Raw genomic sequence first — 72,089 nt, forward strand, 5'->3', positions numbered from 1 at the left:
CCGTTCTGTTGCGTGCAGTGTGTCGGCCGGACCGCGGGGAGGCTTCGTGGCCTGCACGCCGCGCTCCCGATGTTCACGGCCGTGGTTGCTTACGTGCGTAGGTACGCGCTCTCGCGGTTCTACTACGAACGGTACCAGTACCACCAATGCAGGACAACGTCGGCGCCTTTCCGCCCCTAGTTTGGAGGTCGCCTTGCCATGGTGAGCTTGGCCGCCCTTGGTCACCGGCATGTCCTTCTCGCAGCCGGCGCCGGCGGCGGAGGGGAAGCTCCGTGAGTCAATCCGTTGTCGGCGAGGGGGTTGAGGGGCTTGGCATAGGGTCCGAGGAGTCACACCGGTGAGTGTCATCGTCGTGTTCTCTGCTATGGAATGATTGATCTGGGTCGGTAATCAGATCCCACAACTGTTCTTTGGCCGCACCCGAAGGGTATGCATATGTAGCGTACGTACCTGGACCTTGAAATGGGCACGTCTGTCCCTTCGCTTCTGTAGTTCTACTACCAGTCTACCATGTTCTAGCTTGGACCACGTGGCCCAATTTGTCGGGCGAATCCATGTGATGACTGACGGGCGACGATCTCCTCAAGAATCACGTCGCAGTCAGCGCTCAGTGATGGGTACAAATCTCTCGCAGCATAGACACGAACAAACTTGCGAGTGTAGGTGTGCCGGCCATGCAGGCATCCGTCACCTTTTGGGACAGACCAGTCTCACCAAACCACCAACCCAGCTCCTCTAGAACTACTACACTTTTTTACGCTTAATGTACCTCCAAACCAGACACGATATCCTTCCGCGGACAGTGATACGGAAGCCGGCAATCCAATCCAGACATGATATCCTTCCGCGGACAGTGATATGAAAGCCGGCAATCCAATCTAGACATCAAACGTGGACACATTTCAAAAGAAATTCAAATACACTAGGCAAATATTTAAGCAAACTGGACGATTTTTATTTAAACTGAAACAAATTCATTACATTTTCAACATATTTTAACTAAACAAAAGTGACATCCTAGTTGGCTGTGTTTGTCACGCAATACGGGTCAGCCAGCCGGTCACGAGGTCGGCCAACTCTTAATTCTGCTTTATCGAGAGGTTCTTTCCCACATCGCTCTGGAGCTACAATCATGGCGGGCTTGTGTGGTGCGGGGCGTGCCGGATGAGGATGCATCATTTAAATAGTGGGTGTCGACCAGGCCAAGCGACATGTTGTGTCAATGGGCATTGGAGTGGGTTTCTCGGCGGTCGCGCGTGTTTAATGCTGGCTGAAGGACGGACGGGAGCCGGTTTGAATGTGGTACATAGTCGTCTAGTCCCGTCCGGTCAAGCGTCTCCGGCATTGAAACAAGCACATAAGTCGGGCAACGCTCTCCGCCGTCGCGCTGCTTCAATGCCAGCTTGAGTGAGAGGTTGCGTCTGCTCTGTGCCGGCATGAATGCGATGCTGGCGTTCTGGAGTGGCGTTGTCCGGCATGAGTGCGCGGGAACCGCTTCACGCGAGAGACGGCGTGAGTTAGATTATTGTGTGGGCCCGGGGTCTTGAACGCATCCGTGGAAGCGGTCCGGATGTCCACAATGCCCCTGTTTACATTCGATTTGCAAGACTTAAGACATCCGGACTGGTCCATGGACGGATATGGTACCGTGATAGATAAAAAACTGCATCCCGAAGCAAGCATTATGGGGTTTTGCCGGTCTGCTGAAGATGCCCTAACTAGTTACAACAATCATGAACATACCGCTGTTGGTGGAGTGGATATGGAAGCACGTTAATCTTCGCCGGCCCTTATGGCGGCAAGTAATTCAGAAGAAGAATTTTGAGGCTGGACAATCTATCTTTGAGGAGCTCTGTATGCGTTCTCAGTTCTAAAACGGGCTGTAACAATGGATTAAGCAGTGGTTTAGCTGAGGTGTCTCTTATCAGGTTGGAAATGGAAGAAAAAAAAGGTTTTGACAGGACTGTTATGTGGTAACACAGCTCTGAAATTTTAGTTACAGTATTAATCTAGATAGCTTGGTTGCAGACGATTGTTATTTTGAGGAGCAATGGAATGTCAGGTTCAGAAGATCATGTGGGGATACTGGAGAAGACGTTTATATCAGCGCAGGAGGAGGATGTGATATGATACCTTATACGATAATAGGAATTTTCATTCAAACATTAATATTGAATTGATACAACCACAAAACGAATATTAGGCCTCCTTATAACAAGTTGCATAGAGACAACAAGTTCAGAAAAAAACGTAGAAGACATGGTTTTACAGGAAGCTTCATGTGGCACATAAGGTCCGAGTCTTCTGGTGGGGAGTGTTGCGAGGCATTCTGCCGGATTCGGTCACCTTGCGGTATAGACATATAAAACCTCTCGGCATTTGTCATATTTGCAAAGCCATGAATGAGGACCTCATGCATGCGCTCATAGATTGCACGCATGCAAGAAAATTCTGGATTGCAATAAAGGATCGGTTCAAATTTACTCTACCGAGGCTCCATCCAGATACATGGGCTAGAGATATCTTACTTGACCATATGTTCATTGAGGACATAAGGTGCAAGATCATCACCATGATGCACTCCATCTGGTCATCGCGGAACGGTTATGACCCTATTGAGGCGATCAAATGGTGCATGAATCTTTGACACTACTAGACTTACTGGTTAGTCATTCAAAATTTCCCGTCGAGCAGTGCTGGAGGCCACTTGACCCGAGCTGGGTGACAATCAACACTGACAGAGCGATCAGTCTGGATGTTATGAAAGGGGGAGCAGGTGGTGTTGTTCGCTCTCACTTAGCTTTCCCAGCTGCATGGAGTAAACCTTTGCCAGGGTTGTAGGATCCTTTCATTACCGAGCCGACGGCATTCCGGGAGGGGTGATCTCCGTTTGCCTTTGTGGTTACTCACATGTGATTATGCAGGTTGACTGCCTCGAGCTAGTCAACTATGGAGTTCACGCGGCAATAATCGGTCAATTGCAGCGCCTATCTTAGAGAATTAGAGGAGCTAGTACTTAGTCCCATGTCGGGGGGACTTTGAATTATCCGGCACAGCTATGCACCCAGTGTGCGAGTGCTCAAGATGCTACAAAGAGTTGGCTTGATTAGGGCCATGGTTTTCTTATCGCTATCCTTCGGGCGGATTGTAACCGAATTTTAGTCCATTAATAAAGCTCGTAGTTCCATGAAAAAAAAGAACACTATACCAACATCCATGATGAGGGTACCTCCATGTCGGCTCTGAGTTCCCCGAAAACTTAGGACTCTCTTGTAAGGCGATTAGGATTTCGAGGGGAGACGGTGGCGCACGTCTGATCTTCATCAGAGGGGCGCATTTGTGCAGTGCCTGATGGCGGATCCCTTCGGTTTTGGCGAGGGGAAGGACATGGATCTCTCACCCCAGGCGGCGAGGTCTCGGTTGGAAGAGGTGATGGGCAAGCTAGATCTGACGTAAGAGGAAGCAACATCGCTGGTGATCGACGAAGTCTAGGAGGGTGAACTAACGAAGTGGTCACTGGCGGGAAAAATTCTACAATGCCGGAAAAAAATTCTACAATGCCATATATTTCACATCCAGACGATCACAAGTGCTCTTCATACAGCTTGAGGAAACCCTAAAGGCCTGATCTTTAGGTCGGTGGGTGAAAATAATTTTGTGGCGAAGTTGTAGCAACAAGCGTGATGGCGATCGCTTTTGGGAAGGATGTCCATGGCACACAAGCAAGCATGCTATCATCCTGTCACAATGTACTGACTACATGCAACCATCTGAACTAAAGTTCGATAAGCTTTAGTTCTGGGCTAGGGTTCTTAATCTACCCGTCAACTTGAGAAACGACACATGGGGAAAGAAGTGGCCAACCAGATTGATGAAAATGTAGATTAAGTGTAGATTTACCCCATTGGAGGATACTTTAGGGCGAGAGTCACAATAGATGTCTTCAAACTGTTTAGAAGGTGGATTCGTATAGATTCTGTGACGTGCAATTGTAGAGACTGGTATGGCATACAATATGAACACGTGCCCAATTTCTGTTTTTCGTGTGGCCTCCTTGGTCACTATGATATGTTTTATCCAACACCGGGGACTAGAGGTGAAAATGGCGATCTTCCCTTCGAGCAAAGTCTCTGTGTGCCTGATGACATGAAGAGGGCTTCCTCTGGCGAGAACTCAACAGCAAGCCGAACCAACGCAACATTATGTAGAAGTGAGGCCCATGAAACTAGTTTTTACCAGATATGCCAATCCAGAGGTCACCTATCCTAAGAAGAACAAAGCAACTAACAACAATAACAAGAGGAAGGTCCATTAGAAGCAAGTATATAGGAAGGTTGTGATGCCCGCACTTACAACAATAGAGCATGTAAACGAACAGTCCAACATAGTAGTCTCATATAACTCTGTGCATGTGAGCGAGGAGGATGGAACAGAGGGGTCTGATGGAGAATGTACACCAAAGAAGAAAAGAGACACTCCCACATATTCAGAAAATTTGGCAGGAGTTGTTGTTCATGTTGGGAAACGTAGTAGAAAACAAAAAAAATCGCACCTACGATCACCCAAGATCAATATGAAGATGCATAACGGGTTGGGATCACGATCGTTAGCGTCACCGAGATGCAGCGGAAGAAGAACGTGTTGGTGTATATCATATTTGGAGTCCCTCAAATAGTTGATGAACAAACCTTCATACCACCCACGAACAGTCCCTCGAACCGAAGACCGAAAGCACGGTGATAACCCACAAGTATAGGGGATCCCAGCAGTTTTTGAGGGTACAATATTCAACCCAAATTTACTGATTCAACACAAGGGGAGCCAAAGAATATTTGTAAGTATTAGCAGTTGAGTTGTCAATTAAACCACACCTAGAGATTAAATATCTGCAGCAAAGTGATCAGCGGCACAACAATATGATAGTTTGATAGTGATAGCAATAGTAGCAACAACAATAGTAACAGTAACAGCAGTAGCAATAATTTTGTAGCAGTTGTAACAGTAGCAACAACGGTAATAACTTAGCAAGAACAATATGTGAAAAGCTCATAGGCATTGGATTGGTGATTTCGTTGGATGAAATTCATCATGTAACAGTCATAACCTAGGGCGACACAGAACAAGCTCCAGTTCATAAATATAATGTAGGCATGTATTCCGTAAATAGTCATACGTGGTTATTGAAAAGAACTTGCATGACATCTTTTGTCCTGCCCTCCGGTGGCAGCGGGGTCCATAAGGAAACTAAGGGATATTAAGGCCTCCATTTAATAGAGAACCGGAACAAAGCATTAACGCCAAGTGAATAAATGAACTCCTTGATGTCTACTACACAACTTTATTCTTGTAGACTCGTGTTGGGCCTCCAAGTGCAGAGTTTTGTAGGACAGTAGCAATTTTCCCTCAAGTGGATGACCTACGGTTTATCAATCCATGGGAGGCGTAGGATGAAGATGGTCTCTCTCAAACAACCCTGCAACCAAATACAAGCAAACTCTTGTGTCCCCAACACACCTAATACAATGGCAAATTGTATAGGTGCACTAGTTCGGCGAAGAGATGGTGATAAAAGTGTAATATGGATGGTGGAATATATTTTTATAATCTAAATAAATAAAAACAGCAAGGCAACAAATAGTAAACGGGCACAAAAACGGTATTGCAATGCTTGAAAATGAGGCCTAGGGTCCGTACTTTCGCTAGTGCAATGTCTCAACAATGCTAATATAATTGGATCACATAACCATCCCTCAACGTGCAACGAAGAATCACTCCGAAGTTCTTATCTAGCGGAGAACATAAGAAGAAATTGTTTGTAGGGTACGGAACCACCTCAAAGCTATTCTTTCCATTCGATTTATTCAAGAGTTCGTACTAAAATAACACAAAGCTATTCTTTCCGTTCGATCTATCCTAGAGTTTGTACTAAAATAATACCAAAGCAAATTCAGATTCATAATACTCAATCCAACATAAAGAACTTAAAAGAGTGCCCCAAGATTTCTATTGGAGAAACAAAGACAAGAACGTGCATCAACCCCTATGCATAGACTACCCCAATGTCACCTCGGGAATCCGCGAGGTGAGTGCCAAAACATATATCAAGTGAATCAATACGATACCCCATTTTCACCACGGCTATTCAATTGCAAGACATATATCAAGTGTTCTCAAATCCATAAAAGTATTCAATCCGATAACAACAAAATCTCAAAGGGAAAAACTCAATTCGTCACAACAAGATAGAGAGGGGAAAAAACCATATGATCCGACTATATTAACAAAGCCCGTGATACATCAAGAACGTGACATCTCAAGAACACGAGAGAGAGAGAGATTAAACACATAGCTACTGGTACAAACCCTTAGCCCCGAGGGTAGACTACTCCCTCCTCATTGTGGTGTCCGCCGAGATGATGAAGATGGCCAACGGAGATGATTCCCCCCTCCGGCAGGGTGCCGGAACGGGGTCTAGATTGGTTTTCGGTGGCTACAGAGCCTTGCGGCGGCGGAACTTCTGATCTAAGGCTACCCTGAAGGGTTTTGGAGTATTTGTGAATTTATAGGGCGAAGAGGGGGTGCGGGAGGCCACCGAGGTGGGCACAACCCACCTGGGCGCGCCTTGGGGCCCAGGTGCGCCCTGGTGGGTTGTGCCCCACTCGGGGCAGCCCCCAACTGCTGCTCTGGCCCATCCTGGTTGTTCTGGTCCATCAAAATTCTCCAAAAAGTTCCACGGTGTTTGGACTCCGTTTGATATTGATTTCCTGTGATGTAAAAAACATGCAAAAAACAGCAACTGGCACTTGGCACTATGTCAATAGGTTAGTCCCAAAAAATGATATAAAATGATTGTAAAATGCTTGTAAAACATTCAAGAATGATAATATAACAACATGGAACAATAAAAAATTATAGATACGTTGGAGACGTATCTGCATCCCCAAGCTTAATTCATGCTCGTCTTCGAGTAGGTAAATGATAAAAACAGAATTTTGATGTGGAATGCTGCCTAACATGTCATCTCATATTCTTTATAGCATGGACATTTGGACTTTTATATGGTTCAAAGCAATAGTCTAGTTTTGACATGAGACTTAGATACTCAAGCATACCAACAAGCAACCATGTCTTTCAAAATATCAACGCTAAAATAAGTTATCCCTAGCCCATCATGCTCAATCATTGATCCATTCATGAAACACACTCGCATATTAGCTACACCCAATGCTCAAGTACGATCATAGTGCCTCCTAGCTGGTGCTTTATAAGAGAAGATGGAGACTCAAAATAAAAATAAAAATTGCATAAAGTAAAAGACAGGCCCTTCGCAGAGGGAAGTAGGGATTTGTAGAGGTGCCAGAGCTCAAAGCGAAAATTGAGAGATAAAAACATTTTGAGAGGCATACTTTTCCCACCAATGAAAATGACTTAGAGCTCCCAACACTTTCCATGCTAGATATATCATAGGCCGTTCCCAAACAAAAATAAAGTTTATTCCTTTTTCCACCATACTTTCACTTTCCATGGCTAACCGTATCCACGGGTGCCCTCCATACCAACACTTTCCAAGGAATTTATTATTTGACAACATAAAGTAAATTCATTTTTCATTTCGGGACTGGGCATCCCTAATACCTTTGCCTTACTCTCGTGCAATGACAAGTGAATAAACACTCATCGTGAGAATAACACATCTAGCATGGAAAATATTGGCCACCCCTCACCGCCTCGCGAGCGGTACGAGCACACAAAAGAGAAATTTATTTTGAAAATTAGAGATGGCACATACAAATTTGCTTAGAACGGCAAGAGAATACCGCATATAGGTAGGTATAGTGGACTCATGTGGCAAAACTGGTTTAAAGGATTTTGGATGCACAAGTAGTGATCATACTTAGTGCAAAATGAAGGCTAGCAAAAGATTGAGAAGCGACCTACCAAGAAACGAATAATCTCATAAGCGAGCATTAAGCATAATTAACACCGAATAATGCACCACAAGTAGGATGTAATTTCATTGCATAACTATTGACTTTCGTGCTTGCATAGGGAATCACAAACCTTAACACCAATATTCTTACTAAAGCATAATTACTCATCAACATGACTCACATATCACATCATCATATCTCAAAACTATTACAAGGAATCAAGTTTATTTTGTCCAATGATCTTCGATATCTATCACTTTGGAACTCATTTTCATGTGTTGCTTTTGATAAGCTCAAACAAATATAAGTGAAGATGATGAACATAATATTTCTTTCTCTCAAATTAATTTAAGTGAAGCAAGAGAGAATTTCTTCAAAAATACTAAAGCACACCATGCTCAAAAAGATATAAGTGAAGCACTAGAGCAATTCCATAGAAAAGAGCTTCGTTGACGGGATGTGCGTGCCGCTTACCTAGCCTCCCTGGCAACTATTTGAGGACTCTATTTTATTAAAAAACTTTCAGATCTAAGTACTTTATTAAAACAGCAAGCAAAACAAAATAAAATGACATTCCAAGGATAGCACACATCATGTGAAGAAGCAAAAACTTAGGCTCAACCAATACTAACCGGTAATTGTTGGTGAAGAAAGGCCGGATGCCTACCGGGGCATCCCCAAGCTTAGATGCTTGAGACTTCTTGAAAAATTATCTTGGGATGCCTTGGGCATCCCCGAGCTTGAGCTTTTGTGTCTCCTTAATTCCTTTTATATCACGGTTTCCCTAAATCTTAAAAACTTCATCCACACAAAACTCAACAAGAACTCGTGAGATAAGTTAGTATAAACCAATGCAAAAACCTTATCATTATGTACTGTAGCAAATCACTAAAATTATTATTCAACATTGTATACTAAATGCCTCTGCATATTTAATACTCATATCCTCAAATAGAATCATTAAACAAGCAAATATATGCCAACAATGCAAACATAACAACAATCCGCCAAAACAGTACAGTCTGTAAAGAATGCAAGAGTATCAATACTTATTCAGCTCAAAAACTTATGAAAATTTAGCACACTGTAGAAAATTTATCAGAGCTTATTTTGCAAAAAGTTTCAACCTTTTATCACATTCTGACTTTTCTGGGGAAATTTTTGCTACAGCTGTAAATTTCTGTTTGGAAACAGCAACATGTAGACTTGTAAAAATAAGCATAGTAAAGGCTATCAATGCCACTTTTATTCAAATAAAATATGCAAAACATCATTCTAAATAATAGAAAGCAAATCCTAACAAAATAAAATGACGCTCCAAGCAAAACACATATCATGTGATGAATGAAAACATAGCTCCAAGTGAGGTTACCCATAATGTTGGAGACGAATGAGGGGATGCCTTCCGGGGCATCCCCAAGCTTAGTTGCTTGGATCTTCCTTGAATATTACCTTGGGGTGCCTTGGGCATCCCCAAGCTTAGGGTCTTGTCACTCCTTATTCTCCTCATATCGACATCTCACCCAAAACTTGAAAACTTTAATCACACAAAACTTAACGGAACTTCGTGAGATAGGTTAGTATGATAAAGAGCAAACCACTTCACTTTGATACGGTCAAAGACAAGATTCATAATTGTTTCCACACAATGCCTACTGTAGCATATAATTTCCATAATTTATATTGAGCAATATAAGCCACAGAAACTAGGAAACAAGCAAACTATGCATTGAAAACAGAATCTGTCAAAAACAGAACAGTTTGTAGTAATCTGTACTCCAACCATACTTCTGCTACTCCAAAAATTCTAAAAAATTAGGACAACATAGAGAATTTTTATATATATCACCTATAAAAATTCCGATCAAAAGCACGTTCCAGTGAATATTGAAATTTTCTGGACTGAGCACAAAAGTTTTTGTTTTTGCACAGATTCAAGTCAACTATTATCCAAACTACCCAAAGGCTTTACTTGGCACTTTATTGAAACAAAAGCAATAAAACATGATTAATACAGTAGCCTAACCATGTGAACTCACAAAAACAGTAGGTAAAAGTGTTGGGTTGTCTCCCAACAAGTGCTTTTCTTTAATGCCTTTTTAGCCAGGCATGATGATTTCAATGATGCTCACATAAAAGATAAGAATTAAACAATGAAGAGAGCATCATGAAGCACATGAAAAGCACATTTAAGTCTAACCCACTTCCTATGCATAGGGATTTTGTGAGCAAACAATTTATGGGAAACAAGAATCAACTAGCACAGGAAGGCAAAACAAGCACAACTTTAAAACTTTCAACATAAAGAGAGGAAACTTGATATTATTGCAATTCCTACAAGCATATGTTCCTCTCTCATAATAATTTTCAGTAGCATCATGAATGAATTCAACAATATAACTATCACGTAAAGCATTATTTTCATGATGCATAAGCATAGAAATTTTGTTAATCTCCACATAAGCAAATTTATTCTCATCAATAGTAGTGGGAGCAAACTCAACAAAATAAATATCATGTGATTGAAAATTAAAATCATGATGACAAGTTTCATGGTTATCATTATTCAATATAGCATACATGTCATCACCATAATCATCATAGATAGCAACTTTGTTCTCATAGTCAATTGACACCTCTTCCAAAATAGTGGATTCATCACTAAATAAAGTCATGACCTCTGCAAATCCACTCTCGTAATTATAACCATCATAAATAGGAGGCATGCTATCATCATAACAAATTTGCACATCAAATCTTTGGGGAACTAAAAATACCATCTTCATCTAATATAGCATCCCCAAGCTTATGGCTTTGCATATCATTAGCATCATGGGTATTCAAAGAGTTCATACCAACAACATTCCAATCATGGTCATCATTCAAATATTTTGTGCCAAACATTTTATGACTTCTTCTTCTAACAATTGAGCACAATTCTCTGATCCATCATTTTCAAGAAAGATATTATAAAGATGATCAATAATATGATGCAACCTCAATTCTATTTTTATGTAGTTTTCTTTTATAAACCAAACTAGTGACAAAACAAGAAACTAAAAGATTCAATTGCAGGATCTAAAGATATACCTTCATGCACTCACCTCCCCGGCAACGGCGCCAGAAAAGAGCTTGATGTCTACTACGCAACTTTATTCTTGTAGACTCGTGTTGGGCCTCCAAGCGAAGAGTTTTGTAGGACAGTAGCAATTTTCCCTCAAGTGAATGACCTAAGGTTTATCAATCCGTGGGAGGCATAGGGTGAAGATGGTCTGTGTCAAACAACCCTGCAACCAAATACAAGCAATCTCTTGTGTCCCCAACACACCTAATACAATGGCAAATTGTATAGGTGCACTAGTTCGGCGAAGAGATGGTGATAAAAGTGTAATATGGATGGTATAAATATATTTTTATAATTTGAATAAATAAAAACAGCAAGGTAGCAAATAGTAAACGGGCACAAAAACGGTATTGCAATGCTTGAAAATGAGGCCTAGGGTCCGTACTTTCGCTAGTGCAATCTCTCAACAATGCTAATATAATTGGATCGCCTAACCATCCCTCAACGTGCAACGAAGAATCACTCCGATGTTCTTATCTAGCGGAGAACATAAGAAGAAATTGTTTGTAGGGTATGAAACCACCTCAAAGCTATTCTTTCTATTCGATGTATTCAAGAGTTCGCACTAAAATAACACAAAGCTATTCTTTCCGTTCGATCTATCCTAGAGTTCGTACTAAAACAACACCAAAGCAAATTCAGATTCATAATACTCAATCCAACATAAAGAACTTCAAAGAGTGCCCCAAGATTTCTACCGGAGAAACAAAGACAAGAACGCGCATCAACCCCTATGCATAGATTACCCCAATGTCACCTCGGGAATCCGCGAGTTGAGTGCCACAACATATATCAAGTGAATCAATACGATACCCCATTGTCACCACGAGTATTCAATTGCAAGACATATATCAAGTGTTCTCAAATCCATAAAAGTATTCAATGTGATAACAACGAAATCTCAAAGGGAAAAACTCAATTCGTCACAACAAGATAGAGAGGGGAAAACACCATATGATCCGACTATATTAACAAAGCCCGCGATACATCAAGATCGTGACATCTCAAGAACACGAGAGAGAGAGATTAAACACATAGCTATTGGTACAAACCCTCAGCCCCGAGGGTAGACTACTCCCTCCTCATTGTGGTGGCCGCCGGGATGATGAAGATGGCCACCGGAGATGATTCCCCCCTTCGGCAGGTTGCCGGAACGGGGTCTAGATTGGTTTTTGGTGGCTAGAGAGCCTTGCGGTGGCGGAACTTCTGATCTAGGGCTACCCTGAAGGGTTTTGGAATATTTGTGAATTTATAGGGCGAAGAGGGGGTGCGGGAGGCCACCGAGGTGGGCACAACCCACCTGGGCGTGCCTAGGGGCCCAGGCGTGCCCTGGTGGGTTGTGCCCCCCTCGGGGCAGCCCCCAGGTGCTGCTCTGGCTCATCCTGGTTGTTCTGGTCCATAAAAATTCTCCAAAATGTTTCGCGGTGTTTTGACTCCGTTTGATATTGATTTCCTGCGATGTAAAAAGCTTGCAAAAAACAACAACTGGCACTTGGTACTATGTCAATAGGTTAGTCCCAAAAAATAATATAAAATGATTGTAAAATGCTTGCAAAACATCCAAGAATGATAATATAACAGCATGGAACATCAAACATTATAGATACATTGGAGACGTATCACTCCTCAAACTACGGTCATCACCGAAAAGTATCTCAATTATTGTCACCTTGGGTATACGGATCATAACACGTAATAGGTGCATATAACTTGCAAGATCGGATCACGAACATAGATATAATGATGAAAACATAAACGGTTCATATCTAAAATCATGGCACTCAGACCCTAGTGAGAAGCATTAAGCATAACAAAGTCATAGCAACATCAATCTCAGAACATAGTGGATACTAGGGATCAAGCTCTAACAAAACTAACTCAATTACATGATGAATCTCATCCAACCCACTAATGACCCACAAGTATATGGGAACAATTGTAGTCTTTTCGATAAGTAAGAGTGTCGAACCCAACGAGGAGCAGAAGGAAATGACAAGTGGTTTTCAGCAAGGTAACGTCTGCAAGTGCTGGAATTGTAAGTAACAGAGTAGTTTGATAGCAAGATAATTTGTAAAGAGCAAGTAAAGATAATAGTAACAAAAGTACAGCAAGGTAGCCCAATCCTTTTGAGGCAAAGGACAGGCCAAAACGGTCTCTTATAATAAGCAAAGAGTTCTTGAGGGTACACGGGAATTTCATCTAGTCACTTTCATCATGTTGGTTCGATTCGTGTTCGCTACTTTGATAATATGTTATGTGGGTGGATCAGTGTCTAGGTGCTTTTCTTACTTGAACAAACCTCCTACTTATGATTAACCCCCTCTCAAGCATCCGCAACTACCAGAAAAGTATTAAGAATAAATTCTAACCATAGCAGTAAACTTTTGGATCCAATCCGTCCCTTACGGAATAGCGCATAAACTAGGGATAAGCTTCTATCACTCTCGCAACCCATCATCTAATAACTACTCCACAATGCATTCCTTTAGGCCCAAATACGGTGAAGTGTCATGTAGTTGACGTTCACATGACACCACTATGGGAATCACAACATACATACTATCAAAATATCGAACACATATCAAGTTCACATGATTACTTGCAACATGATTTCTCCCGTGAGCTCAAGAACAAAAGTAACTACTCACAAATGATAATCATGCTCAATATCAGAGGGGTATTAAATTTCATATTAGATCTGAACATATAATATTCCACCAAATAAACCATATATATAGTAATCAACTACAAGATGTAATCTACACTACTAGTCACCACAAGCACCAATCTATAGTTCCGGTACAAAGAACGAACACAAGAGATGAACTAGGGTTTGAGAGGAGATGGTGATTTTGAAGATGTTGATGGAGATTGCCCTCCCTAAGATGGGAGAGTTGTTGGTGATGATGATGACAATGATTTCCCCCTCCGGGAGGGAAGTTCCCCCGGCGGAATCGCTCTGCCGAAGGGCAAAAGTGCTCCTGCCCAAGTTCTGCCTCGAGACGGCGGCGCTCCATCCCGAAAGTCCTCTCCTTATTTTTTTCTAGGTCAAAATAACTTATATACGAGAATATGGGCATCGGAGGTGGGCCAAGGGGAGCACAACCCACCAAGGTGCGCCTGGGCTCCCTAGCGCGCCCAGGTGGGTTGTGCCCACCTGGTGGGCCCCCTCTGGTACTTATTGGCTCCAATATTCCTCATTTATTCCATAAAAATTCCCCGTGAAGTTTCGGATTATTTGGAGTTGTGCAAAATAGGTGACCTGACGTAGCTTTTCGAGTTCCAGATTTCTAGCTGCCGGAATTCTCCCTCTTTGTGTGTACCTTGCATATTATCAGATAAAAGGCATTAGAATTACTCCAAAAAAACATTATTATGCATAAAACAATATAAATAGCAGTAGGAAAATATGATGCAAAATGGACGTATCAACTCCCCCAAGCTTAGACCTCGCTTGTCCTCAAGCGAAAACCGAAATCGAAAAACATGTCCACATGCTTAGAGAGAGTGGTGTCGATAAAAACAAAATATGGACATAGAAGCATCATATGAATTATTATAACAGAAACAAACTTAAACATAAATTTTTTATCATAAACTCCTTGTAGCAATTCATCACACTATCGAAGTATAAAGCATAAACTCTATTAGAAACCAACAAACTATGTTCTCTGTCACCTTTGAAACTACAATTCATCATCTTTTCAGGAAGGGTCACGTATCGGAGCCTTTAGGCAAGTCCACATATTCAACCATCATATAGTTCTATGATTGCTAACACTCACCGCATACACATGAGCAAAACGTTTCAACCGGACACATAGAAAGATAGGGGCTTATAATTTTGCCTCCCAACGTATTCACCTCAAGGGTGATGTCAACAATAATAACTCATGCTACCCATATTCAACTGGACATATGTGCCTAGATCTTTCCTCACCACATGATGCTTGCCAAAGGAGAAAAATAAAAAAGGAATAGATAGAAAAACTTTGACTCTTGCATAAAAGTAAATACATAAAGTAAAAGATAGGCCCTTCGCAGAGGGAAGCAGAGGTTGCCATGCGCTTATTTGTTTGTATGCTCAACCCCTTAGTGCAAAAGAATGTCACGTTATATTGCCCCTTGTGATGGCAACCTTTATTATGCAGTCTGTCGCTTTTATTCTTTACCATCACAAGTTCGTACAACGCTCAATTTTCTCTTATACTAAATGCTCTCACACATTTAGAAGCAATTTTTATTGCCTGATTGCACTGATGACAACTTACTTGAAGAATCTTACTCAATCCTTAGGTAGGTATGGTGGACTCTTGGAAATAAGATTTGGGTTTAAGGGTTTTTGGATGCACAAGTAGTATCTCTACTTAGTGCGGAATTTTTGGCTAGCAAAGATGGGGGGCAAGCACCACATGTTGAAGGATCTATGACAATATAACTTCTATGTGAATATGAACAAACATAAATTATTAAGTTTTCTTCCTTGTCCAACGTCAACAATTTTGGCATATAATATTTTGATGGGGGCTCACAATCACAAAAGATTTCTAGATAGTGTATTTATGTGCGAATCTTCTCTTCCCTTATTAATTCTTTCATGAGTTGCATCATTGACCAATGATATGTTTGTCAATCTCTAATAAAATTTCCTACTTATACTTTTCCTTATGTGGTGTCATTACCTACCATAATATTAGCATATGATCTTTTTCATTTGTTTCCTTTCTTTTATAGGAACATGAAAAGTAAAAAAAGCAAAAAACTCAAACTAAACTTTATTATATATCTCGCACACGATTACAAGGCTAGATCACTAAGCAAACTCTCAAAGAGAAAGGATTGAACTAAACTTTTATTAATCTAAAGCAAAAGATCAAACTAAAATAAGTAAAGGCAAAAGATAGTGGGGGTGATACGATACCGGGGCACCTCCCCCAAGCTTGGCGGAAGCCAAGGGGAGTGTCCATACCCGATACTCAATTTTCTTTTGGTGATGAAGAAGGAGGTGGTGGTGATGAAGTAGATGCGATCTTGTCCTCGGGTTTCCATGGCAGAGGTCCACCATCATAAGAGGAAGAATGAGTCTCATGGGTCCTGCAACTGGCATCCAAACTCATACCTTTAAACCTTGCCTCATATTCAAAGACTTGGTTACGGAGATCATAGATCTGGCTTTGAGGAAGTTGATTTGCTCATTGAGGGTGAAGACGCTGTCCTTCATGGACTTGCCATCCACCTTGAGATCATGGGTAAGGTCCGTAATCATGAGGTGGTTGGCATTGAGTCCACGCTCCACCATCCCCTTGCACCGGAAGACTTCCTGCTCCATAGCTTCAAGCCTGGCCTCCATAGTCCCCGTCCCCTTGGGTCCTTGCACATCGCGGATGTGCAACACCCCCTCATGCATCTGGCTAACCAGAGGGTGCTGCACCACCTCCCGCAAATATGGGTTGATGACGTTCTTGAAGAACTTGTCCTTGAAGGAGCTTGAAGCGGCCCTGGTAGATGGGATCTGTCATCAAACAACAAGGAAAAGAAAACAAAAGATTTCTCCGTGATACGGTGGTCAATAGGTTCGGGGGGTATATATAGATTCTTTATCTTGGGAAACCAGCAAGCGGAAGAAAAATGGAGTCCGGAAGGTACCCGAGGTGGGCACAACCCACCTGGGCGCGCCTGGCAGGCGCGCCCTTGTGCCCACCAGGGTCACTTTCCCGATAGTTTCTTATTTTCCTAATTTTCTAAATATTCCAAAACTGACACAAAATATTTTTGTGGATTTTTCGGAGTCTGTTTACTTACCGTATCACGTACCTCCTATTTTTCACGATTCTGGAGTGTTCCGGAAGGACACTTTTATGTGTTCTTCCAGTGTCATAGTTTGGATAATATTACTTTCAACATTAATGGGCGTACCTGAGATATAATGTTTTATTCGCTGCCCATTAACAACCTTCGGGTTAGTGCCTTCGCCATTATTTATTTTGATAGCTCCAGACCGATAAACCTCCTCGATAACATAGGGCCCTTCCCATTTTGAGAGGAGTTTTCCTGCAAAGAACTTGACACGAGAGTTGTACAAAAGAACATATTCTCCAACCTTGAACTCACACTTTTGGATTCTTTTATCATGCCATCTTTTAACTTCTTTTAAACAACTGAGCATTTTCATAAGCTTGGGTTCTCCATTCATCTAATGAGCTAATATCAAATAACCTCTTTCACCGGCAAGTTTGAAATCATAGTCGAGTTCTTTGATTGCCCAAAAAGCTTTATGTTCTAACTCAAGCGGCAAATGACAAGATTTTACGTAAACCATTTTATAAGGAGACATACCCATAGGATTTTTATATGATGTTCTATAAGCCCAAAGTGCACCATCTAATTTCTTAGACCAATTCTTCCTGGACCTATTGACAGTCTTTTGCAAAATTAACTTTATTTCCCTATGGCTAAGTTCAACTTGACCACTAGACTGAGGATGATAGGGTGATGCAATTCTATGGTTAACATCATAGTCGGCAAGCATTTTACGGAAGCACCATGAATAAAGTGTGAACCACCATCAGTCATTAAGTATCTAGGGACTCCGAACCTTGGGAAAATAACTTCTTTAAGCATTTTAATAGAGGTGTTGTGATCAGCACTACTAGTTGGAATAGCTTCTACCCACTTAGTAACATAATCAACAACAACCAAAATATGTGTATACCCATTAGAGGAAGGAAAAGATCCCATGTAATCAAAACCCCAAACATCGAATGGTCCAATAGCAAGTGAATAATTCATAGGAATTTCTTGATGCTTACCGATATTACCTACTCTTTGACATTCATCACAAGATAAGACAAACTTACGAGCATCCTTGAAAAGAGTAGGCCAATAAAAACCAGATTGTAATACCTTGTGAGCAGTTCTGTCTCCCGCATGATGCCCTCCATAAGCTTCAGAGTGACATTTCCGTAGGATTTGTCCCTATTCATGCTCAGGTACACAACGTCTAATAATACCATCTACTCCTTCTTTATAAAGATGTGGGTCATCCCAAAAGTAATGTCTTAAATCATAGGAGAATTTTTTTCTTTTGTTGGTATGTAAAGCTAGGTGGTAAATATTTAGCAACAATGTAATTAGCATAGTCAGCATACCAAGGAGTGTTATTAGAAACATTTATTGCTGCTAACTGCTCATCAGGAAAACTATCATCAATAGGTAGTGGGTCATCAAGGACATTCTCAAGCCTAGACAAATTATCAGCTATGGGGTTCGCTGCTCCTTTTCTATCAGCAATATGTAAATCAAATTCTTGTAGCAAGAGCACCCACCTAATAAGTCTAGGTTTAGCATCTTTCTTTTCCATAAGATACTTTATTGCAGCATGATCGATGTGAATGATAACTCTAGAATCAACAATGTAAGATCTAAATTTATCACAAGCAAACACCACTGCTAGAAATTCTTTTTCAGTAGTAGCATAATTTCGTTGTGCATTGTCTAGAGTTTCACTAGCATAACGAATAACATTTAGTTTCTTATCAACTCTTTGTCCTAGAACAACACCAACAACATAATCACTAGCATCACACATAATTTCAAAAGGCAAGTTCCAATTAGGTGGTTGAACAATAGGTGCAGAAATTAAGGCTTTCTTGAGTGTTTCGAAGGCTTCTAAACAATCATCATCAAAAACAAAAGGAATATCCTTTTGCAAAAGATTTGTATGAGGCCTAGAAATTTTAGAAAAGTATTTGATAAATCTCCTATAGAAACCAGCATGACCAAGGAAACTACGAATACCTTTGATATCTTTAGGACATGGCATTTTCTCAATTGCATCAACCTTAGCTTTGTCCACCTCAATACCTCTTTCAGAAATTTTATGGCCCAAGACAATACCTTCATTAACCATAAAGTAGCACTTCTCTCAATTCAAGACAAGATTTGTTTGCTCGCATCTCTGCAAAACTTGATCAAGATTGCTTAAAAAATCATCAAAAGACTTCCCATAAACAGAAAAGTCATCCATGAAAGCCTCAACAATATTTTCACAAAAATCAGAGAATATAGCAGTCATACATATTTGAAAGGTAGCAGGTGCATTGCATAGACCAAAAGGCATACATCTATAAGCATAAGTTCCAAAGGGACAAGTGAAAGGCGTCTTTTCTTCATCAGGTTGAGAAACAAGGTATTTATGAAAAACCAGAATATCCATCAGGGAAGAAAAAATGTGTGTGCTTAGACAATCTTTCTAGCATTTGATCAATAAAAGGCAGAGGGTAATGATCTTTTCTAGTTGCTTTGTTTAATTTTCTAAAATCAATTACCATTCTATAGCCTGTAACAATTCTTTGTGGAATAAGTTCATTCTTATCATTAGGAACAACAGTGATATAGAAAAGCGCAAAGTTATGACGATATCTAAGGCAATGATCATGAATATAGGCATCACGTCCGTATCAAGTAGACCAAAACGATTGTGCATCTACTACTATTACTCCACACATCGACCGCTATCCAGCATGCATCTAGAGTATTAAGTTCATAAGAACAGATTGATGCATTAGGAAAGATGACATGATGTAGAGGAATTAACTCAAACAATATGATGAAAACCCCATCTTTTTATCCTCGATGGCAACAATACAATACGTGTCGGTTCCCCTTCTGTCACTAGAATCGAGCACCGCAAGATTGAACCCAAAGCTAGCACTTCTCCCATTGCAAGAAAAACCAATCTAGTTGGCCAAACCAAATCGATAGTTCGAAGAGATTTGCAAATATATCAAATCATTCATATAAGAATTCAGAGAAGATTCAAATAATATTCATAGATAAGCTGATCATAAATCCACAATTCATCGGATCTCGGCAAACACACCGCAAAAGAGTATTACATCGAATGAATCTCCAATAACATCGAGCACAACATTGTACTGAGAATCAAAGAGAGAGAAGAAGCCATCTAGCTACTAGCTATGGACCCGTAGGTCTGTGGTAAACTACTCACGCTTCATCGGAGAGGCAATGGTGTTGATGTAGAAGCCCTCCGTGATCGAATCCCCCTCCGGCAGGATGCCGGAAAAGGCCCCAAGATGGGATCTCACGGGTACAAAAGGTTGCGGAGGTGGAAAAGTGGTTTCGTGGCTACCCTAGAAGTATATATAGGAGGAAGATCTAGGTCAGGGGGCCATCGAGGGGCCAACAAGGTCGGGGGGCGCGCCCTCCACCCTTGTGACCACCTCGTGGCTCTTCTGACTTGCACTCCAAGTCTCCTGGGTGTCTTCTGGTCCAAGAAAAATCATCGCCAAATTTTTATTCCGTTTGGACTCCATTTGGTATTCCTTTTCTTCGAAACTCTAAAACAAGGAAAAAACAGAAACTGGCACTGGGCTCTAGGTTAATAGGTTAGTCCCAAAAATCATATAAAATAGCATATTAATGCATATAAAACATCCAAAACAGATAATATAATAGCATGGAACAATCAAAATTATAGATACGTTGGAGACGTATCAAGCATCCCCAAGCTTAATTCCTGCTCGTCCTCGAGTAGGTAAATGATAAAAACAATTTTTTTGATGTGGAATGCTAGCTAACATATTTATCCATGTAATTCTCTTTATTGTGGCATGAATGTTCAGATCCGTATGATTCAAAACAAAATGTTAATATTGACATAAAAACAATAGTACTTCAAGCATACTAACAAGGCAATTATGTCTTCTCAAAATAACATGGCTAAAGAAAGCTTATACCTACAAAATCATATAGTCTGGCTATGCTCCATCTTCATCACACAAAATATTCAAACCATGCACAACCCCGATGACAAGCCAAGCAACTGTTTCATACTTTTGATGTTCTCAAACCTTTTCAACTATCACGCAATACATGAGCGTGAGCCATGGACATAGCACTATAGGTGGAATAGACGGTGGTTGTGGAGAAGACAAAAAGAAGGAGATAGCCTCACATAAACTAGGCGTATCAACGGGCTATGGAGATGCCCATCAATAGATTGTGAGTGAGTAGGGATTGCCATGCAACGGCTGCACTAGAGCTATAAGTTTATGAAAGCTCAAAAAGAAACTAAGTGGGTGTGCATCCAACTTGCTTGCTCATGAAGACCTAGGGCAATTTGAGGAAGCCCATCGTTGGAATATACAAGCCAAGTTCTATAATGAAAAATTCCCACTAGTATATGAAAATGACAATATAGGAGACTCTCTATCATGAAGATCATGGTGCTACTTTGAAGCACAAGCGTGGAAAAAGGATAGTAACATTGTCCCTTCTCTCTTTTTCTCTCATTTTTTTTGGGCCTTCTCTTTTTTTTTGGCATTTCTCTTTTTTTTATTTCCTCACATGGGACAATGCTCTAATAATGAAGATCATCACACTTCTATTTACTTACAACTCAAAAATTACAACTCGATACAAAAATATGACTCTGTGAATGCCTCCGGCGGTGTACCAGGATGTGCAATGATTCAAGAGCGACATGTATAAAAATGATGAATTGTGGCTTTGCCATAAATACGATGTCAACTACATGATCATGCATAGCAATATGACAATGATGAAGCATGTGATAATAAACGGAATGGTGGAAAGTTGCATGGCAATATATCTCAGAATGGCTATGGAAATACCATAATAGGTAAGTATGGTGGCTGTTTTGAGGAAGGTATATGGTGGGTTTATGGTATCGGCGAAAGTTGCGCGGTACAAGAGAGGCTAGCAATGGCGGAAAGGTGAGAGTGCGTATAATCCATGCACTCAACATTAGTCATAAAGAACTGACATACTTATTGCAAAAATCTATTAGTCATCGAAACAAAGTACTGCGCGCATACTCCTAGGGGGATATATTGGTAGGAAAATACCATCGCTCGTCCCCGAGCGCCACTCATAAGGAAGACAATCAAAAAATATCTCATGCTCCAACTTCGTTACATAACGGTTCACCATACGTGCATGCTACTGGACTCACAAACTTCAACACAAGTATTTCTCAAATTCAAAACACTCACTAGCATGACTCTAATATTACCATCTTCATATCTCAAAAGAATCACAAGGAATCAAACTTCTCATAGTATTCAATGCACTTTATATGAAAGTTTTTATTATATCCCTCTTGGATGCCTATCATATTAGGACTAATTTTATAACCAAAGCAAATTACCATGCTGTTCTAAGGACTCTCAAAATAATATAAGTGAAGTACGAGAGTTCATCAATTTCTACAAAATAAAACCACCGCCGTGCTCTAAAAAAATAAGTGAAGCACATAGAGCAAGATTGCCTAGCTCAAAAGATATACGTGAAGCACATAGAGTATTCTAATAAATCATGATTCATGCGTGTCTCTCCTAAAAGGTGTGTATAGAAAGGATGATTGTGGCAAACTAAAAAGAAAAGACTCAAATCACACAAGACGCTCCAAGCAAAACACATATCATGTGGTGAATAAAAATATAGCCTTAAGTAAAGTTACCGATAGACGAAGACCAAAGAGGGGATGCCTTCCCGGGGCATCCCCAAGCTTAGGCTTTTTAACATCCTTGAATATTGCCTTGGGGTGCCTTGGGCATCCCCAAGCTTAGGCTCTTTCCACTCCTTATTCCATAATTCATCAAATCCTTACCCAAAACTTGAAAACTTCACAACACAAAACTCCAACAGAAAATCTCGTAAGCTCCGTTAGTATAAGAAAATAAATCACCACTTTTGGTACTGTTGTGAACTCATTCTTTATCTATATTGGTGTAATATCTACTGTATTCCAACTTTTCCATGGTTCATACCCCCCGATACTAGCCATAGATTCATCAAAATAAGCAAACAACACGCGAAAAACAGAATCTGTCAAAAACAGAAGAGTGTGTAGCAATCTGGATATTTCGAATACTTCTGTAACTCCAAAAATCCTGAGAAATTAGGAAGTACTAAGATTTTTTTATTAATCTTCTTCAAAAAGAAGAACCTAAAAATCACGTTTCTGTGATTTATGAAAATTATTTTTCTTGTGCACAAAAGTTTCTATTTTTCAGCAAGATCAAATCAACTATCACCGTAGGTTATCCAAAAGGTCTAACTTGGCACAAACACTAATTAAGACACAAAACCACATCTAACCAGAGGCTAGATGAATTATTTAAAGCGAAACATAACCTAAAAAGCAAAAACAAAAATAAAATTGGGTTGCCTCCCAACAAGCGCTATTGTTTAACGCCCTTAGCTAGGCGTAAAACACGAATAGATCTAAGTATTATCATCTTTGGCATGCAATCCATACATGGCTCTCATAATAGATTCATAAGGCATTTTAATTTTCTTTCTAGGGAAGTGTTCCATGCCTTTCCTTAACGGAAATTGAAATCTAATATTTCGTTCTTTCATATCAATAATTGCACCAACCGTTCTAAGGAAAGGTCTACCAAGAATAATAGGGCATGTAGGATTGTAATCTATATCAAGAACGATGAAATCTACGGGCACATAATTCCTATTTGCAACAATAAGAACATCATTAATCCTTCCCATAGGTTTCTTAATAGTGGAATCCCCAAGATGCAAATTTAAGGAACAATAATCAAATTCACGGAAACCTGACACATCAGACAAAATTTTTGGAATCGTGGAACCACTAGCACCCAAATCACACAAAGCATAACACTCATAATCTTTAATCTTAATCTTAATAGTAGGTTACCATTCATCATAAAGCTTTCTAGGGATAGAAACTTCCAATTCAAGCTTTTCTTCATAAAATTGCATCATAGCATCAACGATATGTTTCGTAAAAGCTTTGTTTTGATTATAAGCATGAGGAGAATTCAACATGGATTGCAACAAGGAAATAACATCTATTAAAGAGAAATTATCATAATTAAATTCCTTGAAATCCAAAAGACTGGGTTCATTGCTACCTAAAGTTTTGACCTCTCCAATCCCACTTTTATCAATTTTTGCATCAAGATCTAAAAACTCTGAATCATTGGGATGCCTTCTAACTAAAGTTGACTCATCTCCAGTCCCATCTTTATTAAGATTTATATTGGAAAACAAATATTCAATACGAGTCACATCAATAACTTTAAGATCTTCATCATTATTTTCACGGAAACTAGAAGAACACGCTTTTATAAACAAATCTTTTTTTGTGCGCATCTTAGCAGTTCTTTCTTTGCACTCATCAATGGAAATTATCATGGATTTGAGAGACTCGTTGATACCATGCTTAGGTGGAATAGATCTAAGTTTCAAAGAATCAACATCAAGAAAAATTCTATCCATGTTTCTAGCCAAATCATCAATCTTAAGCAATTTTTCTTCAATCAAAGCATTGAAATTCTTTTGCGAACTTATAAATTCTTTAACACTATTCTCAAAATCAGAGGGCATCTTATTATAATTTCCATAAGAATTTTTGTAGGAATTACCATAATTACTAGAGGAATTACTAGGGAATGGCCTAGGAAAATTACCTCTATACGCGTTATTACGAAAATTGTTCCTACCAACAAAATTCACATCCATAGATTCATTATTGTTTTCAATCAAAGTAGACAAAGGTATATCATTAGGATCAATAGGAGCACTCTTGCTAGCAAATACTTTCATAAGTTCATCCATCTTTCCACTCAAAACATTTATTTCTTCAATTGCGTGCACTTTTTTACTAGTGGAAGATCTTTCGGTATGCTATTGAGAATAATTAACCATAATATTATCTAGGAGTTTGGTAGCTTCTCCTAAGGTAATTCCCATAAAAGTACCTCCCGCAGCCGAATCTAAAAGATTTCTAGAAGCAAAATTCAATCCGGCATACAAAATTTGTATAATCATCCACAAATCCAAACCATGAGTAGGGCAATTTCTAATCATTAATTTCATCCTTTCCCAAGATTGTGCAACATGTTCATGATCAAGTTGCTTAAAATTCATAATATCGTTCCTAAGGGAGATGATCTTAGTGGGAGGAAAATACTTGGAAATAAAAGCATCTTTACACTTGTTCCATGAATCAATACTATTTTTAGGCAAACATGAAAACCATGTTTTAACGCGATCCCTAAGCGAGAACAGAAATAGCTTCAATTTAACAATATCATTATCCACATCTTTTTTCTTTTGCATATCACATAAATCAACAAAATTATTAAGATGGGATGCGGCGTCTTCATTGGGAAGGCCGGGAAATTGATCTTTTTAGAAAAAGATTCAACAAAGCAGTATTAATCTCACAAGATTCAGCATTAGCATCGGGAGCAATCGGAGTACTAATAAAATCATTGTTGTTGGTATTAGGAAAGTCACACAATTTGGTATTATCTTGAGCACACAAAAAGCAAACAAAGAAGACGAGCGGAAGAGGGGCGAAGAAAAGGCGAATCTTTTCGAAAATCGTTTTAGAAGTGGGGGAGAGGAAAACGAGAGGTGAATGGCGAATAATGTAATGTGAGCGATGAGAGTTTATGATGGGTACTTGGTATGTCTCGGCTTGGCGTAGATCTCCCCGGCGACGGCGCCAGAAATTCATCCTCCTACCTCTTGAGCTTGCGTTGGTTTTTCCCTTGAAGAGGAAAGGGTGATGCAGCAAAGTAGAGTAAGTATTTCCCTCAGCTTTTTGAGAACCAAGGTATCAATCCAGTAGGAGACAACGCGACAAGCCACCGAATACCTGCACAAACAAACACCAACTTGCACCCAACGCGATAAAGGGGTTGTCAATCCCTTCACAGTTATTTGCAAAGTTATATCTGATAGAGATGGATAAACGGTAAAGTAATATTTTTGGTAAGTTTATGGAACGGAAAGTAAAAGATTGCAAAGAACGTAAATAGGAAAGTAAGATTGTAGATCGGAAACTTGTATGATGTAAAATAGACCCGGGGGCCATAGGTTTCACTAGAGGCTTCTCTCAAGATAGGAATTATTATGGTGGGTGAAGAAATTACTGTCAAGCAATTTATAGAAAAGCGCAAAGTTATGACGATATCTAAGGCAATGATCATGGATATAGGCATCACATCCGTATCAAGTAGACCGAAACGATTCTGCATCTACTACTATTACTCCACACATCGACCGCTATCCAGCATGCATCTAGAGTATTAAGTTCATAAGAACAGAGTGGTGCATTAGGCAAGATGACATGATGTAGAGGAATTAACTCAAACCATATGATGAAAACCCCATCTTTTTATCCTCGATGGCAACAATACAATACGTGTCGGTTCCCCTTCTGTCACTAGGATCGAGCACCGCAAGATTGGACCCAAAGCTAAGCACTTCTCCCATTGCAAGAAAAACCAATCTAGTTGGCCAAACCAAATCGATAGTTTGAAGAGACTTGCAAATATATCAAATCATGCATATAAGAATTCAGAGAAGATTCAAATAATATTCATAGATAAGCTGATCATAAATCCACAATTCATCGGATCTCGGCAAACACACCGCAAAATAGTATTACATCGAATAGATCTCCAAGAACATCGAGGAGAACATTGTATTGAGAATCAAAGAGAGAGAAAAAGCCATCTAGCTACTAGCTATGGACCCGAAGGTCTGTGGTAAACTACTCACGCTTCATCGGAGAGGCAATGGTGTTGATGTAGAAGCCGTCCGTGATCGAATCCCCCTCCGGCAGGATGCCGGAAAAGGCCCCAAGATGGGATCTCACGGGTACAGAAGGTTGTAGAGGTGGAAAAGTTGTTTCGTGGCTACCCTAGAAGTTTTTGGGGTATTTGTGTATATATAGGAGGAAGATCTAGGTCAAGGAGCCACCGAGGGGTCCACAAGGTCGGGGGGCGCGCCCTCCACCCTTTTGGCCGCCTCGTGGCTCTTGTGACTTGCACTCCAAGTCTCATGGGTGTCTTCTGGTCCAAGAAAAATCATCGCGGAATTTTTATTCCGTTTGGACTCCGTTTGGTATTGCTTTTCTTCGAAGCTCTAAAACAAGGAAAAAACAAAAACTGGCACTGGGCTCTATATTAATAGGGTAGTCCCAAAAATCATATAAAATAGCATATTAATGCATATAAAGCATCCAAAACAGATAATATAATAGCATGGAACAATAAAAAATTATAGATACGTTGGACACGTATCAGAAAGGTGGTTTCTCAATATAAGCAGTAGGAACAACTGGGTCAACATTATAAATAATAGTTTCCTCTTTAACTGGTACCGGTTCTTTAGTTTCTTGTTTGATAGGTGGGTGGTATTTAAACCACTCTCCTTAGGTAGATCAACATCAATAGCAAATGATTAACAAAAGGAGGCTACTATCTCAAAGTCAAGTCCATATTTAGTGCTAAACTTTTGAAAAGTATCGGTATTCATAAAAGATTTAACACAATCATACTTAAGCTTAATACCCAACTCTTTACCTTTGTCGAGTTCCCAATCTTCATAGTTGCGTTTAATTCTTTCCAAAATATCCCACCGGAATTCAATAGTCCTCTTCATAAAAGAACCAGCACAAGAAGTATCAAGCATGGATCGATCATTATGAGAAAGCCGAGCATAAAAATTCTGGATAATAATTTCTCTTGAGAGCTCATGATTGGGGCATGAATATAACATTGACTTAAGCCTCCCCCAAGCTAGAGCGATTATTTCTCCTTCACAAGGCCAAAAATTATATATATAATTCCGATCACGATGAACTAGATGCATATGATATTTTTTTGGTGAAACTCCAATTTCAATCTATTTCAATTCCAAGAGCCAATATCATCGCATAGCCTATACCATGCCAATGCTTTTCCCTTCAAAGATAAAGGGAAAACCTTCTTCTTAACTTCATCTCTGGGTAAACCTGCAAGCTTAAACAATCCACAAATTTCTTCCAGATATATCAAGCGCATATCAGGATGTTCGGTTCCATCTCCTGCATAAGGATTAGCTAGCAGTTCTTCTATCATACCCGAAGGAATTTCATATTCAATATTTTCAGTAGGTGCAGTAGGTTGAGGGGTAACTAATTGTGGTTTCGGTCGAGGTGAAGATACCCCGAACAAACCCCTCAAAGGATTGTTTTCCATAGTAACAAGTGATAATAAATTTCAGCACATAGTAATAATTTTCCTTACCGATTTCCACTTACCAAGAGCGCTTGGCTCCCCGGAAACGGTGCCAGAAAATAGCCTTGATGACCCACAAGTATATGGGATCAATTGTAGCCTTTTCGATAAGTAAGAGTGTCCAACCCAACGAGGAGCAGAAGGAAATGACAAGTGGTTTTCAGCAAGGTAACGTCTGCAAGTGCTGGAATTGTAAAAACAGAGAAGTTTGATAGCAATATAATTTGGAACGAGCAAATAACGATAATAGTAACAAAAGTGCAGCAAGGTAGCCCAATCCTTTTGAGGCAAAGGACAGGCTGATACGTCTCCAACGTATCTATAATTTTTGATTGTTCCATGCTATTATATTATCTGTTTTGGATAGTTTATATGCATTAATATGATATTTTATATTATTTTTGGGACTAAACTATTAACCTAGAGCCCTGTGCCAGTTTCTGTTTTTTCCCCTTGTTTTAGAGTTTTACAGAAAGGAATACCAAACGGAGTCCAAACGGAATAGAACTTTCACGATGATTTTTCTTGGACCAGAAGACAACCAGAGGACTAAGAGTACAAGTCAGAGAAGCCACGAGGTGGCCACAAGGACGGAGGGCGCGCCCCCACCCTTGTGGGCCCCTCGTGACTCCGCCGACCTATTTCTTCTGCCAATATATATTCTCATATAGCCCAAAACCTATCAGGAGATCCACGAAAACACTTTACCACCGCCACAACCTTGTGTACCCGTGAGATCCCATCTAGGGGCCTTTTCCGGCGTCCTGCCGGAGGGGGATTCAATCACGGAGGGCTTCTACATCAACAACATTGCCCTTCCGATGAAGCGTGAGTAGTTTACCATAGACCTACGGGTCCATAGATAGTAGCTAGATGGCTTCTTCTCTCTCTTTGATTCTCAATACCATGTCATCCTCGATGTTCTTGGGGATCTATTCGATGCAATACCTTTTTGTGGTGTGTTTGCCGAGATCCAATGAATTGTGGACTTATGATCAGTTTATCTGTGAATATTATTTGAATCTCCTCTGAATTCTTATATGCATGATTTGATATCTTTGCAAGTCTCTTTGAACTATCGATTTGGTTTGGCCAACTAGATTGGTTTTTCTTGCAATGGGAGAAGTGCTTAGCTTTGGGTTCAATCTTGCGGTGCTCGATCCTAGTAACAGAAGGGAAATGACACGTATTGTATTGTTGCCATCGAGGATAACAAGATGGGGTTTTCATCATATTGCTTGAGTTTATCCCGCTACATCATGTCATCTTACTCAATGTGTTACTCTGTTCTTATGAACTTAATACTCTAGATGCAGGCAGGAGTCGAACGATGTGTGGAGTAATAGTAGTAGATGCAGGCAGGAGTCGGTCTACTTGATATGGACGTGATGCCTATATTCATGATCATTTCCTTAGATATCGTCATAATTTTGTGCTTTTCTATCAATTGCTCGGCAGTAATTTGTTCACCCACTGTAATAATTTCTATCTTGAGAGAAGCCTCTAGTGAAACCTATGGCGCGGGAGGACCGCGAGGCATGGGAGCGCCTCAAGGACGAGGCTGCCGACGAGGCCTACATGCAAGAGCTCCGCCGGCAGCACCCGGAGCTCGTGGAGGCGGAGCGGGCGATCTTTGCCGGCACGGAGGGCGGCGAGGTTATGCGCTCTCCTCCGATGACGAGGTCGAAGGCGGCGAGGACGGTGGCGCGGAGGGCGGCGAGGTTATTGCACTCTCTTCCGATGACGAGGTCGAAGGCGGCGAGGACGGCGGCGCGGAGGGCGGCGAGGTTATCGCGCCCTCCTCCGATGACGAGGTCGAAGGCGGCGACGACGGCGGTGCGGAGGGCATCGAGGTGGGCCCCGAGGATGAGGAGATCGACGTCAACGAGTGGAGGAGTGCCTTCCCCAACAACCCCGACGACGGCACCAGCCCGGACCCGGCTCGCGGCACACGGTACATGACGAGGAAGGATTGGCTTGACCTCTACTTCGACCGAAAGTAGTTTAGCTTAGTTTAATTTATGTTTTATGTTCGGTTATGCAAAACTATCTATGTTTATGTTTGAATGCATGCTACTTTCGGTTGAACCTGCTTTGAACTTGATCAAATTGAAGCTTACAACGTTTAGTTTCGGGGACCGACTAGAAAAGGCCAAAAATTGCTGGAGTATATATATATCCACTAAGGGTTTTAGTCCTTTAACTTTTAAAGGATCGGATAGAGATGGCCTTATGACTTGTTTATTTCAGTTCTTCACAATGTGATAATCTATATGTGCAACTATTTGTCGTGCTGTTCAATTTCATCAATAACAGTTTCAACAATACCACTATGAATTATGATATTTGGTTGCTGTTAAGGATACACTGGTGCGTCGGTGCTGTACAAATGGTTTTTAACCCCTTTCCGCGACGACATTTGGAACCGTCGCCAAGTGAGTGTGGGCGATAGGGGGGTCCTTCCCACATGACCCAAAAATCGTCGGGGATAGGCCCTCCTAGGACACAGGCTTGGGCCGTGTGCGATCGGGCGAGGCATCGAAACCCAATCATTTTTGTAGGTATGTGCATTCCACACGGTAATCCGAGAAAAACATTTCCGTAGGCATGTACATCCCACACGGTGAATCCCAGAAAAACATTTCCGTTCGTATGTATATCACACATAGTCAATCCAAGGAATACGTTTCCGTTCTTATGTACATCCCAAACAGTCAATCCAGGGAAAGCGTTTCAGTTCGTACGTACATCCCACATAGTTTTATGTGTAGGCTCGTGTGTGAAAGGTGTAACTATCACACATGATCTGCCTTGGTTAACTGTTTGCTTTTAAAAAACTATATCACACACGATTTGATGAACAAAACTGTGTGGCATTGGGCTATTCATCGCAAGCGCTTTTACTGCTAGAACCATTTGCAAAGGTCCATGACACATTTAGCAGGTTTATTAGTTTACAATTAATAATTCTAGTATTACGCAAATTCACATTTCATATCGAACAGCTGTTTGCCAATTTCATAAAAGGCACATAAATATATTATAACATCACAGTACGGTAGCTACATGAAAACATCACAGTACAACATATAGCTAGTTCAACTTCATAAGAACAATATATTCATTTCCCTAATCGAGATCATCCAGGATCATCTTATCCAGCTCTGCTTTCAGTTCAGTAAGAACCTGTTTTACACGGGCCAACTGGGAAAGTGCCTCCTCCTTCGTCAACACCATCTTAGCAAAGTCTGATTTAAAAAATCCGAGCTCATTCTCCACCTTCAACTTTTTATCCCACATCTTCAAATATTCTTTAGCGTTGACAACAGTTTCTCTAAGCCTACGTCTCTTCTCTTCCTCATACATGCTCCAGAGCTTCGCTAGGCACATCTTCAAAGACGATGGCCACTCTTGATCAACCCATTCCAAGTAAGAAAACTTTCGTTCATCCTATAATATTTAAAACTAGATCAGTAACAATTGTAGGGGAAATGGGTTTATAGCAACATATAAAATCACCAATGCTTATTTTGAAAAACTGAAGAAACATGTTAATTATGACATGTCTTCTCAAAAAGATCAATGTGCAAATGAATTAATTGCTACTGAGACAACAACCAAATTCTGGAACATCAGAAGCTATAATTAACTACAACGACGCTACAAGTTCTTACTCATGTACAATAAATAACAAATTGAACATTTTATGAGGAAGGTAAATATAACTGCAACAGCATAGCGACAGTGTTTGGATGACAGCAAATTGATACTAACAGGTGTGTACATGCACAAATTTAGTAACATAGAACTAATAGCACTAAGGCCGTCCACTATGTATGCCAAAACTGGGGTAAAGACAACTGTTGCTACATCTCGCACCGGTGCCCTGCACTGGCGAGCCGATGCAGCGGAAAAAAAATCAGGGACCCGGACTCCAGAGCACGTAGTTGCTCTGATGCCCAGTTCCTTCGTACCATAAAGATTTAGTATTTTACTGCTTGGCTGCTCGGATGTGTGGACCAAAGTTGGCTGCACAAACTGCTGAAGCGGTGCCAAATAATTTTCTAATGGCACCGCTGATGAGATGGCAACAATTTAAGATACTAGGTACAAACTGTGACACTGTCTTAGGATGCGTTTGGTTGAAGGTGTGGTATGAATGGGTTGGGACCGTGAAAGTGTCTAAATCACATCTAACAAATGGTTTGTAACAACGAAAGAGGGTCTAACCTTCTCTGCACATGCCAGAAACTTCCTCCCACTGTCCACAGATTCAAACGCAACTAGCTTCACGCATGGAGATTGATGGTGACAATGAGCAGATAGATCTTCAGCCACCCCGCTCCATTCGTTGCCACTGATGGTCCTAGGGAGCTACAAGAGGAAGAAATGACTCAAATCGAATGCTGGGTAAAAATCCTTCATTCCAAGTCATAGCCCGAGAGAGAGAAGAGAGGCATACCCGGGTGGTGAAGGAGTCGTCGCCGGAGGAGGAACCACTGGAGAGGTCTTTGAAGAAGACCATGGGGACCCCGGCAGTAGGATGCGAGACGGCGAGAGCGAGGAAGCGGCTATAGCTTAGGAAGGAAGGAAGGAGGAAACATGGGAAATGTGACTTGTGGTCGGGGAGAAAAGGGGGTGGGGAAGGGGGGAAGGGGGGCAGGGGTAGATATTTTAGCGGTAGGCCAAAATTTTGGAAATGTGGAGGGAAACTTTGCGTGCGGTGCTGCAGGACCATTCACTTTGAACGATTGTGTGCATCGCAAACGATTCTTCTGCTCTAACAAAATTTAACATCGCTTGCTAATTTGGTGGAAATTTTGGTGGAAATTTCCCCGGGTACGTCATTGCATAATTTAACATCGCTTGCTAATTTGGGCACACAAAAGAGCGTACAACAGATAGACCACACTTACTGAATCGAGCAATTTTAGTAATTAAACAAGGCCAGTTGACCTAAACATTGCTCTAACAAAAGACCAGCATTAAAAACAAAGCCTAAGTACGCATAATTTTAACAAATCCGCCGCCGCGCCGGCCTATGCATCACCGGTGTGAGATGAGACGTCGATGACTTGTCCTGGCGACATGCCGCCGTTGGTGGACTCCGCGTCCCCCTGCTGAAGTCGACCGCGTCCTCGTCCTCGCCGCCGCCCTCAAGGTTGTAGTACTCGTAGTTGTGGGTGTGCCAGAGCTCGCGTTGGTACTCCACCGCCGATTCCTTGACGGACAGACTCTTCTCTACCTCGACCTCGACCACGTGCAACTCCTCCTCCCGGCGCTCCTCGATCTCCACCGCCTTCTACATCTCCAGCTCCCGCTCAGCGACCTCATGAGGAAGCAGGTGCTCCGTGGCCACCGCCGCCTTTTCAGACGTGAGTTGCATGCTGGGTCCGAGGTGGCCTGGAATATCTTGGCGTGTGCATCCCCGATCTTGGCGTGGATGGCCTCGACCCGTGCCAGGGCGACATCGGCGGCACGGATGGCGCCTCGAGCACTCTCGGCGTTTGCAGCCGCCGTCGCAGCAGTAGCTGCAGCCGTCTCGGCTGCTGCAGCTGCCCTATCGGTTGCCGCAGACGCCCTCTCGGCGGAACCGGCGTGCTCAATGCGGATGCGGCGGAAATCTTGGCGTAGGCGGCCGCGCTCTCGGCGCAGGCGGCGACGCTGGGGGGGGGACGCCGCCATCGTACGGGCCTTCACGAAGCGTTTGCACGGCGTCATCTTTGCAAGAAGGGGGTGCGGGAATGGGGATCGGGATTCGTGGATTCGGGGGTTGCCAACACTGGAGCAGACGAGCCGGCGAAGCTTAAGGAGGGAGACTTAAATAGACCGAGATATTTTCATCGCAAACGGTTCCTAGAAAACAATTGTGTGTGATGTTGTAGATATTTTTTATAGCTATGAAAGATGAATTTGTAGTAAAGTGGCAACGAATGGTGTTTTAAATGAATGAAAAATTGTGTAGTGCTAATACAATTATCATGTCAAATTTCGGAAAATTTCAGGGATCATTTGACCTTTTAAGACATTTAAGTGATTTTCTAGCCATTTAATGACCGTAATTGAAATTTGAACTACATGTACATGCAATAGCTAACCATAACGGTTTAAAAACTCATATTTTGTGTAGTTGTGTGTGATTTAATTCCATGTGCAGTAAATTGGAAGGAATTTTCAAACATATTGGTCTAACGGCTATGACACAATTAAGCATGGAGTGACATGGCATATTAATTCCAAAAAAAAAAATCAGAAACACATGAAACCTTGGTTGATGTAATGTCATGCCACCAAGATGATGTGGTAAAATTTTTGGCATGTTTGACGAAAGTTTGGACACACACCCCTCACAAACGGAGCAACTCACTAGAAGGCTCGTGGTTCCGAGAGGGAACAATGCATGTTTGATGACGAACGGGAGATAGCTTCCTCTTACGGCCTTCAATTTTTTTCTACGTCTAACATGCACTACTACAACTATAATGTGAAATTTTGGAAAAATCTAGGGGTCATTTGACCTTTCAAAGACATTTAAGTGATTTTCTAGCCATTTAATGACCGTAATTCAAATTTGAACTACATCTACATGCAACGCCTAACCAAAACGGTTTGAAAAATCATGTTTGCGTACTTGTGTGCGAGTTAATTCCATGTGCAGTAAATTAGAAGGAATTTTCAAACATATTTGTCTCACGACATGGAGACATGCATACGTATGCATGGAGTGACATGGCATTTTAATTCCAAAAAATAAAAAAAATTATCAGAAACACATGTAACCTCGGTTGATGTAATGTCATGCCACGAAGATGATGTGGTAAAGAAATTGGCATGTTTGATGAAAGTTTGGACACACACCCCTCACAAACCGGAGCAACTCACTAGAAGGCTCATGGTTCCGAGAGGGAACAATGCATGTTTGATGACGAACGGGAGATAGCTTCCTCTTACGGCCTTCAATTTTTTTTCTACGTCTAACGTGCACTACTACAGGTGTAATGTTAAATTTTGGAAAATTCTACGGGTCATTTGACCTTTTAAAGACATTTAAGTGATTTTCTAGCCATTTAATGACTGTAATTCAAATTTGAACTACATCTACATGCAACGCCTAACCAAAACGGGTTGAAAAATCATATCTGTGTACTTGTGTGCGAGTTAATTCCATGTGCAGTAAATTAGAAAGAATTTTCAAACATATTTGTCTCACGACATGGGCACATGCATACATATGCATGGAGTGCCATGCCATTTTAATTCCAAAAAATTAAAAAATTATCAGAAAAATATGAAACCTTGGTTTATGTAATGTCATGCCACCAATATGATGTGGTAAAGAAATTGGCATGTTTAACGAAAGTTTGGACACACACCCCTCACAAACCGGAGCAACTCACTAGAAGGTTCTTGGTTCCGAGAGGGAACAATGCATGTTTGATGACGAACGGGAGATAGCTTCCTCTTACGGCCTTTAATTTTTTTCTACGTTTAACGTGCACAAATACAACTGTCATGTGAAAATTTACAAAATTTCAGGGGTCATTTGACCTTTTAAAGACATTTAAGTGATTTTCTAACCATTTAATGACTGTAATTCAAATTTGAACTACATCTACATGCAACGCCTAACCATAACAATTTGAAAAATCTATTTTTGTGTACTTGTGTGCGATTTAATTCCATGTGCAGTAAATTAGAAGGAATTTTCAAACATATTGGTCTCAAGGCATGGCACATGCATACGTATGCATGGAGTGCGATGGCATTTTAATTCCAAAAAGTTAAAAAATAATCAGAAAAACATGAAATCTTGGTTGATGTAATGTCATGCCACCAAGATGATGTGGTAAAGAAATTGGCATGTTTGACGAAAGTTTGGACACACACCCCTCACAAACCGGAGCAACTCACTAAAAGGTTCGTGGTTCCGAGAGGGAACAATGCATGTTTGATGACGAACGGGAGATAGTTTCCTCTTACGGCCTTTAATTTTTTTTCACTAATACAACTGTAATGTGAAATTTTGGAAAATTCTACGGGTCATTTGACCTTTTAAAAACATTTAAGTGATTTTCTAGCCATTTAATGACCGTAATTCAAATTTGAACTACATCTAAATGCAACGCCTAACCAAAATGGTTTGAAAAATCATATCTATGTACTTGTGTGCGAGTTAATTCCATGTGTAGTAAATTAGAAAGAATTTTCAAACATATTTGTCTCACGACATGGGCACATGCATACATATGCATGGAGTGCCACGGCATTTTAATTCCAAAAAATTAAAAAATTATCAGAAAAATATGAAACCTTGGTTTATGTAATGTCATGCCACCAATATGATGTGGTAAAGAAATTGGCATGTTTGACGAAAGTTTGGACCCACACCCCTCACAAACCGGAGCAACTCACTAGAAGGTTCGTGGTTCCGAGAGGGAATAATGCATGTTTGATGACGAATGGGAGATAGCTTCCTGTTACGGCCTTTAAATTTTTTTTCTACGTTTAACGTGCACTAATACAACTATCATGTGAAAATTTGGAAAATTTTAGGGGTCATTTGACCTTTTAAAGACATTTAAGTGATTTTCTAACCATTTAGTGACCGTAATTCAAATTTGAAGTACATCTACATGAAACGCCTAACCATAACGGTTTTAAAAATCATATTTTCGTGTACTTGTGTGCGAGTTAATTCCATGTGCAGTAAATTAGAAAGAATTTTCAAACATATTGGTCTCAAGGCATGGGCACATGCATACGTATGCATGGAGTGCCATGGCATTTTAATTCCAAAAAGTTAAAAAATAATTAGAAAAACATGAAATCTTGGTTGATGTAATGTCATGCCACCAAGATGATGTGATAAAGAAATTGGCATGTTTGACGAAAGTTTGGACACACACCCCTCACAAACCGGAGCAACTCACTAAAAGGTTCGTGGTTCCGAGAGGGAACAATGCATGTTTGATGACGAACGGGAGATAGCTTCCTCTTACGGCCTTTAAATTTTTTTCTACGTTTAACGTGCACTAATACAACTGTCATGTGAAAATTTGGAAAATTTCAGGGGTCATTTGACCTTTTAAAGACATTTAAATGATTTTCTAACCATTTAATGACTGTAATTCAAATTTGAACTACATCTACATGCAACGCCTAACCATAACGGTTTGAAAAATCATATTTTTGTGTACTTGTGTGCGATTTAATCCCATGTGCAGTAAATTAGAAGGAATTTTCAAACATATTGGTCTCAAGGCATGGGCACATGCATACGTATGCATGGAGTGCCATGGCATTTTAAATCCAAAAAGTTAAAAAAATGATCAGAAAAACATGAAACCTTGGTTGATGTAATGTCATGCCACCAAGATGATGTGGTAAATAAATTGGCATGTTTGACGAAAGTTTGGACACACACCCCTCACAAACCGGAGCAACTCAGTAGAAGGTTCGTGGTTCCGAGAGGGAACAATGCATGTTTGATGACGAACGGGAGATAGTTTCCTCTTACGGCCTTCAATTTTTTTCTATGTTGAACGTACACTAATACAACTGTCATGTGAAAATTTGGAAAATTTCAGGGGTCATTTAACCTTTTAAAGACATTTAAGTGATTTTCTAATCTTTTAATGACCGCAATTCAAATTTGAACTACATCTACATGCAACGCCTAACCAAAACGGTTTGAAAAATCATATTTTTGTGTACTTGTGTGCGAGTTAATTCCATGTGCAGTAAATTAGAAGCAATTTTCAAACATATTGGTCTGAAGGCATGGGCACATGCATACGTATGCATGGAGTGCCATGGCATTTTAGTTCCAAAAAATTAAAAAATGATCAGAAAAACCTGAAACCACGGTTGATGTAATGTCATGCCACCAAGATGATGTGGTAAAGAAATTGGCATGTTTGACGAAAGTTTGGACCCACACCCCTCACAAACCGGAGCAACTCACTAGAAGGTTCGTGGTTCCGAGAGGGAACAATGCATGTTTGATGACGAACGGGAGATAGTTTCCTCTTACGGCCTTCAATTTTTTTCTATGTTGAACGTACACTAATACAACTGTCATGTGAAAATTTGGAAAATTTCAGGGGTCATTTAACCTTTTAAAGACATTTAAGTGATTTTCTAATCTTTTAATGACCGCAATTCAAATTTGAACTACATCTACATGCAACGCCTAACCAAAACGGTTTGAAAAATCATATTTTTGTGTACTTGTGTGCGAGTTAATTCCATGTGCAGTAAATTAGAAGCAATTTTCAAACATATTGGTCTGAAGGCATGGGCACATGCATACGTATGCATGGAGTGCCATGGCATTTTAGTTCCAAAAAATTAAAAAATGATCAGAAAAACCTGAAACCATGGTTGATGTAATGTCATGCCACCAAGATGATGTGGTAAAGAAATTGGCATGTTTGACGAAAGTTTGGACCCACACCCCTCACAAACCGGAGCAACTCACTAGAAGGTTCGTGGTTCCGAGAGGGAATAATGCATGTTTGATGACGAATGGGAGATAGCTTCCTGTTACGGCCTTTAAATTTTTTTCTACGTTTAACATGCACTAATACAACTATCATGTGAAAATTTGGAAAATTTTAGGGGTCATTTGACCTTTTAAAGACATTTAAGTGATTTTCTAACCATTTAATGACCGTAATTCAAATTTGAAGTACATCTACATGCAATGCCTAACCATAACGGTTTGAAAAGTCATATTTTCGTGTACTTGTGTGCGAGTTAATTCCATGTGCAGTAAATTAGAAGCAATTTTCAAACATATTGGTCTCAAGGCATGGGCACATGCATACGTATGCATGGAGTGCCATGGCATTTTAATTCCAAAAAATTGAAGAATGATCAGAAAAACATGAAACCTTGGTTGATGTAATGTCATGCCACCAAGATGATGTGGTAAAGAAATTGGCATGTTTGACGAAAGTTTGGACACACATCCTCACAAACCGGAGCAACTCACTAGAAGGTTCGTGGTTCCAAGAGGGAACAATGCATGTTTGATGACGAACGGGAGATAGCTTCCTCTTACGGCCTTCAAATTTTTTTCTACATTTAACATGCACTAATACAACTGTCAGGTGAAAATTTGGAAAATTTCAGGGGTCATTTGACCTTTGGAAGACATTTAAGTTATTTTATAACCATTTAATGACTACAATTCAAATTTGAACTACATCTACATGCAACGCCTAACCATAATGGTTTGAAAAATCATATTTTTGTGTAATTGTGTGCGAGTTAAAAAATCATCAGACGATGTAAATATCTCGTGTTCAAAAAAGAAAATGTAAAGATCTGGCAAGACAACTGACCCCCACATGATTGGCACTCTACCTCGCGGCTCAAGGTTTGGTAGGTGAGTGGCGGGGATCATTAATCAGACACGGTTCTGTATTCGAAACTATCAGCTATTATGTTCACACACGGATTTTGCTGCGGGAATCATGTGTAATTCAAACTACAGTACTCGTCAATTCCGGTGACCGGCGTGTGTACTGTCCCCGTCGATCTAGACTCCGGCCGCCAATAAATACTCCCTAGCTCATGTCGTCCCGCCTGCATTCTCATCTACATCCTCCCCTCGCTCGCCCTCTCTCTCTCACACACAAATCTCTGCCATGGCGCCGCCGGTCTGCCCACGCGCCGACGCAGAGTCGCTGCCCCCCGAGGACACTCACTCGAATAGCAGCGATGAGGACCCCTACGCGCCGCTTGACGAGGTTGCGCCAGACCCCCCAACTTTGGATTGGTTTTGGGGCCAGTAGAATCTTTGTGTGTGGAAGTCGCTGCCGCCGGCTGAGAAAGCCAGGCAAGTGGCGTTCAAGAAGGAGATGGCGGAGGAGGAAGCCAGGTACCAGGCGGCCTGTGAAGCCCATGATGCCGCCTGGAAAAAGGAGGCGGCGGAGCATTGGGGGCGGGCACGTCATCGTGCCGAGGAGGTGTACGAGGACGGGTACTTCGCGAGGAAGGTCACACGCGCTGGGCGCCTCGTCGCTGCGTGGAGGTGGGCCAATAAGCTCCAGTGTGCCACCGACGAGGAGCTCCGGTGGGCGCCCAACAAAATGGCAAGATCGTTCGCGCGCGTCCGCCAGCAAGAGGCAGATCGGTACGTCAAGCTCCGCGAGGCGGAGGAGGCGGAGTACTGTCTCCGCACTGGGAAGACGCCGCGCACCAGGGAGCTGCTGGCGAGGGACTGCCGAAATACTGGCCCCAGGAGGGATTATTAGTTTTAGTATTGTTCATTTTCAATTTTATGCATTGTACCTAGTACTTAATTATCATCACATATATGTGATGATATTATATATATATATATATTATGTGATGAACTAATGAACAATTAATATATATATTATGAATTCCGTTTTCTATCTGTTTTTGTATACTAATTTATATCTAGCAGTTATCATCAACATATACAGAATGGAAAGCATATATACACACATTGAAACAGAACATATAAGAACGAAAAACAGAGTACACACATTGAAATAGAGGAATAAACAGAGCAATACTATGATGGCTGTGAATACATAGCTATCCACGTCAAAACGGCTCAAAAAAATAAAACGCGTCCATGAGACCATGACCAACAGCCCTTGCCTACGGTAGCTCTTGGCTCTGCCTGAACTCGTGCAGGCGTTCGTCCAAGCGGTCGACACGCTTGCGGTACATCTCGAGCGCGATCTCGAGCTCCAAGTTGGCTATTTCATCGGAGATCACTAGCTCGAGGATGCGACGGACATGTTCCTCTACTGTGCCCAGGTGGACACCTGGGCCAAGGAGGCGGTCGAGCCTACGGACCAGCGCGTTGGCATCCAGCTGGTCGCGGACAAGGCGAACGGCGGCACCCATGCGAACGGCGTGGCGGGCGTCTGGTGCAAGTGCGGCGCGGCCGGCCTCTGGGGCAAGTATGGCGCTGAGGGCCTCTGCCCACTCCTGGCAAGGAATGGGGGTACTGACGGGACGTGTACCCAGCTGCGACGCCGTGTCGACAGAAGGCAAGCGCTGATGGATCCTCTCTTGATGGGCGGTGCGCCGCGCCTCTCGCTCTGCGGTGCTCAACCGGTCTCGCCATGCGCTGAACCACAACTTATCGGCGTGGACGTGCCTATAGCTTGCTCTGCGGCGCGCCATCGATCATGTTGTGCGGCGAGCTGCAGCCTGTCGGCGCTGATATGCCTATCTTGATCCGCGGCGCTCAAGCGCCTGATACGTCCATTTTGCATGATGCTTTTATATCGATATTTATTGCATTATGGGCTGTTATTACACATTATGTCACAATAATTATGCCTTTTCTCTCTTATTTTACAAGGTTTACATGAAGAGGGAGTATGCTGGCAGCTGGAATTCGAGGCTGGAAAAGGAGCAAATATTAGAGACCTACTCTGCACAACTCCAAAAGTCGTGAAACTCCACGAAAGTCAGTTTTGGAATTTATTAAAAATATTGGGCGAAGAAAGCACCAGAGGGGGCCACCCATCGTCCACGAGGGTGGGGGCGCGCCCAACCCCCCTAGGCGTGCCCCCTGCCTCATGGGCCACCTGGAAGCCCCCCGATGCCCATCTTCTGGTATAAGGTGTCTTTTGCCCTGGAAAAAATCAGAAGGAAGCTTTCCGGACGAAGCGCCGCCATCTCGAGGCGGAACCTTGGTGGAACCAATCTAGTGCTCCAGCGGAGCTGTTCTGCCGGGGAAACATCCCTCCGGGAGGGGGAAATCATCACCATCGTCATCAGCATCGATCCTCTCATCGGGAGGGGGTCAATCTTCATCAACATCTTCACCAGCACCGTCTCCTCTCAAACCCTAGTTCATCTCTTGTATCCGATCTTTGTCTCAAAATCTCAGATTGGTACCTGTGGGTTGCTAGTAGTGTTGATTACTCCTTGTAGTTGATGCTAGTTGGTTTATTCGGTGGAAGATTATATGTTCAGATCCTTTATGCACATTAATACCCCTCTGATTATGAACATGAATATGATTTGTGAGTAGTTACATTTGTTCCTATGGACATGGGAGAAGTCTTGTTATAAGTAGTCATGTGAATTTGGTATTCGTTCAATATTTTGATGAGATGTATGTTGTCTTTCCTCTAGTGGTGTTATGTGAACGTCGACTACATGACACTTCACCATTGTTTGGTCCTAGGGGAAGGCATTTGGAAGTAATACATAGATGATGGGTTGCTAGAGTGACAAAAGCTTAATCCCTAGTTTATGCGTTGCTTCGTAAGGGGCTGATTTGGATCCATATGTTTCATGCTATGGTTAGGTTTACCTTAATTCTTCTTTTGTAGTTGCGGATGCTTGCGAGGGGGATTAATCATAAGTGGGATGCTTGTCCAAGGAAGGGCAGTACCCAAGCACCGGTCCAACCACATATCAAATTATCAAAGTAACGAATGCGAATCATATGAGCATGATGAAAACTAGCTTGACGATAATTCCCATGTGTCCTCGGGAGCACTTTCCTTTATATAAGAGTTTGTCCAGGCTTGTCCTTTGCTACAAAAAGGATTGGGCCACCTTGCTGCACCTTATTTACTTTTGTTACTTGTTACCAGTTACAAATTATCTTATCATAAAACTATCTGTTACCGATAATTTTAGTGCTCGCAGAAAATACCTTACTGAAAACTGCTTGTCATTTCCTTTTGCTCCTCGCTGGGTTCGACACTCTTACTTATCTAAAACGATAGATCCCCTATACTTGTGGGTCATCAAGACTCTTCTGGAGCCGTTGCCGGGGAGTGAAGCGCCTTTGGTAGGTGGAATTTTGTAAGGAAAAATTTATATAGTGTGCTGAAATTTACAGTCACTTGTTACTATGGAAAATAATCCTTTGAGGGGCTTGTTCAGGGTATCTTCACCCTGACCAGTATAGCAAAGAGTTGCTCCCCAACCTACTGAACCTACTGGAAATATTTACTTTGAAATTGCTTCGGGTATGATAGAGAAACTGCTAGCTAATCCTTTTACAGGAGATGGAACATTACATCCCGATATGCACCTAATCTATGTGGATGAAGTTTGTGGATTATTTAAGCTTGCAGGTATGCCCAAGGATGTTATCAAGAAGAAGGTCTTCCCTTTATCTTTGAAGGGAAAGGCATTGACATGGTTTAGGCTATGTGATGATATTGGATCATGGAACTACAACCGACTGAAATTGGAATTTCATCAAAGTTTTATCCTATGCATCTGGTTCATCGTGATCGTAATTATATATATAATTGTTGGCCTCGCGAAGGAGAAAGTATCACTCAAGCTTGGGGGAGGCTTAAGTCAATGTTATATTCATGCCCCAATCATGAGCTCTCAAGAGAATTTATTATTCAAAATTTTTATGCTCGGCTTTCTCTCAATAATTGCTCCATGCTCGATACTTCTTGTACTGGTTCTTTTATGATGAAGACTATTGAATTCAGATGGGATATATTGGAAAAAATTAAACGCAACTCTGAAGATTGGGAACTCGATGAAGGTAAGGAGTCAGGTATAACACCTAAGTTTGATTGTGTTAAATCTTTTATGGATACCGATGCTTTTCGTGAATTTAGCACTAAATATGGACTTGACTCTGAGATAGTAGCTTCTTTATGTGAATCATTTGCTACTCATGTTGATCTCCCTAAGGATAAGTGGTTTAAATATCATCCTCTCGTTGAAGTAAAAGTTGTAGAACCTATTAAGGTTGAAGAAAAGACTATTACTTATAATGTTGATCCTATTGTTCCTACCGCTTATATTGAGAAACCACCTTTCTATGTTAGAATAAAGGATCATGCTAAAGCTTCAACTGTGGTTCGTAAGAGTAACCTAGTATTGCTATGGTTAAGGATCTCTTGGACGATAATATTGATGGGCATGTTATTTACTTCTGTGATGAAGCTGCTAGAATTACTAGATCCGATACTAAAGGTAAACATAGACCTGTTGTTGGCATGCCTGTTGTCTCTGTTAAAATAGGAGATCATTATTATCATGGCTTATGTGATATGGGTGCTAGTGCGAGTGCAATACCTCATTCCTTATACAAAGAAATTGTGCATGATATTGCACCTGCTGAAATAGAAGGTATTGATGTTACTATTAAGCTTGCCAATAGAGATACTATTTCACCAATTGGGATTGTTAGAGATGTTGAAGCCTTGTGTGGGAAAATTAATTATCCTATTGATTTTCTTGTTCTTGGTTCCCCACAAGATGACTTTTGTCCCATTATATTTGGTAGACCCTTCTTGAATACTGTTAATGCTAGGATAGACTGTGAAAAGGATATTGTTACTGTTGGTTTAGGGGATATGTCTCATGATTTTAGTTTTGCTAAATTTCATAGACAACCCCATGATAAAGAATTGCCTAGTAAATATGAAATTATTGGTCTTGCTTCTATTGCCATGCCTCCTAATGATCATTTAGAACAATATTTGCTCGACCATGAAAACGATATGTTTATGAATGAAAGAAGGAAAATAGATGAAGTATTCTATAAACAGGGACCTATTTTGAAACACAACTTGCCTATTGAAATTCTAGGGGATCCTCCGCCACCCAAGGGTGATCCCGTGTTTGAGCTTAAACCATTACCTGATACTCTTAAATATGCTTATCTTGATGAAAAGAAGATATATCCTTTTATTATTGGTGCTAATCTTTCAGAGCAGGAAGAAGAGAAATTATTGAAAACTCTGAAGAAGCACCGTGCTGCTATTGGATATACTCTTGATAATCTTAAGGGCATTAGTCCCAATCTATGCCAGCACAAAATAAAATTGGAGAAAGACGCTAAGCCGGTTGTTCATCACCAACGACGGTTAAATCCTAAGATGAAAGAAGTGGTAAGAAATGAAATACTAAAGCTTCTGGAGGCAGGTATGATTTATCCTGTTGCTTATAGTCAGTGGGTAAGTCATGTCCATTGTGTCCCTAAGAAGGGAGGTATTACTGTTGTTCCTAATGTTAAAGATGAATTGATCCCACAAAGAATTGTTACAGGTTATAGAATGGTAATTGAGTTCCGCAAATTAAATAAAGCTACTAGAAAAGATCATTACCCTTTACCTTTTATTGATCAAATGCTAGAAAGATTATCCAAACATACACAATTTTGCTTTCTAGACGGTTATTCTGGTTTCTCTCAAATACCTGTGTCAAAAGAGGATCAGGAATAGACCACTTTTACTTGCCCTTTCGGTACATTTGCTTATAGACGTATGCCTTTTGGTTTATGTAATGCACCTGCTACCTTTCAAAGATGAGTGCTATATTCTCTGACTTTTGTGAAAAGATTGTTGAGGTTTTCATGGATGATTTCTCCGTGTATGGAACTTCTTTTGATGATTGCTTAAGCAACCTTGATCGAGTTTTGCAGAGATGTGGAGAAACTAATCTTGTCTTGAATTGGGAGAAGTGCCACTTTATGGTTAATGAAGGTATTGTCTTGGGACATAAAATTTCTGAAAGAGGTATTGAAGTTGATACAGCTAAAGTTGATGCTATTGAAAAGATGCCGTGTCCTAAGGACATTAAAGGTATAAGAAGTTTCCTTGGTCATGCTGGTTTTTATAGGAGGTTCATTAAAGACTTCTCAAAAATTTATAGGCCTCTGACTAATCTCTTACAAAAAGATGTTCCTTTTGTCTTTCATCATGATTGTGTAGAAGCATTTGAAATACTTAAGAAAGCCTTGATTTCTGCACCTATTGTTCAGCCACCTGATTGGAATTTACCCTTTAAAATTATGTGTGATGCTAGTGATTATGATGTAGTTGTTTTTCTAGGACAAAGAGTTGATAAGAAATTAAATGTTATCCAATATGCTAGTAAAACTCTAGACAGTGCCCAGAGAAATTATGCTACTACTGAAAAGGAATTTTTAGCAGTTGTATTTGCTTGTGATAAGTTCAGACCTAATATTGTTGATTCTAAAGTAATTGTTCACAATGATCATGCTGCTATTAAATACCTTATGGAAAACAAAGATGCTAAGCCTAGACTTATTAGATGGGTTCTCTTGCTACAAGAATTTGATTTGCATATTATTGATAGGAAAGGAGTAGAGAACCCTGTTGCAGACAACTTGTGTAGGTTAGAAAATGTTCTTGATGACCCACTCCCTATTGATGATAGTTTTCCTGATGAACAATTTACTGTCATAAATGCTTCTCGTACTGCTCCATGGTATGCTGATTATGCTAATTACATTGTTGCTAAATTTATACCGCCTAGTTTCACATACCAGCAAAAGAAAAAGTTTTTCTATGATTTAAGACATTTCTTCTGGGATGACCCACACCTTTATAAAGAAGGAGTAGATGGTGTTATTAGACGTTGTGTACCTGAGAATGAACAGGAACAGATCCTACGCAAGTGTCACTCCGAGGCTTATGGAGGACACCACGCTGGATATAGAACTGCACATAAGGTATTGCAATCCGGTTATTATTGGCCTACTCTCTTCAAAGATGCCCGCAAGTTTGTCTTGTCTTGTGATGAATGTCAAATAATTGGTAATATTAGTAGACGTCAAGAAATGCCTATGAACTATTCACTTGTTGTTGAACCATTTGATGTTTGGAGCTTTGATTATATGGGACCGTTTCCTTCCTCTAATGGGTATACACATATTTTAGTTGCAGTTGATTACGTTACTAAGTGGGTAGAAACTATTCCAACTAGTAGTGCTAATCATAACACCTCTATTAAGATGCTGAAAGAAGTTATTTTTCTGAGGTTTGGAGTCCCTAGATACTTAATGACTGATGGTGGTTCACATTTTATTCATGGTGCTTTTCGTAAAATGCTTGCTAAGTATTATGTTAATCATAGAATTGCATCTCCATACCACCCACAGTCTAGTGGTCAAGTAGAACTGAGTAATAGAGAGGTTAAATTAATTTCGCAAAAGACTATTAATAGATCTAGGAAGAATTGGTCCAAGAAACTTGATGATGCATTATGGATCTATAGAACTGCATATAAAAATCCTATGGGTATGTCTCCGTATAAAATGGTTTATGGAAAAGCATGTCACTTACCTCTCGAACTAGAACATAAGGCATATTGATCCATTAGAGAGCTCAATTATGATTTCAAACTTGCCGGTGAGAAGAGACTATTTGGCATTAGCTCACTTGATGAGTGGAGAACCCAGGCCTATGAGAATGCGAAACTGTTGAAAGAAAAAGTTAAAAGATGGCATGACAAAAGGATACAAAAGCGTGAGTTTAATGTAGGTGATTATGTTTTGTGATACAACTCTCATTTAAGATTTTTTCCAGGAAAACTCCTCTCTAAATGGGAAGGTCCTTACGTTATCGAGGAGGTCTATCGTTCCGGTGCCATAAAAATCAACAACTTCAAAGGCACAAATCCGAAGGTGGTGAACGGTTAAAGAATCAAACATTACATCTCAGGTAATCCAATAAATGTTGAAACCAATGTTATTGAAACCGTAACCCCGGAGGAATACATAAGGGACACTTTCCGGAATGTTTCAAGCTCTGAAAAGGAATAGGTATGTGGTACGGTAAGTAAACCGACTGAAAAATAGTTCTAATGGCAATTTTTCTCCGTTTTGGAATATTTAGAAAAATAGAAAAATAAGAAGCAGTCCGGGAAGGACACAAGGCATCCATGAGGGTGGAGGGCGCGCCCTACCCCCCTGGGCGCGCCCCTGCCTCGTGGACACCTCGTTTGCCCTCTGGACTCCGTTTTCTTGCACGATACTTCTTTTGGTTGGTAAAAATTCATTATATAATCTCCCGAAGGTTTTTACCACCACTGGTGCGCGTCGGTCCTAAACAAACGGTTTTTTACCCCTTTCCGCGACGGCCTTCGAAACCGTCGCCAAGTGAGTGTGTGCGATAGCGGGTACTTCCCACATGACCCAGAAACCGTCGGGGATATGGAATAGTGATCCAGAGGCCTTCCAAAATGTAATCGTGTGCGATGCAGCACACACTAAATTCTTTCGCACGTGTGGTATCGGTGATTAAGCGTTTCCAATGACGCAGTGAAACCGTACGGTCTGTCGTAATGAACCGTTTGGGAAACAGTATGTAAGGCACACGGGCCAACATATGAATTGTGTGTGATTTGTGCCCTATCGCACACGAGTTTTCTGTGTAACCAGTCGGCCATGCTAGACTCCATCACACACATTTTCCAACAATTACCATCTGCGATAATGTTCTATCAAAAACGGTTCAGGAGCCCCTTCGCACACATACAAGTCCTGCAGACCGTTTGTGATTTGTTAGGTATCACCGACGGTTGCCGCAAGAGTGACGTGTGCTTTTCGTTTGGGATCCCACACGTTTCCTGAAAAAAATACGACTGGGACTGTATTTTGCATTGGGCACGGTTTACTCCCAGTTCTCGTGTGCGATGACGCGATATCACAAATGGTTTCGGAGAACCTACACACATGTAGTAGCGCTGCGAATCATTTGCGATCTGCTGTGTATCATCGACGGTTTATTTAGAAGCTTGAACATTTGACTAGCATAAGGAAAGGTATTTGCAGACTGTTGGATAAATTTTCCGAAAATAATGGATTTCGGTGTGTTACCGGAGAAACGATCTCGTGCTACAGAGGTAGTTTCCTCTTGAACAGGTTCCCTGTTTTAGTTTCCCACAATGCGAGCGCACTGCAAATGATGATGAATTTTGACAACATCAATTATTGAACCAGATATGAATGCAAATTAATTTCAACATCATAGAATTCAATACCTATCCAAGAATTGCTGAAGATGCGTCAGATCCTGAGCGTTTGTTGACTCTCTGAGAGAATCGATGTAGTAAACAGTGTTCTTGTTTGGAACAATGAATACCCATATCCAATGATTGCTACATATTAAGAAAGCCATGAACTTACGAATGATGTCGAAATCTGAAAGACAATCATTGTATGTGTGGTTGTTTACTTGACTTACCCTTCATGATATGTCCAGAGAAATGATTCTGCATGAGACGTGTTTTCGAAGATACGGACGACCGTGTTAAGGGCCCAGTCCCGTCGGTCCTTTTCATGTAATGTTGTGCCATTTGCTAATGCAGGATCTATGAAATACACACTCTCACTTTGTCTTCTCTGCGCGTTCAATCCCCTGAGAAGAATAAAATGCAGTTAGTTGTTTATCATTTACAGCCTTGTATGGAGAAGTTGATCAGAGTTTGTTAAGTACTTACAAAATCACGCATCTAACAAGAGTGGCATTGTGCACGTTGAAGTTGAAGAAGAGATGTAAGTCCTCAAAACTCACAATGATGGAACCAGCATCGTGTCAGAAATGATCTCTGTTGTAGTGGACTAGCAAATGGTGATGACCTTCTGACATTTGATCCATGCAATATTCATGTAACTCGCAGCAACTGGAGCTGCACTTATCAAAGTATTCGCCAACAAGAAATGGCTGACCATGAACGTAATTGCGTGCTTCAAGTACGTCTGCTTTTCTTTTAGCAAGCAACAATTCTACTTCTTCATCATCCATGGCGTCAGAAATAATATTACTCCCCGATTCGAACAAGCTGCTGTTAATTTGGTTCTGGGAGATGAGTGCTTTAAATAAGAGGTAATCGTTCTCTTTCCTCTTCACTTTCCCGCTGCGCTTCCTCGTGGTCGTGGGTGTAGCCTTTTTGGCCACTTCCTTCTTGGTACGTCTGGTTGCCTGCACGGTAGACTGCCGAGCAGACGGTGAAGCTTGGACGGACTTCTTAGCAGACTGTTTATCTATGTCGGACCGCTGAGCTGGCGGTGCTGCAGTGACGGACTGCTGGGCTGTAGGAGCAGATGCATCGGACTGCTGACCATGCATTGAAGCTATGTCGGGTTTCTGCGCAGGTGGTGCCAACTTGTCGGTGTGCTGAGGAGGCCGTGCCAACACGTTGGTTTGCTGAGCAGGAAGTGCTGACGCATTGGTATGCTGATCACGCGCCTGCGGACCGACGGACTGATGAGCAGTCGGTTCTGGACCTACAGACTGCTTAGCAGGCGGTTCCGAAGCATCAGACAGCTTAGCAGTCTGTTCCACCAGGTTGGTCTGCTGAGCATGTGCTGCAGCTGGGTCTCCCCTTGCTGCTTCAGCCGCCGGCAACTGAACCGGTGGTGCGTCATCAGCAGTTGTAGGCCTTGCCACTGGCTGCTTTGGGGCGAAGGATGACATGGCCTGTACGCCACAAAGTCGGTCCGGCTGATCACAGTTTGATGCATCAGCCCGCGAGAGCTGCTCTCGCAAGGAGAGCGTCACCGGTTGAGGGGCGACTGTGGTTGCTCCTGGCGGGGCTTCAGGAATCTCATTGATGAACTCTATTTCCTTTCGTGGCCACTGGATTTGATGTAACAGTGTTTCTCCCAAGGTCCTTTGCTCATCGAAGTCTCCTAGGACATTGTTCAGGGCAGATTCATTGAATCCAGGCTTTACTTTAGTCACGTAGCACTTCCCACAGCCCGGCTTCAATGACACATTGTCCAAGAAGAGGCCATCTTCCAAGAAGCGTGGGCAAACCCAGGCTGTTGCACATTTTAATGTACCTTCATAATGTGTAAGCACGCCCTTCAATCTGTCTTTCATTCCAGATAGATCATATATAGCATCATCACGAGCAGCTGCAATCTCAGTGTCGCTGGGGTCAGCTGATGCACAGCTACTCTTATGCAGTGTTGTCGCACAATAAGCAGCATCATCCATGCCCGCCTCCCCTCCCATCTGCTGGCTATCTGTCAGTGTTAGAGTCTTCTGCATCATCATCATTGACTCCTCAACATCCTTTCGAACAGCCGGATGAATCTCCTTCTTCAACTTTTCAAACAATGCATTCTGCTTCATTTCACTCCTCGCTTTTTTCATGCTGAGCCTCTCTTCTTTGCTGAGTGTGAAAGCCCTCTTGAGCGGGACATTAACGCCTATACCCCTTGCATGGCCAGGGGGCTCTTTTGTGTCAAGAGCAATGGACAGATTGTCACATGGCCATGAGTTCCTGTAGAACCTTCCAGGGATCTTGGAAGCCTCTACCATCACTTCATACAGTTTGGCGTCATGTGTGTTTTCAAAGTAATAAGTTCCGTCATCACGCCTCTTTGCACGTGCCCGCAAGTAGTCTCTGGCGCATTCGCCCTTGATTTCACTAAATGCCGGACTCCCACCCGCCGCTACTGCTTCTTTGTCCTCTTGTTCCCATATTAGTTTCATGCCGTAGTATCCTGCCACACCCATATGGTGGGGGTGTATGTTCTTCTTCTGAAGTTCCGATTGCTTGAAGCTCTTCGCAGCAAACTCTGGAGTTGCCCTGACCCTTTTGAATTCTGCCTAGTATGCCTTTGTAATTTGGGGGTATGCGCGGATTGGGTCCTTGCCTTCACTCAAGTACTTCTTGTATAGAACGTGCTTCCAGTTTCTCCAAGCATCCCTAGCCTTCTTCAGTGCAGCGTGTTCCACCTGCATTCTCCACTGCTATGGAACATTGAAGTGATCCATGATCTCCCGGACTATCCTTCCACCTGCATTAATGTTGAGCCTTGCCCTGCCAACAAATCCACACACACTCCTGAACCTCACGCGTGCTTTATCTGGTTTAGTTGGAGCCCAAGACTTTAAATCAATCTCGGTTACTTCATATACACCTTTAGGCTGGTGTGTGGGCTTCCTTGGAGCGTTCCTCCGTGTCCTGACCGGAAGGGTAATTGCTGCAGCTCTATCCCGTTCAAGACTACTTGATCCCTCACAATCTGCTGAAGACCTAGGGTTGTCCGAATCAGATGAAGATACATGCCTTGAGTGAGTGCTGTCGCTGCTACTCGGCATCTACAGAGAACACGTGCGAAACTCAGGAAGGAGAATAAGCATAAAACTAACAACTTGGTATCAAGCTTTCTAAACATGCCATGCAATAATTTAGAAAATGTACGGCTAATTTTTCAAGTTCGTGTGACTCGGGTGCCCGCGATCTGTAAATAGGCAGTAACTTATTGGAACAAATACAGCTTATATGTAGTAAGGAAGGTAGATAATGAACATATATACGCTCTCCGTTATTTATAGCCAATTTGGGAACATACAGAACGAAATTGGAAGAGGGATTGCGAGGAAATATGCCTCACCGCGATGGAGCACTAACTAACAGGCTTCTTAATGCAAACCCGGCCGGACCACAGGAGAGGCGAGGGTTACTGCATCGATATGCTCGAGGGTGGCTGGCGAGCAAACGAAGACGGTGAGGCGTGGGCCGCCGCATGTTGGGAACGGCAGTGGAGGTAGGCTTGACGCCGAAGAGCGGGCATACGGCCGAGGTGAGCACGGCGGCGCCGGTGAGGGTTCTGCTGTGGATCTGGGGGAGGGGCGAGCTGGCGAAGGAGATTGGGTGGACTAGTTGAGTGAAACGCGGGCGGACGGTAGGGGGGTGTTGGCGGCCTAGGCGAAAAGGGTGAAAAATATCCCCGGTAGCCGCGCGCGCGGAAAGGCCTATGCAAACGGTTGCCTCTAAGCACTCGTGTGCACAAACAGAATAATTTCGTTTGAAATGAAGACGTACTAATTTTGAAATGAAGACGTGAGTTCATCGCTTCTCATCTAAATTTTTCGCACGTAAACCAATCACAATTTTACCACGGTTTTGATTTGCTGGCGCATTTCAGGTCTCGTGTGCTATATGTAAGACATTTTTTGGCATTTACTGTGCATGTTTGCATATAAATCAATTCCTAGCCGGACTGCATTTCCTGTCGAAAGGGATGAGGATTGATGTTCGATCTAGGAGCATCCAACGGTGCAGACGTACGATCCGTGGGGTTTGGGTTCTGGCCAATCAGAACGCACGACTCAGATCGCACGCGTAGCGAGGGGGGGCATCGGCCATGGTTTGGTAGGCACACGGCTTTCATGTGTGAACCGTGTGATATTTGAAACCATTTTTTGGGAGGGGCTATTTGAAAACATGTACATGTGTTGTCGAAAGGGATGAGGATCGCCGCGCGATCAAGGAGAATCCAACGGTCCAGGCGTACGATCCGTGGGGTTTGGGTTCCGGCCAATCAGAACGCACGACTCAAATTGCGTGCGTGGCAGAGGGGTGGGGGGGTGCATCGGACACGGTTTAGTGGACACACGGCTTTTGTCGTGGGATTGTCACGGCAGATGTCCTAGTGTGAGGACTTAGTCATGGAGCCATCGCAACGAGATTAGCTTGAAGGGGTTTCAACGGGACAAAGGACACAAGGAGTTTATACTGGTTCGGCCCCTTGCGGTGAAGGTAAAGGACTAGTCCAGTTTGAGGTGGTATTGCTTGTGTTTCGATTACCAGGGAGCGAATACGCTTGACCTAGCTTTATATCTATTGTCTCTTGTCCTTAAATCGCCGCCGGGTCGTCCCTTTATATATACAGGTTGACGCCTGGTGGCTTCAAGAGTCCCGGCCGGCTTATAAACGTATCCGGCCCGGTGACTTAACTACAATTGCCTTATAATACAAGTCATACACATATGGCGGTTTATACCTACGGGCCTTAAGCCACCCTTGGGCCTTGGGCTCTTCATAAGTCACCATCATGAACCGCCATCTTCAGTTCCTTCATGGGCTTTGTCTTGTGAGTCGCCAAGAGTTAACCCGGCCCCTCCTGGGAGGGTTAACTCAATAGTTATATCCCCAACATTAGGCCTCAGGTTGATTTGAACTTGTTCACATCAATCTTCAACACTTGGAAAAATGCCTTCTTCATTACCTTCGCAAAAACTGGCAACTCGCCATGACGTCATCCTCTGGAACCATGATAACCTGCCGTGACGTCACCTGTAATTTATTTTATACAAAGCCAAAATCTTTAATGCATCTCCTCATTTTTAATGAATCTCCGCAAATCGAGGCGTCTGCACTGTCACATATCCGTTTTTTGGCCTCCTCAATTCCCGCACTTGTCATTTATCCATTTGCCTTATAAATAGGGCCAGGGGTCCCTTTCAATCCCCCCCCCCGTGCCTCTTCGTCTTGTCTTCTTCCTCGCGACGCCCTAGCACACAAGCTCCGCCGCCGCCGCCAACCTTCACCTTTGCTCCAACGACGGCCCCTGCATCAACCTGTTCGGTCCAGATTTCATCCGCGCACCTCTGCTGCTCAACAAGCCCGGTTAGTCCTTCTTCTTCCTTTCCATATAGATCCATTAGGGTTTCGACAGAGTTCATCAAAGTTCTTCCTCGTTCTTTGCTATAGCACTCCTTTTTGACTTGAGCTTGGTGTCTTTCCTGCGCGCTAATGTTCATAGTACTTACTTTCACCATCAGGGCATCTCCTGTCAAACGAAAAACTCGTCTGGATCTTAGGAATTACTCAAGCACCGTAATTTAGGTATAAATATTTTCCATTTATCTGATGCGCCGCAGATCCAAAATTATCGCATCAATCTGTGAAAACTGTTTTTCTGAACACTTAGCCATTTTGCTTCATCTGTAGATCTGCTCCTTCAACATTGGTATAGGCGGCTTAATTGAAAAATAGTAACCCGCCAGGTATCATTAGTCCACTCTTAAGCCGCCAATAGTCTTTCAGTAATCTTGTGATATCACGCTCCGGCTTAATACCTAGTCGTGCTTCATTATTGTTTGTCCTTGAATCATAAGCCGGCTGAAGCATGTGACCTTAAACCGGCGTAATATTTTTTTTCAGAAATGGCTAAGACATATACTTCTTGCAATTGGGTCAAATCCCGAGTTACCGAGGTAGAACTAAAAAATTAGGTTGCCACTGGCGCCTTAGCCAGAAAGGAGGATATCCACTGGAGAGCTCCTGGTGATGAAGTTCCTCCTCAACCCAAAGAAGGAGAAGTAATCATTTTTACTGATCACCTGGGTCGGGGGTTCAGCCCTGCCGGCTCAAATTTTTTCCGTGATGTGCTTCATTTCCTCCAAATGCATCCTCAAGACATCGGACCCAACTCCGTGTCTAATATTTGCAACTTTCAAGTATTCTGTGAAGCCTATCTTCAAGAAGAGCCTACGGTTGATCTGTTCAGGGAATTCTATTATTTAAACCGCCAGACTGAATTTGTTGACGGGCCATGCCAAGAACTTGGTGGAGTCATTATTCAGAAGAGGAAAGATGTCAGTTTTCCTCACGCCAAGCTGCATAGCCACCCCAAAGACAGGAACCAGACTTGGTTCTATGTTAAAGATACCTCTCCAACTGGTGAAAATCCTCTGCCGGGTTACCGTGAGCACCGGATTAACAACAACCACCCACTTCCCCAACGTCTTGATGCAAAGGAACGGGCTAAGTATGCACCTGCCTTCTCAAAGCTTCGAGCCTTTATGGCCAACGGCTTAACTGGCGTTGATTTTTTCCGGTGTTGGTTGTCTTGGGGTATCTTGCCATTAAGCCGCCGCCCCGTCTTAATGTGCAAATATACTAGTGATGTTAAAGATCCTCAGCACCATTGTGATATTCAGCTAACTGAAGCTGAAGTTACTGAAGCCACCAAAAAACTGTTGAATGAGCCTGTGAAAGAGTGCAGCAAAACTGGACTTAGTCCTTTCTGCACCGTCAACAAACCACCAGCCGTAAGAATTGCTCAACTCCTAGTTAATCCTCATTCTTAATATGCTCTTTATGATCTTTCGAATCTTAACAGGCTGATGATCCATTTTGGAAGAGGAAACCACAAGATAAGCCGGCCAAAGCACCTCGTGTCAAAACCAAGGTCAACAAGAAACCTTCCAAAAAGAAGAACGCCGAATCTGCCGAGTTAAACATTGACGACGACGATGATATTCATGACTCAGTGGTAGAACATGATTCACTTGGCTCTTTTTTCATACATCTCATTGACAATGATTGTTACCAGGATGACGCAGAGGCTAGCCGTGCAGGTGACGCAGAGGTAATTATTCTTTCCTCCGGCTCAGAACCTCTGCCAACACAGAAAACCCGTCAAGAAAGCCGGAAAGTAAGATTTTATCACCCTCTAGCTCACTTGGATCCAAACTTTCTTTTGAGAGACAACAACATGAAGCTCGCCGAATGACCCGGCATAGCGGCAACATGATTACTTCTTCCGGGTTACCAAACACTCCATTACGCAAACGCCGTCCAGAGGTCTTACATATTTCTGACATACTTTACCCCAAAGCGGGTTATTTTCAACAACCTCTTAACCCGTCTGATTCAAACTATCAGGGGACTTCTCATTCCTCCCCTAGCGAGTCAACAGGAACACAAATTCCAGCTTTCAAGACAGTTCCTGGGTAAGACTATTTTCAGCTACTCTAATTTTTGTGCTTGGTCATCACCTTGATTTCTTTTTATTTCTTGTTTTTCAGGGGCCAAGCTAAACCCAGTAAGAAGGCGAAACTGAATAAGCCGGCCAATGATCCCAATCCACCTCAGCCGAAAAACAACAACCAGAGCTTTCTCAGCCAATCGCTGACAACATTGTTGACGATTTGCCACCACAAGATCATAATGTTGATATTGACCCAATGAATGATAACCCGTCTGATGCTAATCTGCCAAGTCCTATCAGGACAACCAGTCCTGTTAAGCCGGCGGAGGAAAAAGATGATGATGTCACCATTACTGGCCATGGTTTCACAACTCCGGCTCGTCCTACTACCTTATCCAGGCACAACGCCAAAGAAGAACTTTCTGATGAAGATAAAGGCAAGTGGAAAGTAGACCTAGAGAGTTATACTCATTTCAGTGCCCAAGACCTCCATTCCGGCTATTTGAATCGCCTATATACCTGTCGTGCCTTCGAAGCCGGCTTAGTGAACTTGATGAAGGAACATTATGAGGTAAATATTGCAATCCCTTTCATATAAGTATATTTTCCTTAGCCGCCAAGTTTACTGGACATGATAGAATAAAATGTGCGGTGAACTTCAATAATTGCATAGATAAAACTCAGTAGCCGGTCTTGTGATAATAGTACTTCAACTCTGCATATGTAGCCCCCAAGGTTCGGCTTAACAATTATGTTAAGCCTGGACTTTTGAATAGTAGAAATAAACATTGCATCCGTAACCCCCAAGGGTCGGCTTAACAATTATGTTAAGTCGAGACTTATCACTTGTTGAAAGTTAACAACCCAATCTGTAGACTTTATAAGCCGGCTGACATCATTTGCCCGGGTTATAAATATAGCTTGGAACAAAGCAATATGCATTAGCCCCCAAGTGCCAAGGATAATACTTGTATTGTGCTTGGGACTTTCAAAATTTTGGTTGTTCAAAAGAGCAATATACATTAGCCCCCAAGTGCCAAGAGTAATACATGTATTGTGCTTGGGACTTCAAAGAGTAGTCATAACTGTAACCTTGTCTGTGTGTGCTGATGTCACAGGCTGAATTGGCTGAAAAAGACTCACAGCTTAATGACCTTAAGGCCAACATCAAAACTCAGCAATCGGAAACATCCACCAAGTCAGAACTAAAATCTGCTTTGGAAACTATTGAGCAGTTAAAACAGAACTTCAACTCTGAGAAAGCTGGCTGGGAAACTGAGAAAGCAGCTCTATTGAAGAGAGCAGAAGAAGCTGAAACCGCGCTTAAACCGGTGACTGAAGAGTTATCCGGTTTAAAGCAACAAATCAACATTATGTCATCAGCCATCTTTGGTAAGAACATGTCTCCCTTGCATCTTAACAATCATATGATAAACGGATGCCGGCTTACCCATAATTTTACTGATACAGGCTCTCGGAGCGCTAAGTTAGGCTCAGATATGCGCGTCTGGCTTAAAGCTGTCTACACTCTTGTAGAGCAGTTATATACCAGTGCTCAACGAACCATTGCTGCTACAATGCACAAGAAAACTCCTTCAACACTTATCCAAGACACTTTGAAGCAATTATCAGTGCTGCCCAAAAGAATTGACGACTTAAAACGGGGAGCTGCCAGAGCTGGCGCTTTAACTGCTTTAAGCCGGGCCAAAGCATGGCAGGCTGATCTTGACCCGGAGGATTTGGCCAATGGCTGCCCTTGTGTGAAAGAAGATGGATCGGACTTCAGCGCTGATGACTTCGCAGAAATAGCAAGAGCTATGCGTCCGTTAGCAAGCAAACTAGCCGACGAGACCAGCTTATCCACGTACCAGGCGGCTTATGATGCCGACAACAAGAAGCTTAGCGCGCCGGTTCATGAGCCAACAGATCTTATTCCTCCAATTCGTAAGCACACCTTTGCCCCTGATATTGATCCATCCAATCTTATTGATGATGAGGCTGTGTTTAGAGCGTTGACCGGTATCAACTGGGCTACGTCTGACTTCCAGCCGATTGATAAGCAAGGAGTTGAAGATGAAGAAGAGGTGCAGGAAGATCCTGAAGCTTCAACCCGCCAACAATCATAAGCCGGTGTTCCTATCAGAATACTTTGCTGTACTGATAACTTTGATGAATACTTATTCTTGTTGGGCCATCAGATGCCTTGTAATAGGCTAGCTTAAACTCTTGACCTGCTATGCCATCGCGCATATTTTGCTTTGCATGACACTATGGATCCGCCAGTTTAGGATCTGCCACTTGTGCTTATGTTATTAGCAATTTGAATATGTTCCTGCATACAAACAGATTACAAGTATCCTGGCGGTTTACCGCAGGACGGGTCATAATGCCCAATATAAAACCACTGGTAACTAAAACAGTTTATAACCAGGGCCAGTTTAATCATAACCATATGTAATCATAACAAAATATATCATACCTTTGATATTTGATTATACTACTGGCTTATCATACCAATGTAGTAAGGGTGATAACCCAAAAATTTGAACACACAATGCTCTTTCTCAATTGTCATATGTTGCCGGCTTATGATGTCATAAGCTGGAAGGGGTAATATCCCAAACCTTAAAGCACAATGCTTCCAAGTAATTCAATATCATCATGTACTGGCGACTTATAGTTCAAAGCCAGGCCGGGTTTAACAAACACCGGATATTTTCTTATCATATACTGGCGACTTATAGTCCAAAGCCAGGCCGGGTTTAATAAACACCGGATATTTGCAACATTAGAAACCTCATTGGTTTTTAACATGTAAAAGATAATCCTCAAAAAACTTTCCAATAAAAACAAAAAATAACAAGGCGTTTCATAGGCTGCCAGGCCTTAAAATCAAGTGCTTTCAAGGGCCGCACAGCCACTGAGTTAAACCTTCATACAAACCTTATAAGTCGGACCTCACATAACCAATCGTCGTTTTAACTCTGACAAGTTCAGGGTCTGTATAAGATTGACTTGTCAAAAGTACGGCGGGTCATTCCAAGATTACCTGGGCGGAGTGGCAGACTTAAAAAGGCAGGATAACCCGGATTTTTAGGTGAACACACCTGGCTTCCAAGCCTGGCTTTTAAGCCTATTACAAGTGTCATAAAAACTCTTGTCCGTTGAACAAAGAGCCCCCAAGTAATATTTTTGAGTTGTGCTCAATGGGCACCTATGTTTGAGTTGTGCTTTGCAACATACCCTCTTTGGTCCCTTTAACCTGGGTGCCAAGCCACGAGGTATTTTGATAATCATGGCATATAAGCCGGATCAAAGGGTAATCATAACTTCGCTTAATAAGTCGGAATCCCCCAAGTGACCGAAGACTCATTATTTAAAGAGAAAACGACAGAGGCCCTGCTTTATCAGGGATGCAGCTTCATTATATTGATCATAATATATATTATCAAAATATGTACATCAGAAGAGCCTGTGGCTCAGGTATAGTAAGGCTGAAGATGAGCAATATTCCACGGCCGGCGGGTCTCCTCCGCCGACGTGCGTGAATCCTTGTGGTTTCGAACATCGATAATGTAGTATGACCCATTGTTCAGATTCTCGCTGACCACAAAAGGTCCTTCCCAAGGTGGGGATAGCTTGTGCATATCAGTTTGATTCTGGATAAGCCGGAGCACCAAATCACCTTCCTGAAAAGTTCTGGTCTTAACCCGGTGGCTGTGATAGCGGCGCAAATCTTGCTGGTAAATCACCGAACGAGCCATCACAAGGTCACGCTCCTCATCCAACAGGTCAAGTGCATCCTGACGTGCTTTTTCATTATCAGCTTCAACATAAGCCGCCACGCGAGGCGAGTCATGACGGATGTCACTGGGAAGAACCGCTTCTGCTCCATACACCATGAAGAAGGGCGTGTAACCCGTAGACCTGTTAGGGGTAGTATTGATACTCCATATGACTGAGGGTAACTCCTCTACCCAACAACCCGGTGTCCTCTGCAAAGGAACCATAAGCCGGGGCTTGATGCCTCTCAAAATTTCTTGATTGGCTCTCTCAGCTTGACCATTGGACTGGGGGTGAGCCACCAATGATACATCAAGTCGAATATGCTCACGTTGACCAAACTCTTTCATGGCTCCCTTGGAGAGATTAGTGCCATTATCAGTTATGATAGTGTGGGGAAAGCCAAAACGGAAAATCACCTTTTTTATGAATTGAACCGCCGTTGCCGCATCACATTTACTAACCGGCTCTGCCTCAACCCACTTTGTAAATTTGTCATCTGGCACCAGGAGGTGCGTTTTTTATCCTTGGACCTTTTGAAAGGTCCAACCATATCAAGCCCCCAGACTGCAAACGGCCAAGTAATTGGAATCATCCTCAATTCTTGAGCCAGAACAGGTCTCGTCGGTGAAAATTTTCTGACCCCTCCCACTTACTGACCAGTGATACGTTCCAACGTATCTATAATTTTTGATTTTCCATGCTATTATTATTATCTGTTTTTGGGATGTTATGGGATTATTAAACATTTTTATATTATTTTTGGGATAACCTGATTGACCCAGAGCCCATGCCAGTTTTCCTGTTTTTCTTGTTTAGTGTTTCGAAGAAAAGGAATATCCCCCCCCAAAGGAGGGAAACGGAATGACAAACCTTCTGGGAGAAGTTACTTTTGGAAGGAAAGCAACGCGGAGACTTGGAGTCACGTCAAGAAAGCAACGAGGAGGCAAGGAGGGGGCACGCCCCCTGGGCGCCCTCTCTCGTGGGCCCTCGTGGCTCCCCTGACATTTTCTTCCGCCTATATATATATCCATATACCCAAAACGATCGGGAACAGAATAGATCGGGAGTTTCGCCGCCGCAAGCCTCTATAGCCACCAAAAACCAATCGGGACCTTGTTCCGGCACCCTGCTGGAGGGGGGGAACCCTCATCGGTGGCCATCTTCATCATCCTGGCGCTCTCCATGACGAGGAGGGAGTAGTTCACCCTCGGGGCTGAGGGTATGTACCAGTAGCTATGTGTTTGATCTCTCTCTCTCTCTCTCTCTTGTGTTCTTGAGGTGATACGATCTTGATGTATCGCGAGCTTTGCTATTATAGTTGGATCTTATGATGTTTCTCCCCCTCTACTCTCTTGTAATGGATTGAGTTTTCCCTTTGAAGTTATCTTATCGGATTGAGTCTTTAAGGATTTGAGAACACTTGATGTATGTCTTGCGTGGGATACCTGTGGTGACAATGGGGTATTCTATTGATCCACTTGATGTATGTTTTGGTGATCAACTTGCGGGTTCCGCCCATGAACCTATGCTTAGGGGTTGGCACACGTTTTCATCTTGACTCTCCGGTAGAAACTTTGGGGCACTCTTTGAAGTTCTTTGTGTTGGTTGAATAGATGAATCTGAGATTGTGTGATGCATATCGTATAATCATACCCACGGATACTTGAGGTGACATTGGAGTATCTAGGTGACATTAGGGTTTTGGTTGATTTGTGTCTTAAGGTGTTATTCTAGTACGAACTCTATGATAGATCGAACGGAAAGAATAGCTTCATGTTATTTTACTACGGACTCTTGAATAGATAGATCAGAAAGGATAACTTTGAGGTGGTTTCGTACCCTACCATAATCTCTTCGTTTGTTCTCCGCTATTAGTGACTTTGGAGTGACTCTTTGTTGCATGTTGAGGGATAGTTATATGATCCAATTATGTTATGATTGTTGAGAGAACTTGCACTAGTGAAAGTATGAACCCTAGGCCTTGTTTCAACGCATTGCAATACCGTTTACGCTCACTTTTATCATTAGTTACCTTGCTGTTTTTATATTTTCAGATTACAAAAACCTATATCTACCATCCATATTGCACTTGTATCACCATCTCTTCGCCGAACTAGTGCACCTATACTATTTACCATTGCATTGGGTGTGTTGGGGACACAAGAGAGTCTTTGTTATTTGGTTGCGGGGTTGTTTGAGAGAGACCATCTTCATCCTACGCCTCCCACGGATTGAGAAATCTTAGGTCATCCACTTGAGGGAAACTTGCTACTGTCCTACAAACCTCTGCACTTGGAGGCCCAACAACGTCTACAAGAAGAAGGTTGTGTAGTAGACATCACCAGGTCTTCAGCATCAGCATGAGCCGTCAGCCAATAAAATCTATGGCGAAAAGCCTTAGCAATGAGAGATTTGGAGCCAGCATGATGACCACAATCTCCTTCATGAATCCCTCGTAGAATTTCACGGCCTTCTTCGGGTGAAACACAATGTTGAAACGCCCCTGTGACACTGCAATGATGTAGCTCTCCATTGACAATGGTCATTGACTTGGACCGCCGGGTTATCTGCCTGGCTAAGGTTTCATCCTCAGGTAACTCGCCCCGGGTCATATATGCCAAATATGGAACTGTCCAATCAGGAATTACATGAAGAGCCACCACCAATTGCGCTTTTGGGTCAGGAATAGCAAGATCTTCCTCTGTAGGCAACTTGACAGAGGGGTTATACAGAATATCTAAGGAAGTATTAGGCGGCACCGGCTTACGCTGAGAGCCAAGCCGGGTTAAAGCATCAGCCGCCTCGTTCTTCCTTCGATCAATATGCTCAACCTGATGACCCTTGAAGTGGCCCGCAATAGCATCAACCTCTCGACGATAAGACGCCATGAGTGGATCCTTAGAGTCCCAAGTACCAGAAACTTGCTGAGCTACCAAGTCTGAGTCGCCAAAGCACCTCACCCGGCTTAAGCTCATCTCATTAGCCATCCGAAGACCATGGAGTAAGGCCTCATATTCAGCTGCATTGTTAGTGCAAGGGAACATCAACCGGAGAACATAACAAAATTTATCACCTCGAGGGGAAGCTAGCACAACTCCAGCCCCTGAGCCGTCCAATTGCCTGGACCCGTCAAAGTGAATAGTCCAATACGTGTTATCTGGCTTTTGTTCAGGCATCTGCAGCTCTGTCCAGTCATTGATGAAATCCACTAATGCTTGAGACTTGATGGTTGTGCGAGGCATATACTTCAGACCATGAGGTCCAAGCTCAATGGCCCACTTAGCTATCCGACCTATGGCTTCTCTGTTTTGAATAATATCCCCTAAAATAGCAGAACTAACCACGGTGATGGGATGACCCAAAAAATACTGCTTAAGCTTCCGGCTGGCCATGAACACTCCATATACAACCTTCTGCCAGTGCGGACACCTCTGCTTGGATTCAATGAGTACCTCACTAATGTAATAAACTGGCCTTTGAACCGGATATTCCTTGCCTATCTCCTTCCGTTCCACCACAATAGCTACGCTAACAGCCCGGGCATTAGCAGCCACATACAACAACAATGGCACTTTATCAATGGGAGCAGCAAGAACGGGTGGCTCAGCCAGCTGCTTCTTCAAGTCCTCAAACGCTGCATCAGCAACGTCGCTCCAGACAAAATTATCTGTCTTTTTCATCATCTGATACAGAGGGATAGCCTTCTCGCCCAACCGGCTTATGAACCGGCTTAGGGCCGCAATACGACCCGCTAGACGTTGAACATCGTTGATACACGCTGGCTTAGCCAAAGAAGTAATGGCTTTGATCTTCTCCGGATTAGCTTAAATGCCTCTGTTAGAAACCAGAAAACCCAAGAGCTTGCCTGTCGGCACACCAAAAACGCACTTGGCCGGGTTAAGCATCATCTTGTAAACCCGGAGGTTATCAAAGGTTTCCTTCAAATCGTCTATCAAGGTCTCCTTCTTTCTGTATTTCACTACAATATCATCCACATAAGCATGAACATTGCGCCCAATCTGATTATGAAGACAATTCTGCACACAACGCTGGTAAGTCGCCTCGGCACTCTTGAGCCCAAAAGGCATAGACACATAGCAGAAGGCTCCAAAGGAAGTTATAAAAGTTGTCTTCTCCTGGTCCTTAACTGCCATCTTGATCTGATGATACCCAGAATAAGCATCCAAAAAAACTCAAAGGCTCACAACCCGCCATAGCATGAATAATCTGATCAATACGAGGGAGAGCAAAGAGATCAGCCGGACAAGCCTTGTTTAAATCTGTGTAGTCCACACACATACGCCAAGTGCCGTTCTTCTTAAGTACCAGGACCGGGTTAGCCAACCACTCTGAATGAAAAACTTCAACAATAAACCAGCCGCCAAGAGCCGGGCTACCTCCTCACCAATAGCATTATGCCTCTCTTCATTGAAACGACGAAGAAACTGCTTGACCGGCTTAAACTTGGGATCAACGTTAAGAGTGCTCAGCGAGTTCCTTCGGTACACCTGGCATGTCAGAAGGTTTCCATGCAAAGATGTCCCGGTTCTCATGGATGAACTCGATGAGCGCGCTTTCCTATTTCGGATCCAGATTAGCATTGGTGATGAACTGCTTAGATGAATCACCAGGAACGAAGTCAACTAGCTTGGTGTCATCTGCCGATTTAAACTTCAAGGTCGGGTCATACTCCGTGGTTGGATTTTTCAGAGACGTCATGTCAGCCGGGTCAACATTATCCTTATAGAACTTCAATTCCTCTGTGGCACACACGGACTCAACATAAGCCGCGTCCCCTTCTTCGCTTTCCAAAGATATCTTCCGGCTTCCATGCACTGTGATAGTACCCTTGTAACCCGGCATCTTGAGCTGCAGATAAACATAACAAGGCCATGCCATGAATTTGGCATAAGCCGGCCGTCCAAAGAGAGCATGATATGGGCTTTGAATCTTGACCACCTCAAAGGTCAACGTCTCAGCCCGGGAATCATATTCATCCCCAAAGGCGACCTCCAAAGCAATCTTGCCTATAGGATATGCTGACTTACCAGGCACCACTCCATGGAAAATGGTATTGGACGGCTTAAGATTTTTATCAGTCAACCCCATACGACGGAAAGTATCATAATAAAGGATATTGATGCTGCTACCTCCGTCCATGAGTACCTTAGTGAATTTGTACCCTCCAACCTGAGGTGCCACAACCAAAGCCAGATGACCTGGATTGTCAACCCGGGGCGGGTGATCCTCCCGACTCCACACAATGGGTTGCTCAGACCATCGCAAGTAACGAGGAATTGCCGGCTCAACGGCATTCACAGCCCTTTTATGGAGCTTCTGATCCCACTTGCATAAATTCGTGGTGAAAACGTGGTACTGTCCACTATTCAGCTGCTTTGGGTTATTCTGATAACCAGACTGATGTTGTTGTTGCTGGTTGCCCTGACCAGACTGTTGATGGAAACCGCCCTGATTGCCATGATTGCCTTGATTACCTTGGAATCCAGTGTTAGAACCGCCACCACCATAACCCGGGCCCTGAGAGTCAGATCCTGAGCCACCACCCAGCCCATGATTGTTTTGAAAAAGATTGGAATTTTTGTACTCCTTCATGATGAAGCAATCCTTCCTAAGGTGCGTGGATGGCCTTTCACGTGTACCATGCCTCGGGCAGGGCTGACTCAGCATCTGCTCAAGATTGAAGCCTGATCCCCCAAGCCGTGGGGGCGGCTTACCCTTTCGATGCTGACCATTATTCTGCGCATTGGTATTAGCCACAAAGTCCAAATTATTATCAGCTTTGCGCTTACCGTTACCTCCCTGACTCACCGGGTTATGCTGCTGCCCTCTGGTGTTACTGCTCTTCTTTCCCTTTCCTGGCTTTTCATCATCAGACTCGGGGTCCTTGGTACCATCCGGGTTAGCATACTTAACCAGAGCCGCCATGAGTGTCCCCATGTCATTGCAGTGGCGTTTGAGCCGCCCTAATTTCTGCTTCAGGGGCGTGAAACGAAAATTATTCTCCAACATTAAGACTACTGAATCAGCATTGATGCGATCCGACGAGTGCAGGATTGTTGAGACCCGGTGCACCCAATGGGTTGTCGATTCACCTTCTTCTTGGACACAGGAGGCTAAATCCACAATTGACATAGGTTGCTTGCACGTATCTTTAAAGTTCTGGATAAACTGGGCTTTTAACTCGGCCCATGACCCAATGGAGTTGGCTGGCAACCCTTTCAACCAAGTACGAGCTGTTCCTTCCAACATCATGGTGAAGTACTTAGCACATGCAGCATTGTCAACATCCAGTAGTTCCATCGCCATCTCATAACTCTCAACCCATGTTTCAGAGGGTAAGTCGGCTATGTAATTGGGCACCTTACGGGGACCCTTGAAATCCTTGGGCAAATGTACGTTACGCAGAGCCGGTACCAAACACGGCACACCCAAAGTCCTGAAAGTCACACCTGTCTCCACCGAAGTTGTCGGACGAACTGGGGAATGCTGACGAGCTGCATACTGAGCCGCCAGCTCAGCCTCCCGACGCGCTCTTCCTTGATCCACTATGTTCTGGGCATTAACCCCACCACCTGCCGGGTTATGTCCACGGGGCGGGTTGCGGTTCCGCCCACTGGTTGACACAACCGGCTCATCGATATGCCTGCTATAACTCTGACTTGGGCGAGGGGTTGAATGGATCCTCTCACGACTGTGAGAATAAGCTGCCTGTTGGGCCAAAGCCGTCTGAAGTAATTCTCCGGCCCGTCGTATCTCCATGGCCGCCGGCGACTCACCCTCAATTGGTAAAGCGGCCAGTCGTGTCGCCGCAGCAATCATATTATCCAAAGGGTTAGAATAATGACCCGGCGGCGTCGGCACATGTTGAGGCGGCGTCATATTCGGACGTGGTGGCTCTGTCGTACGCGGCTGAACCGGTGCTCCCGCCCAGGCGCTTCACCTCGGTTTACCTCTGGCGGGTTACTGGGCCCTTCTCCAGGCATGTTAAAGAGATTTCTCGCCTCGTAAACCGACAGCAGACTGGTCTGATGCCTCCTCCTCATCACTTCGTTGGAAGCATCCTGGTCCATCATGAGCCGGAAAGACTCCGACTGAATCCGCTGCGCCTGAGCATCCAAAGCGGCCCGCTCCGCGGCCATCCTAGTATTCTCTGCGTTCAACTCCTCCTAGGCATGTTCTATTTCATCACGCAGCTTCGCAACTTCCGCATTATGCTGATCCTAATCTGTCGGGTTAACCACTGCTATTAACAATGTTGTCAGTTTATCCAGCAAGTCAGTTAAGACCTAAGCCGGCAGGCGCACAGGGCCTCCTGCCCCGGCAGCCGCTGCCGCTGCTGACCCGGAAATTATCGCTGCTGCAGTCGACGAGTCCTGCACTGGCTATGTACCGGCCATAAAGATCGCAACCCTGTTCGGCAGCTCACAGGGGTCTGGAATACTATCGCCATCGGAATAGCCCCCAAGCTGGCCGTCTTGCAGTTGATACAACGACTCGGTCTCACCAGTGGACGACTCGCCATCACAGTAGACAACCGTCTCATCACCAGATACCGATCTATCCTCAGATTCTGCTCCATGGATGAATCCCACGAAGGCATGATTCATGGCGGGCTGGACTCGGGCGGGTCTTGCACGCTGAGCCGTCTCGATGATGTCGGTGCAGATGTCCGGCTCAGGGCCCAGTTCGCCGATCTTGCCGATGAAGACGTGGATTCCGCCGAAGGGGACCCGGTACCCGTACTCAATTGAGTCGGCCTCGGGCCCCAGCCTGCGTCGTCGATGTAGAGCTTGCCGCAACGACTCTTGGTCATCCGGCCCACAGCGTATCCCTTGATCCCTTCGAAGTTTCCCTCTAAGAACTTGAAACCATCGTGCGATAGCCCCATGGTGGGCTCCAACTATCATGGGATTGTCACGGCAGATGTCCTAGTGTGAGGACTTAGTTGTGGAGCCATCGCAACGAGATTAGCTTAAAGGGGTTTAAACGGGACAAAGGACACAGGGAGTTTATACTGGTTCGGCCCCTTGCGGTGAAGGTAAAGGCCTAGTCCAGTTTGAGGTGGTATTGCTTGTGTTTCGATTACCAGGGAGCAAATACGCTTGACCTAGCTTTCGATCTCTTGTCTCTTGCCCTTAACTCACTGCCGGGTCGTCCCTTTATATATACAGGTTGACGCTCGGTGGCTTACGGAGTCCCGGCCGGCTTATAAACGTATCCGGCCCGGTGACTTAACTACAATTGCCTTATAATACAAGTCATACACATATGGCAATTTATACCTACGGGCCTTAAGTTGCCGTTGGGCCTTGGGCTCTTCATAAGTCACCATCATGAACCGCCATCTTCAGTTCCTTCATGGGCTTTGTCTTGTGAGTCGCCAGGAGTTAACCCGGCCCCTCCTGGGCGGGTTAACTCAATAGTTATATCCCCAACAGCTTTCGTGAGTGAACCATGTGCTCTTTGAAAACATTTACATTACCTAACATAATATTTTTGTTCGAATGAAAACATGAGTTCATCGTTTCGCCTCCAATTTTTTTCCACGGTAAGAAATCATGAGTATAGTGGAGAGTGTCATATTCTAGTATCATGAATATACAGTACATATGATACTACCTTTAATTAATTATAGCGCATAGTATAATACATAGAGTACTATAGTATATCATATATATATATATATATATAGATCATATTTATTGCCATGCATGACACAAATTAGCATCGCATTTAACATGATACGGTATCTACCTACTATATGTTACTCTAACCCTCTTCATATATATTTAATTCTTTGCCACATCAGCATATATACTTGCTATTTCCGAGTGCATGACATCGTCAGCTATGATACCATACCACTATGGCCAGCCTTATATAGGGAGTATCATATAGTACTATATATAAATAGTATCATGCATATGATACTAGTGTATGATACTACGTACGTACCTTCATAGTGCATATATATAGTATCATGCATATGATACTAGTGTATGATACTACGTACGTACCTTCATAGTGCATATATAGTATCATAGAGTAGTACTAGCTCCCTCTGTAAACTAATACAAGAGCGTTTAGATTACTTAATAGTGACCTAAACGCTCTTATATTAGTTTACGGAGGGAGTATATATCATAGATGACCGTATTTATGGCCATGCATGACACAAAGTAGTATAGCATTTATTATATATATATATATATGTATATATATATATATATATATATGTTACGGTATCTACCTATGTTACTGCTTCTTTGCCACATCATCATATTTTTCTATTCCCGGGTGCATGATACCGGCTATGATACCCCCACTATGGCTACCCTAATAAGGCTGGTCGTAATATGGGAGTATCAAGCAGTATGATGCATGCCAGCTAGACTTTTTGGATGATGTGGCACATAGTTAAATGATGAAAGAGAGGGTGTGTGGTATCATATCATGATACCGTAACATATTAAATGTTGTACTACTTTGCGTCATGCATGGTAATTAATGAGGAACCTAAGATACTAACTCATGATACTATGCATGCGCGCATTACGGAGGTATTGCCGATCATATACTAGTATCATGCATATATACTCCCTCCTTTCCGGTTTATAGGCTTATCTCAAAATTTTAGTTTTTCCATTTTATAAGGCTCAATTTGGTTGTTCCCCATCACATGTCCAGATTCCAAGGTGCATTAAATCATTGCATGCAAGTATTAAGAGAAAGTTGACCAATGCATGTACTTTATATATGCATGCATGTATTGCAATTAATACATTGGAATTTTTTTTGAGGAAAACAAAAGCATTAATTGGGTGTTCTTGCAAACTACAAAAGGTATTCCACCACTCACCATCTACCTTGGTTGGTGAGATTTTTGAATTGAGCCCTATAAGGCTGGTTGTAAGACTACCCACAGTGGGAGTAACATAGGTAGTAACATCACACATATCTAGATAAAATAGATGATGTGGCAAGCAATAAATAAAGAAATGGAGGAAAGTGGTAACATAGCTAATTACTAGTAGTATGAGTAACATCACACATATCAAGGCAAAATGAGTCTATAGCCTAATAAATGAAGTGTTGCATGTTACCACACATATGTTACTCCCCACTACAGAGGTAGTAACATAGACTAGTAACATGTGCATGTTACTAATCTATGTTACTACCCATTGTGGCCAGTCTAATGGGGAGTATCATATATATATATATATATATATATATATATATACTAGTAGTATCATGCATATATATGATAGTGATACTAGCTAATTCCATAATGCATAGTATCATAAGTTAACATCTTAGGTTGCCTTACTAATCACACAGAGTAGTAGTACAACATTTAATATGACACGGTATCATGACATGATACCACATCCTCTCTTGTGTACCACATCATCCAGAAAGTCTAGTTGGCATGGATGATACCGCTTATGATAATAGCATTACAACCAGCCTAGCTAAACCGGAAAGGAGGGAGTATGAGACTAGCTAGCCACAATGGAGAGTAGTACACTGGTAACATACACATATCCCTAGACTATATATGTTACTACCTTCATAGTGGGTAGTAACATAAGTGTAGTGTCATGCAAAGCTTCATTTCTTAGGTTACAGACTCATATTGCATTGGGACACATGTGATGCTACAATAACTATCTAAGTTACTGAAACTATCTCTCTCCTCATTAACTTAGTGCCACATAAGCAAGTTTGCTGAGTTGGAGTCGGTGTTACTGCTGAAGTTACTCCCACTGTGGCTAGTCTGATACTAGCTAGTCGTCTGTGATATACTAGCTACCTCACTAAGAGCATGGTTAATAATACAGCCAAGGGTCGGCTATAAGAAGTTGACATGTCATATACAGCCAACCTCTTAGCGGGTATGTACAATAATAAGTTTTATATATGTACTAGTTTATCAATAGTTGGCCCACCTTACATCCTCACAAAGTGTCTTGGGTCTCCTGTTGCAGCTGGCTCTACTAACCAAGAGCCCGCTTCTCTTCTCTTTCCTCGAACTAATAAGCACATATATATTATTCTATTCCTTATAGCCACACTACCCAAAGTGGGAGTAACATAGGTAGTAACATCACACATATCTAGATAAAATAGATGATGTGGCAAGCAATAAATGAAGAAATGGAGGAAAGTGGATATGTGTGATGTTACTACCTATGTTACTCCCACTGTGGGTATAGTCTTACTATAGTGTGAGACTGCCCACAATGGGAGTAACATAGGTAGTAACATCACACATATCTAGATAAAGTAGATGATGTTGCAAGCAATAAATGAAGAAAGAGATGAAAGTACTAACATAACTAGTTACTAGTAGTATGAGTAACATCACATGTACATATCAAGGCAAGATGTGTCTATAGCCTAATAAATGAAGTGTTGCATGTTACCACACATATATGTTACTCCCCACTATAGAGGTAGTAACATAGACTAGTGTATAACACATGGGCATGTTACTAGTCTATGTTACTACCCATTGTGGCTAGTCTGAGTAACATCACACATCTCAAGGCAAGATGAGTCTATAGCCTAATAAATGAAGTGTTGCATGTTACTACACATATGTTACTCCCCACTATAGAGGTAGTAACATAGACTAGTAACATTCTATGTTACTACCCATTGTGGCTAGTCTTATGTCACTCTATTGTGTACTTACTTGCTCTAATAATGCATAGTATCATAGAGTAGCTAGTATCATATGTAGTACTTTATTTATATTGTCATGCATGACACATAGTAGCATAACATTTATTATGATACGGTTTAATGATATGATACTTAACTCTCTCTTTCTTCATTTAATTAATTCTATGACAGCTCATCAA

The sequence above is a fragment of the Triticum aestivum genome, chromosome 6D (assembly GCF_018294505.1).
Source record: "Triticum aestivum cultivar Chinese Spring chromosome 6D, IWGSC CS RefSeq v2.1, whole genome shotgun sequence".
In the NCBI taxonomy this organism is placed as follows: domain Eukaryota; kingdom Viridiplantae; phylum Streptophyta; class Magnoliopsida; order Poales; family Poaceae; genus Triticum; species Triticum aestivum.